This window comes from Triticum aestivum, chromosome 2D (genome assembly GCF_018294505.1).
Source record: "Triticum aestivum cultivar Chinese Spring chromosome 2D, IWGSC CS RefSeq v2.1, whole genome shotgun sequence".
NCBI lineage: Eukaryota > Viridiplantae > Streptophyta > Magnoliopsida > Poales > Poaceae > Triticum > Triticum aestivum.
This window is the reverse complement of record NC_057799.1, coordinates 78,022,954-78,093,962: the sequence shown is the minus strand read 5'-3', so window position 1 is coordinate 78,093,962 and position 71,009 is coordinate 78,022,954. Positions and strand designations below refer to the sequence as shown.

At 46.9% G+C, this 71,009-nt stretch overlaps 4 protein-coding genes across 4 annotated transcripts; 1 reads left to right on the top strand and 3 right to left on the bottom strand.

Moving 5' to 3' along the window:
• Positions 1-10,716: 10,716 nt before the first annotated feature.
• LOC123048821 (cis-zeatin O-glucosyltransferase 1-like) lies at positions 10,717-12,569 on the bottom strand. The gene has a single exon (XM_044471849.1). The coding sequence runs from the start codon at positions 12,355-12,357 to the stop codon at positions 10,948-10,950; it is 1,410 nt and encodes a 469-aa protein (XP_044327784.1). The 5' UTR covers positions 12,358-12,569; the 3' UTR covers positions 10,717-10,947.
• Positions 12,570-27,698: 15,129 nt separating this feature from the next.
• On the bottom strand, positions 27,699-30,902 carry LOC123048820 (N6-mAMP deaminase). The gene is made up of 11 exons (XM_044471848.1): positions 30,731-30,902; positions 29,929-29,999; positions 29,646-29,737; positions 29,505-29,564; positions 29,196-29,411; positions 29,042-29,118; positions 28,880-28,949; positions 28,633-28,746; positions 28,477-28,543; positions 28,266-28,370; positions 27,699-28,141 (listed from the first exon to the last, which is right to left on the bottom strand). Exons 1-11 carry the CDS (start codon positions 30,841-30,843, stop codon positions 28,014-28,016), a joined length of 1,113 nt encoding a protein of 370 aa, XP_044327783.1. The 5' UTR covers positions 30,844-30,902; the 3' UTR covers positions 27,699-28,013.
• An 8,910-nt stretch (positions 30,903-39,812) lies between these two features.
• On the top strand, positions 39,813-41,297 carry LOC123048819 (benzyl alcohol O-benzoyltransferase-like). The gene is made up of 2 exons (XM_044471847.1): positions 39,813-40,469; positions 40,869-41,297. Exons 1-2 carry the CDS (start codon positions 39,813-39,815, stop codon positions 41,295-41,297), a joined length of 1,086 nt encoding a protein of 361 aa, XP_044327782.1.
• A 4,976-nt stretch (positions 41,298-46,273) lies between these two features.
• LOC123048818 (ABC transporter G family member 53-like) lies at positions 46,274-59,905 on the bottom strand. The gene is made up of 24 exons (XM_044471846.1): positions 59,503-59,905; positions 59,311-59,431; positions 59,023-59,111; positions 58,866-58,950; positions 58,631-58,790; positions 58,463-58,539; positions 53,381-53,434; positions 53,120-53,210; positions 52,703-53,004; positions 52,084-52,365; positions 51,648-51,964; positions 51,327-51,478; positions 51,032-51,135; positions 50,793-50,949; positions 50,579-50,704; positions 50,297-50,439; positions 49,852-50,184; positions 49,249-49,539; positions 49,052-49,135; positions 48,831-48,964; positions 48,302-48,529; positions 47,973-48,144; positions 46,990-47,244; positions 46,274-46,843 (listed from the first exon to the last, which is right to left on the bottom strand). The coding sequence occupies exons 1-24, from the start codon at positions 59,781-59,783 to the stop codon at positions 46,586-46,588; spliced, it is 4,296 nt and encodes a 1,431-aa protein (XP_044327781.1). The 5' UTR covers positions 59,784-59,905; the 3' UTR covers positions 46,274-46,585.
• Between the last annotated feature and the right edge of the window lie 11,104 nt (positions 59,906-71,009).

Here is a 71,009-nt window from a genome sequence, read left to right as displayed (position 1 = left end):
CCTCGAGTCGATCGTTGTAACCGTGGCCTATGGAGTCGAGTATGAGCTCGGGGAAATTTCGTCGTTCGTGCGGCGGGGCGTACGTGCGCCGGAAACTCCACCATGTCCTCTGTGTATTCCTTTTGTTCTTCTTCTTCTGTCATGTGAGTGCAGCAAGAGCGAGGGAGAGCCAGGTGAGAGACAGAGAGAGAGCTAGGGCAAGGGGTAGACACCAACAATTGGCATCAGTCGTCTAAACTTTGTCTAAACTAGTATAGCATAAATTTGTAGAAAAAGTATCTAGGATTACAGTATTCACAAACCAATTTTGTTCCTACCCCTTAGATAATTTCTCGCCGTTATGGAATATATTTGAGGCACGGAAAATTTTCTTACAAGTTTAGCACAAAAAAATCAGATCTAATCACGTGTATAGTTTTCCCCCCTTCTCTATCTAATCAAGCATCCCCTAACCAGGACAAAAAATGTTTCGTGGAGAGAGGTTGGTGCCGTGTTGCCGGGCGAAGGCCGTAGAGCAACGAGGAGGTCCTGATCGCGCGCGTGCTTTGTGGAGGGCTGCGGTGGAATGGCGAAGGAGATGTATGCTCGAGTGGCGGTCTTTGTCAGACGGTGTTGGAGATCCAGTGCGGTGATCTTCAATGGCCGAATGGCAACCCAGCCTGACTGGGTCATCCTAGAAGAGGGAGTCGGTGCATGGTCATGGACGGCAGCTAGCTCGACATTAGATAGAGACCTATCGTGCAACGGCATGTATGCTCGAGTGGCTGTTATATATATATATATATATATTAGAGAATCTTGAAGTTTGGTTTGGAGCATCGAGACGGCGACATTGCTATAATGCAGGAAAAATATTCTTCCTCACATTTTCCCGTTCCGTTGATGTGCTAATCATCTGCGGAGGTGAAGCTGTGTCTTCGGCGGGTCTTCCGGGATCCTGTCGGTTTAGGTTCCCCGTTGATACATCTGGATTTGGCTGCTTTCATGGTCTTTAAAGTTTCTACAAGGCCTTATCAATGTTTTCTTCTTCATTGTTGCGATTTGCGAAGAACTATGACACTTAATATATTCATCCGTTCCTAAATACTTCCTCCGTCCGGAAATACTTGTCCTAGGGAGTATAAGTTGATGGGCAATAAGCCACGGCGACTACGTCCAGAGTGTGTGCGTGCACGAGCTGGGCGTGTCGGGTGTAGTCTGTGGTGGCGTGAGTCATAGACTAGGCATAGTCCAACCATTGTATGGCCATGGTCCGACTTGTGTGTAGTCTGGCCATGGTTTGGGGTGTGTCTGACTAGTGTCCAGGTTGCGTGCGTCTGTGCGTGCGTAGCTCGGTGGTGTGCGTGCGTGTGCGCATCCATCGGGCTGGAGTAGGACTAGGTCCAGGTGGTTAAGGGATCGCAAGGCGGGCATGATCGCTGCGGGCTCACCACGAGCCGTCGCATTCGTGCGCGAGGTGGCCGCGAGCGGAGCGGGCCGATCGGGGCGCCAGCAAGGGTGGGAGCGCGTGGGTCGTGCCCAGCGCAGGCCCGGTTATAAAAGCCTCGAGTCGATCGTTGTAACCGTGGCCTATGGAGTCGAGTATGAGCTCGGGGAAATTTCGTCGTTCGTGCAGCGGGGCGTACGTGCGCCGGAAACTCCACCGTGTCCTCTGTGTATTCCTTTTCTTCTTCTTCTTCTTCTGTCATGTGAGTGCAGCAAGAGAGAGGGAGAGCCAGGTGAGAGACAGAGAGAGAGCTAGGGCAAGGGGTAGACACCAACAATTGGCATCAGTCGTCTAAACTTTGTCTAAACTAGTATAGCATAAATTTGTAGAAAAAGTATCTAGGATTACAGTATTCACAAACCAATTTTGTTCCTACCCCCTTAGATAATTTCTCGCCGTTATGGAATATATTTGAGGCACGGAAAATTTTCTTACAAGTTTAGCACAAAAAAACAGATCTAATCACGTGTATAGTTTTCCCCCCTTCTCTATCTAATCAAGCATCCCCTAACCAGGACAAAAAATGTTTCGTGGAGAGAGGTTGGTGCCGTGTTGCCGGGCGAAGGCCGTAGAGCAACGAAGAGGTCCTGATCGCGCACGTGCTTTGTGGAGGGCTGCGGTGGAATGGCGAAGGAGATGTATGCTCGAGTGGCGGTCTTTGTCAGACGGTGTTGGAGATCCAGTGCGGTGATCTTCAATGGCCGAATGGCAACCCAGCCTGACTGGGTCATCCTAGAAGAGGGAGTCGGTGCATGGTCATGGACGGCAGCTAGCTCGACATTAGATAGAGACCTATCGTGCAACGGCATGTATGCTCGAGTGGCTGTTATATATATATATATATATATATATATATATATATTAGAGAGTCTTGAAGTTTGGTTTGGAGCATCGAGACGGCGACATTGCTATAATGCAGGAAAAATATTCTTCCTGACATTTTCCCGTTCCGTTGATGTGCTAATCATCTGCGGAGGTGAAGCTGTGTCTTCGGCGGGTCTTCCGGGATCCTGTCGGTTTAGGTTCCCCGTTGATACATCTGGATTTGGCTGCTTTCATGGTCTTTAAAGTTTCTACAAGGCCTTATCAATGTTTTCTTCTTCATTGTTGCGATTTGCGAAGAACTATGACACTTAATATATTCATCCGTTCCTAAATACTTCCTCCGTCCGGAAATACTTGTCCTAGGGAGTATAAGTTGATGGGCAATAAGCCACGGCGACTACGTCCAGAGTGTGTGCGTGCACGAGCTGGGCGTGTCGGGTGTAGTCTGTGGTGGCGTGAGTCATAGACTAGGCATAGTCTAACCATTGTATGGCCATGGTCCGACTTGTGTGTAGTCTGGCCATGGTTTGGGGTGTGTCTGACTAGTGTCCAGGTTGCGTGCGTCTGTGCGTGCGTAGCTCGGTGGTGTGCGTGCGTGTGCGCATCCATCGGGCTGGAGTAGGACTAGGTCCAGGTAGTTAAGGGATCGCAAGGCGGGCATGATCGCTGCGGGCTCACCACGAGCCGTCGCATTCGTGCGCGAGGTGGCCGCGAGCGGAGCGGGCCGATCGGGGCGCCAGCAAGGGTGGGAGCGCGTGGGTCGTGCCCAGCGCAGGCCCGGTTATAAAAGCCTCGAGTCGATCGTTGTAACCGTGGCCTATGGAGTCGAGTATGAGCTCGGGGAAATTTCGTCGTTCGTGCGGCGGGGCGTACGTGCGCCGGAAACTCCACCGTGTCCTCTATGTATTCCTTTTCTTCTTCTTCTTCTGTCATGTGAGTGCAGCAAGAGAGAGGGAGAGCCAGGTGAGAGACAGAGAGAGAGCTAGGGCAAGGGGTAGACACCAACAATTGGCATCAGTCGTCTAAACTTTGTCTAAACTAGTATAGCATAAATTTGTAGAAAAAGTATCTAGGATTACAGTATTCACAAACCAATTTTGTTCCTACCCCCTTAGATAATTTCTCGCCGTTATGGAATATATTTGAGGCACGGAAAATTTTCTTACAAGTTTAGCACAAAAAAATCAGATCTAATCACGTGTATAGTTTTCCCCCCTTCTCTATCTAATCAAGCATCCCCTAACCAGGACAAAAAATGTTTCGTGGAGAGAGGTTGGTGCCGTGTTGCCGGGCGAAGGCCGTAGAGCAACGAGGAGGTCCTGATCGCGCGCGTGCTTTGTGGAGGGCTGCGGTGGAATGGCGAAGGAGATGTATGCTCGAGTGGCGGTCTTTGTCAGACGGTGTTGGAGATCCAGTGCGGTGATCTTCAATGGCCGAATGGCAACCCAGCCTGACTGGGTCATCCTAGAAGAGGGAGTCGGTGCATGGTCATGGACGGCAGCTAGCTCGACATTAGATAGAGACCTATCGTGCAACGGCATGTATGCTCGAGTGGCTGTTATATATATATATATATATATATATATATATATATATATATATATATATATATATATATATATATATATATATATGTATATATATATATATTAGAGAGTCTTGAAGTTTGGTTTGGAGCATCGAGACGGCGACATTGCTATAATGCAGGAAAAATATTCTTCCTGACATTTTCCCGTTCCGTTGATGTGCTTATCATCTGCGGAGGTGAAGCTGTGTCTTCGGCGGGTCTTCGGGATCCTGTCGGTTTAGGTTCCCCGTTGATACATCTGGATTTGGCTGCTTTCATGGTCTTTAAAGTTTCTACAAGGCCTTATCAATGTTTTCTTCTTCATTGTTGCGATTTGCGAAGAACTATGACACTTAATATATTCATCCGTTCCTAAATACTTCCTCCGTCCGGAAATACTTGTCCTAGGGAGTATAAGTTGATGGGCAATAAGCCACGGCGACTACGTCCAGAGTGTGTGCGTGCACGAGCTGGGCGTGTCGGGTGTAGTCTGTGGTGGCGTGAGTCATAGACTAGGCATAGTCTAACCATTGTATGGCCATGGTCCGACTTGTGTGTAGTCTGGCCATGGTTTGGGGTGTGTCTGACTAGTGTCCAGGTTGCGTGCGTCTGTGCGTGCGTAGCTCGGTGGTGTGCGTGCGTGTGCGCATCCATCGGGCTGGAGTAGGACTAGGTCCAGGTGGTTAAGGGATCGCAAGGCGGGCATGATCGTTGCGGGCTCACCGCGAGCCGTCGCATTCGTGCGCGAGGTGGTCGCGAGCGGAGCGGGCCGATCGGGGCGCCAGCAAGGGTGGGAGCGCGTGGGTCGTGCCCAGCGCAGGCCCGGTTATAAAAGCCTCGAGTCGATCGTTGTAACCGTGGCCTATGGAGTCGAGTATGAGCTCGGGGAAATTTCGTCGTTCGTGCGGCGGGGCGTACGTGCGCCGGAAACTCCACCGTGTCCTCTGTGTATTCCTTTTCTTCTTCTTCTTCTGTCATGTGAGTGCAGCAAGAGCGAGGGAGAGCCAGGTGAGAGACAGAGAGAGAGCTAGGGCAAGGGGTAGACACCAACAATTGGCATCAGTCGTCTAAACTTTGTCTAAACTAGTATAGCATAAATTTGTAGAAAAAGTATCTAGGATTACAGTATTCACAAACCAATTTTGTTCCTACCCCTTAGATAATTTCTCGCCGTTATGGAATATATTTGAGGCACGGAAAATTTTCTTACAAGTTTAGCACAAAAAAATCAGATCTAATCACGTGTATAGTTTTCCCCCCTTCTCTATCTAATCAAGCATCCCCTAACCAGGACAAAAAATGTTTCGTGGAGAGAGGTTGGTGCCGTGTTGCCGGGCGAAGGCCGTAGAGCAACGAGGAGGTCCTGATCGCGCGCGTGCTTTGTGGAGGGCTGCGGTTGGAATGGCGAAGGAGATGTATGCTCGAGTGGCGGTCTTTGTCAGACGGTGTTGGAGATCCAGTGCGGTGATCTTCAATGGCCGAATGGCAACCCAGCCTGACTGGGTCATCCTAGAAGAGGGAGTCGGTGCATGGTCATGGACGGCAGCTAGCTCGACATTAGATAGAGACCTATCGTGCAACGGCATGTATGCTCGAGTGGCTGTTATATATATATATATATATATATATATATATATATATATATATATATATATATATATATTAGAGAATCTTGAAGTTTGGTTTGGAGCATCGAGACGGCGACATTGCTATAATGCAGGAAAAATATTCTTCCTGACATTTTCCCGTTCCGTTGATGTGCTAATCATCTGCGGAGGTGAAGCTGTGTCTTCGGCGGGTCTTCCGGGATCCTATCGGTTTAGGTTCCCCGTTGATACATCTGGATTTGGCTGCTTTCATGGTCTTTAAAGTTTTCTACAAGGCCTTATCAATGTTTTCTTCTTCATTGTTGCGATTTGCGAAGAACTATGACACTTAATATATTCATCCGTTCCTAAATACTTCCTCCGTCCGGAAATACTTGTCCTAGGGAGTATAAGTTGATGGGCAATAAGCCACGGCGACTACGTCCAGAGTGTGTGCGTGCACGAGCTGGGCGTGTCGGGTGTAGTCTGTGGTGGCGTGAGTCATAGACTAGGCATAGTCCAACCATTGTATGGCCATGGTCCGACTTGTGTGTAGTCTGGCCATGGTTTGGGGTGTGTCTGACTAGTGTCCAGGTTGCGTGTGTCTGTGCGTGCGTAGCTCGGTGGTGTGCGTGCGTGTGCGCATCCATCGGGCTGGAGTAGGACTAGGTCCAGGTGGTTAAGGGATCGCAAGGCGGGCATGATCGCTGCGGGCTCACCACGAGCCGTCGCATTCGTGCGCGAGGTGGCCGCGAGCGGAGCGGGCCGATCGGGGCGCCAGCAAGGGTGGGAGCGCGTGGGTCGTGCCCAGCGCAGGCCCGGTTATAAAAGCCTCGAGTCGATCGTTGTAACCGTGGCCTATGGAGTCGAGTATGAGCTCGGGGAAATTTCGTCGTTCGTGCGGCGGGGCGTACGTGCGCCGGAAACTCCACCGTGTCCTCTGTGTATTCCTTTTCTTCTTCTTCTTCTGTCATGTGAGTGCAGCAAGAGAGAGGGAGAGCCAGGTGAGAGACAGAGAGAGAGCTAGGGCAAGGGGTAGATACCAACAATTGGCATCAGTCGTCTAAACTTTGTCTAAACTAGTATAGCATAAATTTGTAGAAAAAGTATCTAGGATTACAGTATTCACAAACCAATTTTGTTCCTACCCCCTTAGATAATTTCTCGCCGTTATGGAATATATTTGAGGGACGGAAAATTTTCTTACAAGTTTAGCACAAAAAAATCAGATCTAATCACGTGTATAGTTTTCCCCCCTTCTCTATCTAATCAAGCATCCCCTAACCAGGACAAAAAATGTTTCGTGGAGAGAGGTTTGTGCCGTGTTGCCGGGCGAAGGCCGTAGAGCAACGAAGAGGTCCTGATCGCGCGCGTGCTTTGTGGAGGGCTGCGGTGGAATGGCGAAGGAGATGTATGCTCGAGTGGCGGTCTTTGTCAGACGGTGTTGGAGATCCAGTGCGGTGATCTTCAATGGCCGAATGGCAACCCAGCCTGACTGGGTCATCCTAGAAGAGGGAATCGGTGCATGGTCATGGACGGCAGCTAGCTCGACATTAGATAGAGACCTATCGTGCAACGGCATGTATGCTCGAGTGGCTGTTATATATATATATATATATATATATATATATATATATATATATATATATATATATATATATATATGTATATATATATATATTAGAGAGTCTTGAAGTTTGGTTTGGAGCATCGAGACGGCGACATTGCTATAATGCAGGAAAAATATTCTTCCTGACATTTTCCCGTTCCGTTGATGTGCTAATCATCTGCGGAGGTGAAGCTGTGTCTTCGGCGGGTCTTCCGGGATCCTGTCGGTTTAGGTTCCCCGTTGATACATCTGGATTTGGCTGCTTTCATGGTCTTTAAAGTTTCTACAAGGCCTTATCAATGTTTTCTTCTTCATTGTTGCGATTTGCGAAGAACTATGACACTTAATATATTCATCCGTTCCTAAATACTTCCTCCGTCCGGAAATACTTGTCCTAGGGAGTATAAGTTGATGGGCAATAAGCCACGGCGACTACGTCCAGAGTGTGTGCGTGCACGAGCTGGGCGTGTCGGGTGTAGTCTGTGGTGGCGTGAGTCATAGACTAGGCATAGTCCAACCATTGTATGGCCATGGTCCGACTTGTGTGTAGTCTGGCCATGGTTTGGGGTGTGTCTGACTAGTGTCCAGGTTGCGTGCGTCTGTGCGTGCGTAGCTCGGTGGTGTGCGTGCGTGTGCGCATCCATCGGGCTGGAGTAGGACTAGGTCCAGGTGGTTAAGGGATCGCAAGGCGGGCATGATCGCTGCGGGCTCACCACGAGCCGTCGCATTCGTGCGCGAGGTGGCCGCGAGCGGAGCGGGCCGATCGGGGCGCCAGCAAGGGTGGGAGCGCGTGGGTCGTGCCCAGCGCAGGCCCGGTTATAAAAGCCTCGAGTCGATCGTTGTAACCGTGGCCTATGGAGTCGAGTATGAGCTCGGGGAAATTTCGTCGTTCGTGCGGCGGGGCGTACGTGCGCCGGAAACTCCACCGTGTCCTCTGTGTATTCCTTTTCTTCTTCTTCTTCTGTCATGTGAGTGCAGCAAGAGAGAGGGAGAGCCAGGTGAGAGACAGAGAGAGAGCTAGGGCAAGGGGTAGACACCAACAATTGGCATCAGTCGTCTAAACTTTGTCTAAACTAGTATAGCATAAATTTGTAGAAAAAGTATCTAGGATTACAGTATTCACAAACCAATTTTGTTCCTACCCCCTTAGATAATTTCTCGCCGTTATGGAATATATTTGAGGCACGGAAAATTTTCTTACAAGTTTAGCACAAAAAAATCAGATCTAATCACGTGTATAGTTTTCCCCCCTTCTCTATCTAATCAAGCATCCCCTAACCAGGACAAAAAATGTTTCGTGGAGAGAGGTTGGTGCCGTGTTGCCGGGCGAAGGCCGTAGAGCAACGAGGAGGTCCTGATCGCGCGCGTGCTTTGTGGAGGGCTGCGGTGGAATGGCGAAGGAGATGTATGCTCGAGTGGCGGTCTTTGTCAGACGGTGTTGGAGATCCAGTGCGGTGATCTTCAATGGCCGAATGGCAACCCAGCCTGACTGGGTCATCCTAGAAGAGGGAGTCGGTGGCATGGTCATGGACGGCAGCTAGCTCGACATTAGATAGAGACCTATCGTGCAACGGCATGTATGCTCGAGTGGCTGTTATATATATATATATATATATATATATATATATATATATATATATATATATATATATATATATATATTAGAGAGTCTTGAAGTTTGGTTTGGAGCATCGAGACGGCGACATTGCTATAATGCAGGAAAAATATTCTTCCTGACATTTTCCCGTTACGTTGATGTGCTTATCATCTGCGGAGGTGAAGCTGTGTCTTCGGCGGGTCTTCGGGATCCTGTCGGTTTAGGTTCCCCGTTGATACATCTGGATTTGGCTGCTTTCATGGTCTTTAAAGTTTCTACAAGGCCTTATCAATGTTTTCTTCTTCATTGTTGCGATTTGCGAAGAACTATGACACTTAATATATTCATCCGTTCCTAAATACTTCCTCCGTCCGGAAATACTTGTCCTAGGGAGTATAAGTTGATGGGCAATAAGCCACGGCGACTACGTCCAGAGTGTGTGCGTGCACGAGCTGGGCGTGTCGGGTGTAGTCTGTGGTGGCGTGAGTCATAGACTAGGCATAGTCTAACCATTGTATGGCCATGGTCCGACTTGTGTGTAGTCTGGCCATGGTTTGGGGTGTGTCTGACTAGTGTCCAGGTTGCGTGCGTCTGTGCGTGCGTAGCTCGGTGGTGTGCATGCGTGTGCGCATCCATCGGGCTGGAGTAGGACTAGGTCCAGGTGGTTAAGGGATCGCAAGGCGGGCATGATCGTTGCGGGCTCACCGCGAGCCGTCGCATTCGTGCGCGAGGTGGTCGCGAGCGGAGCGGGCCGATCGGGGCGCCAGCAAGGGTGGGAGCGCGTGGGTCGTGCCCAGCGCAGGCCCGGTTATAAAAGCCTCGAGTCGATCGTTGTAACCGTGGCCTATGGAGTCGAGTATGAGCTCAGGGAAATTTCGCCGTTAGTGCGGCGGGGCGTACGTGCGCCGGAAACTCCACCGTGTCCTCTGTGTATTCCTTTTCTTCTTCTTCTTCTTCTGTCATGTGAGTGCAGCAAGAGAGAGGGAGAGCCAGGTGAGAGACAGAGAGAGAGCTAGGGCAAGGGGTAGACACCAACAATTGGCATCAGAGCCGTTTAGTTTCCGGAGGCCTATGGCGGTGTGACGCCGCTGGGAAGTGGAGGCATTGACGGCGGTGAGCACGGCGGGCGTGGAAGGCCGGGCTGCGCGGCTGCGGTTCGCGGGGAGCGCGTGGCCACGGCGACGCGCGGCGAGTCCAGGCGTGATGGTGGCATGCAACTTCGGCGTCGGGCGATGCGGCAACCGCGGCCCGGGCGCGGTGAGCAGACGGCGCGTGGTGGCATTGGATGAAGGCGATCAAGACGACGGTGACGACGACGAGCCAGGGCTCCTAGGCAGGTCGTGCGGTGACGCCGTGGCTTAGGGGGTGAATGATGGGCAATAAGCCACGGCGACTATGTCCAGAGCGTGTGCGTGCACGAGCTGGGCGTGTCGGGTATAGTCTGTGGTGGCGTGAGTCATAGACTAGGCATAGTCTGACCATTGTATGGCCATGGTCCGACTTATGTGTAGTCTGGCCATGGTTTGGGGTGTGTCTGACTAGTGTCCAGGTTGCGTGCGTCTGTGCGTGCGTAGCTCGGTGGTGTGCGTGCGTGTGCGCATCCATCGGGCTGGAGTAGGACTAGGTCCAGGTGGTTAAGGGATCGCGAGGCGGACGTGATCGCTGCGGGCTCACCGCGAGCCGTGCGCATTCGTGCGCGAGGTGGCCGCGAGCGGAGCGGGCCGATCGGGGCGCCAGCAAGGGTGGGAGCGCGTGGGTCGTGCCCAGCGCAGGCCCGGTTATAGAAGCCTCGAGTCGATCGTTGGAACCGTAGCCTATGGAGTCGAGTATGAGGTCGGGGAAATTTCGCCGTTCGTGCGGCGGGGCGTACGTGAGCCGGAAACTCCACCGTGTCCTCTGTGTATTCCTTTTCTTCTTCTTCTTCTGTCATGTGAGTGGGAGAGCCAAGTGAGAGACGGAGAGAGCTAGGGCAAGGGGTAGACACCAACGTAAGTCTTTATAAAGATTCCACTCTACAGACTACATTTGGATGTATATAGACGTCTTTTAAGTATATGTTCACTCACTTGGCTTCGTATGTGGTCTATAATGGAATCTGTTAAAAAACTTGTATTTAGAAACGGAGGGAGTATGACTTTAGGCATTTTTGAAAGAAAAGAGTAATCTTTTCTGTGACATGAAAAAAAACTGCTTATAAACAGCCAAAGAATTTTTAGCTCCACATGCAGCGATGAGCCGCGCATCAATCGTCGGCGCCGTCGAGGCGGGGTCGATCGGTCACCTCGTCACGTACGCGACGAGGTCGTCCAGTTCCCGGCGCGACGACCCCCCGTCGGCCACGGCGGCGCGAACGGCCTCCCCGAGCGCCCTCGCCCTCTCCCGGACCGTCGCCCCTTCCTCCGAGCGCATCACCCTTTCGATGGCCCCGCGGATGGCGGCCGCCGGCGTGACGTCCCCGCGCTCCTCCCACGGCCGCACGAGGACGCCGGCCCCGAGGTACTTGCACACTAGCTCCGCATCCCATGGCTGGTCGCTGTGCATCGGCCACGCCAGGATGGCCTTCCCGTGGCTCAGCCCCTCCACCGTCGAGTTCCACCCGCAGTGGCTCATGAACGCCGCCGTCGCGCCGTGCGCCAGGATCTCCAGCTGCGGCGCCCACCCGGTGACCACCACGCCCGTCCCCTGAGCCGCCGCGTCGCCGAGCAGGGCTGCCGCCGCTGCCGCGAGCCCGCGCGCGCCGCCGGACTCGCGCATGTCCGCCCGGTCGGCGTCGCGCAGCACCCAAACGAACCGCTGGTTGCTGTCGCGCAGCGCTGCGGCCAGCTCCCTGACCTGCTCTGCCCGGAGAGACGACGTCGTGCCGAACGAAATGTACAGCACCGACGACGGCGGCTGCCTGTCGAGCCATTCCAGGCACTCGTGTCGCTCCGCCGGAGCCTGTGCGGCCGCGGCGGCATCGGTGGCGGGCAGCACCGGGTTCAGAGGCCCGATGGCGAACAGCGTGTGGCCGTCGGAGGAGGAGGCGCTCTGGGCCGCGAGCACGTCGAGGAACTCGCCCTCGAGCGCGCGGCAGGTGTTCACGACCATGCCGGAGCCGGGCGCGCGGCGGCGCTCCTGGCCCATCCGCTTGGCGAGCGCCACGAAGTCCTTGGTCGCGCAGGCGTCGGCCGGGTGGAACACCATCCCGTGCTCCCGCAGGAGGCGGTGGCCGGGGTCCATCCACCCGACGTTGTAGGACGCGGCGAGGCAGTGCACCCCGAGCGCCTCCCCGTTGGGCAGCCGCGCGGCCTCGCCGGCCGCGAACGCCGCCATGCGGTCGTGCAGGACCACGACGCGGCGGTGGGACGCCGAGAGCTCCTGCAGGACCGCGGCCAGCGAGGCCCGGGCGGCGCCGCCGTCGCAGAAGGCCTCGAACAGGGGCTGCATGTGCGTGGGGAACGGCGAGGAGGGGTCGGGGTCCGGGGACGCGTGCGCCGGGACGTCGAGGGCGCGGAAGCGGAGGGCGAGGAGGGAGCCGGCGTCCCAGCCGTGCACGCGCGCGCGGGCCTCCCGGAGGTACGGCTCCGGCGCGGCGAAGTGCACCGGGACCCCCCGCCCCGCGAGCAGCAGCGAGAGGTGCAGGAGCTGGTTCAGGTGGCCCTGCGCCGGGAACGGCACCGTCACGACGGCGAGGGGAAGGGGTTCCATCGCCGCGGGTGATCCAGATCGGAATGCAGCGGCGGCGCGGCTCACAGGCTCGCTTTTGACTCTGTGGAAACGATAGAAACTTCACTGGTAGGAGAGGAGGCGCACTAGTCGCAGCGTGACGCCAGATTAAATTATTGCGTCGTCGGTTCTTGTTGTTCAGATGTGATGAACTCTTACCAGATTCTCGAATTTCCACCTAAAATTACAAAGATTACTCTGCAACATTCGTATACATTATCTTCGTTCAGGTTCCCTAAATAAAAGAATAAGAAAAACTTTCTTCGGGTTAGATTCTGCTGTTATACCGGGCTGGCCCAATTTTCTCCGTGGTTCCAACGTCTTCATGCTGAGATGCATTCTGCCCCGAGCTCTAAATTTGTCAATGCCAATTACCGGGCAGATAGCCAAATCGATACGTCCTAAACGTGAAGTCGGAGCTGTGTCACGGGGCCATGCGGCGGCAATGATCTTCTTTCTCCTATACAAGACTTATGGCCGAAGTCGGAGCTGTCTGGTCCTCAATATGTTTGGTCGGCTGTTTGGCACAAGGCAGCAGGGTTCTCGTGTCTCGTTCGTTCGAAGAGGTCTTAAGGTGTCGTTGTGGTGAAGTCAGAAGCGCTTGTGTTGGGAGGAATGATGACAATGACATTGGAAGCAACTTAGACAATGTCGTCTCCTCGATGGTGTATATTAGTTTTGTGAGTAGCCAGGCTGGATGCCCTACCTTATGGGAAGCCAATAACAGATGAAGAGAACTAACCATGGGTGATAAAATCTGGGCCAATGCCACTGCAAAATAGGGGTGGAGGTCCACACACCATTGACCTGATGTGCATGCGATTCTACCTGGGAGATGAGTCCACTTGCATCGGCCGGGCAGTTGCTATCTTGACGAAGGTGCGTAGATACTTACCAATGATGCCATGCTCGCTTATGAGAGGCAGTTCATGACATTCTTCGATACGTATCCAGAAACATTTGGTCGTCTTGCACTTCTTACGCTAGACAGTTTGTGGCTAGGCGAATCGGACTTCCGCAAGATTTTCAGCATATGCAATCAGCTGGAGTTCCTGTTGTTAGGTTGATCTCTCTCCCGTTCGAGCCCAACGGATCGAACGGGCCCTTGACTCGCGCCCTGATCGAGGGCGCCCAACCAAACCATGGTTGGTGGGCCCCTGTGACCCGCGCTATATAAACAGAGGTGGGGGCCGGGGCGCTATTCACGGGGTTAATCGCTGCCACAACCCCACCTACAATCCCTACCGATCTAGGGTTAGCGCGGTGCTCACGGGAAGCTCCACCTCCACCTCGCCAACTCTGCCATCGCCGTGCGCCCCAGCACCACGATGGCCTCCAGCTCGGGTTCATCTACTGCTACACAAGGTAGGTTCACCGGATCTACTAGCCTACTCCGATCTAAAGAGCTGGGTTCATCTACTGCTACACAAGGTAGGTTCACCGGATCTACTAGCCTACTCCGATCTAAAGAACTATCAATGGTATCAGCCAGATCGGGCTAGTTTGATTTCGGTACAAAGAAACAACAACAGAAAAAGAAAAAGAAAAGAGACCCCCCCCCAAAAGAACCCTAACCCTAAAAGAACAATAGGGGCAAAGGGCAAAGAAATCACGCCGCCGCAAGGCCGCGCCGTTCCTCTCGATCCCCACACGCATCGGCAAGCCGAGGTGCGGGGAAGAAGAACACAGCCTCCCCAAGGGGGCAAAAGGGCACCACCACCGCACCGCTTGACGGCGGCGCGCTCTCCCACGGGAGCTCGCGCACACCGGCAAGGGGGACAGAGGGGGCACCGCTGCTTCACGCCGTCGTTGTCCTCGGTGAACACAGAGAGGATAAGTGGGTGGTGGAGAAACAGAGAAACAAGGAAGGGGTGGAATAGATGGCAGGAGCCCAGGCTCGCGCGGCGCGGTGGTTTTGATGCCGTTGCCAGCGGCCGGGGCGAAGCTCCTCCACCGGCGCCGTCGCGCGTAGTGGAGCAAAGGAAGGCTCAGCCCCGCCTCTCTCTCTCTCTCTCTCTGTTACAGGAGGGTGCAGGGAGGAACGGAGGGCGTAGGGAAAAGGAGGCCCGCGCGGCGCGGTGGCCGGTCGACGCCGTCGCCGGCGCCCTGGGCGCGGCGCGATGCCCACGCGTTTGGGACAAAGCGACAAATCAAAGGAAGGGCTCGCCCCTAGTCCTCTCTGCAACAGAAAAGGGAAGTTGGAGGGAGGAAACGAAAGAGGGAAGAGAAAGAGTGCGCCGCGCCGGGCAGACTTGCCGTCGGCGGCTGGCCGGTGGCCAGTGAAGTGAGCTCTGCCCCGAGCGGGCGAGAGCGGCGCGACAGAGAGGACGGGAGCGAGAGGCTGAGAGGCAAGCTGCGCGCGAGGGGGAGGCAGTTTTGATCCAGCTAAAAGGGCGCTGGACCGTCCGATCAGATCGGACGACCACGAGCGAAACCCTAGCTCAGCCGCTGCGGGCCACTGGGCCGAAAGAGAAGGCGCGAGCTGGGCCGAGGCCGCCAGCTCCGGGCGCAGTCGCCGCTGGGCCGTGCCAGCCGCCGCGGGCGCGCTGGGTCCAGGCCGACTGGGCCGCGCGCTGGGCCGAGGCCTTAGCCGCACGCCATTGCTGCTGTAGATTTTGTCCAGTTTCTGGGCAGATTTTAAATAGCTTTCCTATGCAATTTTTTCCAACGAAAATTTTGTCTAGAAAATAGAAAAGTGACAGAAAAAGTTTCTGAAAATGCAAAAAGAAAATTTTCAGAAAATAAATGTTCATGAATTTTATAAAGAAAATTAAAAAGTTCCTAATTTTTTATTCTGTCAAAGAAAAAGTTTCTGTAAAGAGTAAAAGTTCGTGAATTTTTATTCATGATTTTCCGCTGCGTAAATAATTAATAGTGCTCTTTTACAAAGAAATAAAAGTTTAGATAGAATTATGTTTTTAAGAGCATGTTAAAGTAATTATTAAAATGAATATGATTATGTTATTTTTATGACCAACGTTGTTAATAACATGATCATGTTTTATTTTTTAAAATAAAAGTGCTCTTTTAAAAGTGAATAGAATTAAAGTAAAAGATTAAATTGTTGCTTCTGTAATGCATGTTTTAACCAACTGGTTAAAATTGCTTAGAGAGTAAAAGAGTACAGATTGTTTTTTTGAATAGAATATTGTAAAGTTTCCGTTGCAAAGTAAAAGTTTTATCCTGCAATTAAATTGGAACCAACGGGAAAGTTTAATTGGAAGAAATGCTCTAAGCAATGTTTTTCCCCTGTGCGTGAAATAAGATGCAGATAGTTTCCGCTATGACAAAGGAAAAGATATTTGTTTTAAAGTTAAAAATATGGTATTGTTATTTTCTGACCAACGTTGATGATAACAGTGCTATAATTCTATGAGTCTTATGTTCAAAGTTTAAATCTCTGATAAATTTGGTATCAAAGTGATCAATTTTTTAGAGAACGGATAAAGATCAAGAAATGCTCTTGAACTAGAGAAATGTATATTGCTTGTTCCCGCTGCAATAAAGTTGATGGTGAAGATTAATTCTTAGCAAAGTTGTTTAATAGATATACTATCATCACATTGTTTATAAGTTATATGCATTATTTCCATTTCCGCCCAACGGTGATATGGAATTAATGTATAAGGATGATGTTTATTCTAATTCTGCCACAATGGTGATTTAGAATATAAAAGAAAGTTTCAAAAGTTTAATGTGCATTTCTTTTAACCAGACCAACATAGGGTTATTTTTTATGCCCATCATTATTGATTATTGGCTAAGTTTTCTCAGACTAAAAGTTTTGCATGCTTTCATTCGTGAAAGCGAATGGCTGGGTACTTGTGACCCAAAAGATGACCAAGAAAAGTCATAACGTGAGGGAGTATGTTCTCTCTAAAGAATGGCATAAAAAGAAAAGAGATAGATCATTCAGAGTCTTGGTTGATGAATGTCTTTCATGTACTCTCTATGAAGAAGTTTTTTCAGTCAACATGATTTGAGATGAAAAAAGTAACATGCGTGTTTAATTTGACCAACGTCGGATCAAGCATGTGTGTCAAAGAGCATTCAGATTTATTCTTAAATTTGATGATTGAATATGCAGTCAAAAGTGCCAATTCTGGCATTTATGTTCCCTTACAGGGAATTACCCGCATGGCGGGAAAAGATGATTATGATAAAACCTGCATGGCGGAAAAAGTCTGGGAAAATACCTGCGTAACGGGGTAAAGCTGACATAATATTATGTCAAAAATCCCGTATGGCGGGAGAAATTCTGGCAAGAGAAAAATATGATAACTCATGTGCTTTTAATGTATCCCACTCTGAGAGAAAAGAATGGAGTAGCTGAAAGGCGCAACCGTACACTTATGGATATGGTGCGCAGCATGATGAGTTATTCCAACTTGCCATTGGGATTATGGATGGAGGCGCTTAAAACCACCATTCACATTCTCGATAGAGTACCAAGCAAGTCGGTGCCCAAAACACCGTACGAGCTATGGACAGGAAGGATGCCCTCCCTACAACACTTCAGGGTGTGGGGGTGCCTTGCTGAGGCCAAAATGTTTAATCCAAACATTGCAAAGTTAGATCCCAAAACAGTAAGTTGCCATTTCATTGGCTATCCAGACAGATCAAAAGGTTTTCGTTTCTACTGCCCTGACAGATATACAAAGTTTGTAGAAACGAGGCATGCAGTCTTCTTAGAGGACGAAATGATGAGGGGGAGCTTGGTAGCTCGGAAAATTGATCTTGAGGAGAAGAGGGTGCATGCACCTAATCCGATGATTCATGAGCCATTTTTCTCACTACCAGTTGCAACTCCACCCATGACAGCTATGGGGGAAGACCCGGAACCTGTCCGCCAGGAGCCGACTGAACCCGTTGTTGAGCATGAAAGGGAGGTGCAACAGCAAATTTTAGAAGAAGTGCCAGAAGTTGAGGCACAAAATGTGCCAGAAGCTGAGGCCCTTAGAAGGCCTACAAGACCAAGAAAGCTATTTCTACTGACTTTAAAGTTTATAACACAGAAATGGTTCATATGGAAAAATATCCCACCTCATATGAAGAAGCCATGAGTAGCCCTCATTCATCAAAGTGGATGAAGGCAATGGAAGACGAGATGAAATCGATGAGTTCCAAAGATGTTTGGGACTTAGAGGAAATTCCCAAAGGAGCCAAAACAGTAGGCTGTAAATGGGTCTACAAAATTAAGTATGACTCTAAAGGGAATATAGAAAAGTATAAAGCACGACTCGTGGCAAAAGGATTTACACAAAGAGAAGGGATAGATTACAATGAGACATTTTCTCCAGTCTCATGTAAGGATTCCTTCAGAATCATAATGGCATTAGTTGCTCATTTTGATTTAGAGTTTCATCAAATGGATGTTAAGACGGCATTTCTGAATGGTGATTTAAAAGAAAAGGTCTACATGAAACAACCCAAGGGTTTTATCATGGAAGGCAAGGAAAATATGGGATGCCGCCTGAAGAAATCCATTTATGGATTAAGACAAGCCTCTCGGCAGTGGTATCTAAAGTTTAATCAAACGATTAAAAGTTTTGGATTTAAAGAAAATATTGAGGATAATTGCATTTATGCAATGTTTAAAAATGGGAAATATATTTTCCTAATCTTGTATGTGGATGATATCCTGCTTGCTAGAAGTGATGTTAGTCTACTACAAGAAACAAAGAAATACTTATCCTCAAATTTTGACATAACAGATCTTGGTGAAGCATCATATGGTTTGGGCATAGAAATTCACCGAGATAGGAACAATGGAGTCTTAGGACTATCTCAGCAAGCATATTTAGAAAAGGTTCTTAAAAAGTATAATATGCATGCGAGTAAAGCCACACCTGCTCCAATAGTCAAGGGCGATAGTTTTGGGAAATTCCAATGTCCCAAGAACCAGTATGAGATCGATCAAATGAAAGCAGTACCATATGCTTCGGCAGTTGGCAGCTTACAGTATGCACAAGTGTGCACTCGCCCTGACTTAGTTTTTATCACCGGGGTACTCGGTAGATATCAAGAGAATCCAGGCCTAGAGCACTTGAAGATGGTAAAGAAAGCATTGCATTATGCGCAAGGCACGAAGGACTACATGCTAATATACAGGAGAAGTGATTCCCTAGAGATAAAAGGGTATTCAGACGCAGATTTTGCGGGGGACAGAGATGATAGAAAATCCACGTCAGGATACATATTCACCCTCGCTGGGGGAGCTATTTCGTGGAAAAGCTCCAAACAGTCGATAGTTGCATCATCCACGATGTATGCAGAATTCATAGCATGCTTCGAAGCCATGGGGCAGGCGATATGGCTAAAGAAATTTGTACCCGACTTGAAAGTGGTAGATTGTATTCACAAACCACTAAAGATGTACTGTGACAACCAGCCCGCAGTATTTTACGCTCACAACAACAAGTCGAGTAATGTTGCCAAAACAATAGAGATAAGGTATTATGTTGTGATAGATAAAATCCAGGATCAAACTATAAGTCTCGAGCATATAAGGACAAAAGATATGCTTGCGGATCCGCTAACGAAAGGCTTACCACCCAATGTGTTCAAGGAACACTTAGCCGGCATGGGTTTAAGGGAAAGCCTTATGATTCCTGGATAGGCCCAAAAGGAACAGAATTTGTTTCTGAACATAAAGTATGTTGTAGTTGTATGATTCTAACGGCAATTAAGCCGTGACGATGAAACATGCTCTATGTACCAATATGTGATGAAACAGATAAACTAGAAAGTATAAAGTTAAAAGTAAAGTTGAGATCAAGGGGGAGAATGTTAGGTTGATCTCTCTCCCGTTCGAGCCCAACGGGTCGAACGGGCCCTTGACTCGCGCCCTGATCGGGGGCGCCCAACCAAACCATGGTTGGTGGGCCCCTGTGACCCGCGCTATATAAACAGAGGTGGGGGCCGGGGCGCTATTCACGAGGTTAATCGCTGCCACAACCCCACCTACAATCCCTACCGATCTAGGGTTAGCGCGGTGCTCACGGGAAGCTCCACCTCCACCTCGCCAACTCTCTGCCATCGCCGTGCGCCCCAGCACCACGATGGCCTCCAGCTCGGGTTCATCTACTGTTGCACAAGGTAGGTTCACCGGATCTACTAGCCTACTCCGATCTAAAGAACTATCACCTGTCTCTACTGAAAGTGGAACACCCGCGACTCTGCGAGCTGGTGATTTCCTGAAGCAGTCTTAAGAGGGTTGATCTGACGTGGGTGCCAAGGCTCACACTAGTGAAATTTAATGTTTTTTCATCTCAACATGATCCCTTCTGTTTCGGCCATGTCCCCCTGCTCCTGACCGTTAGAATCATCAATGCCGGCCGTTCGTGGCACAGGATGCTCAAGTTAAGCGAGCTGCTTGGTGAAACTGCCATAAGCAACATGCATTTGAACTTCAAAAGTGAGAAAATTTGGGTCAAGCCGGAGGGTCGAAAACAACTGTTACCGGTGTTCCGCAGACTAAGGCTTGTGTATCTGCTTAACATTTCCGAAGAATGTGATCTGGCTTGGACGATGTTCATACTCGAAGGTGCACCCGCCCTTAAGGAACTATGCGTCATGGTGCGGGATCATTCATATGAAGCGGTGACGGCGGAGCGGAGGAAGGTGTATAGGTTTAGCGAGGAGAAGGGCAAGGGACTGGAGTGGGAACCATCTGCATCTGATTTCAAGCACCATGATATGGCCGTGCTCAAAATCTATGGGTTTAAGGCACAAGGCAAATTCGTGAGCTATGACAGACGATTCAGGAAAGCGGCGGTGAATCCGGAGGACATACACCTGTATGAGAATCCAGCGTGTGACAAGTGCAAGCACGTGGTTCCAAAGGCGTGGACATGGAAGCAGAGGATCTCGCTTAGGCCGCGCTTGGTATGGATGTAATCTTATACAGGTGTATATAACTTACAGATGTAAATTACCGGCCCAGAGCTATTTCCAACCGGAAACTAAAACGACGGGCGGACACCTGTATTTTTTATACAAGTGTGTTTAGAAGGAAAACGACGTTCCAAACAGGGCCTTAGGGATAAAATCAACAAGGGGATGCTCTCGCCTGTAAGGATTCACTTGCTGATTTTAGAGCAAGATTTCCCTTCGATGAAATAATGCTCTGCGTCGTAAGCTGCACTTGACAGAAACTGTTGAATGCATTGATTACTTGCCAGTAGTGAACCTTTTCAGTTACGTGTATTTTGACTTTTGAGATGGCAGGATCAAAACTCTATGGTAAGATCACAAATGGCAGGATCAAAACTATCAGAATCATAAAACCAGAACAATAAAATCGAACCAACCACAATCTGGTCATAAAGCTGTAGAATCATACGACAAAATCGAGAAAATCTTGTCTAACAAATTGATGCAGATGCATTGAGAAATCTCATGTAAAACCAGGCCACCTCCTTGAAACGTGCAGTTTTTTTTTTTGAAAGACCCGGCAAATCACCGGCTTCATTGATTTAGCAGAAAGCAGTGGAAACATGTAGATCAAGTGATCAAGTGGATGAAATTAGAAAAGTACAGCTATCTCCCCTCTGATTAGGCTAATTTTCACTAATTGTGTCCCCGAAGGGAGGCTCTATGAATTTGGCTCCGGCCAATCTCCATTGCTCGATATTGGTCCTAATCGCCGCGATGACATCTTCCACCCGAGGTGTTTTTGCCCGGAAAACGCAGTGGTTTCTTTCCCTCCATAATTCCCAGGCGATCATGATGACCAGAGTTCTGATTCCACGCCTGTTTGCGGTAACAGTCTTGTTGATGAGGAGTTGGCAAGTCTGAGCCGAGCTGAGCGGAGACCTCGTGTATGGTGCGAGCGAAGAGCAGCCCGACCATCTGGCACATTTCCCCCAAACCTGTTGCGAGAAGCTGCAGCCCCAAATCAGATGGGTAGATGTTTCCAAATTTCTGGTGCACAGAGGGTAGAAATAGCCATTGGGCCAGCCTCTTCTCTGCAATCTGTCATTGCACCACAGGCAGTCTCTGACTAGGAGCCACATGAACATTTTGAGCTTGTTGGGAGCCCAGACCTTCCAGATGAAGCTGTTGTAAACTGAGTTAGGGGCCTGCTGACATTGCATCTGGTAAGCCGATTTGGCAGTGTATGTACCTTCGCGAGTGAGCTTCCAAGTGATTTCATCTTCTTGGTCAGGAGCCATGGTAATGCGTGCTGCGTCAATGAGCCGCCACATCTGTAGAAACTGAGGTGCTATTGCGGCAGTATCTCCATGTTGCAAATCTGAAATCCACTGATCATTGGCTAGAGCCACCCGAACCGACCTGTTTTTGCGCCTCGCGTGACTGAACAGAGCAGGGAAGGCTGTGGACAGTGGCTCGTCACCGATCCAGCTATCTTTCCAGAAGTTGGTCTTGTTTCCATTGCCAACATGGATTGATGTCGCTTTGCCGAACAGAGCCCTTTCATGATCGTCAGGAGTAGGGGTCACGGCAACCCAAGGCTTATCCGGCCGCGCCCATGTGAGCCACTGCCATCGCAATCTCAGCGCACGGTTGAATTTGTGCAGGTCTAGTAAACCAAGGCCTCCACAGTCTAGAGGGGAGCAAACCTTTTCCCAGGAGACCTTGCACTTTCCACCAGAGAGCTCATCGTCTTGTGCCCATAGGAAGCGTCTTCGCGATTTGTCCATTTCATTCAGGATTTTCTTTGGTATCTTCAGTGCAGTCATCGCAAAAGTTGGTAGGGCAGAGAGGACGCATCTGACGAGGACTCTTCTCCTAGCTATATTAAGGAGCTTGCCCTTCCAGCCGGCCAGCCGTGCTTTCAATCTATCGATCAGGAATTGGAAATGTGCCATTCTGAGGCGAGTTGGCGAGATTGGGAGCCCCAGGTAAGTTATCGGGAAACTGACAATCTGTCCACCAAAACCCTGTAGCAAATCCGGCACATTCAGATCTTCACAGCAGATTGCAACAACTGATGATTTTCTTTGATTTAGTTTAAGTCCGGTGGCTTGTCCAAAACTGTCCAACAGATCAAGCAACTTGCCCACCTCCTGAGCAGATGGATTTGCGAAGATAACTGCGTCATCGGCGTATAAGCTAACCCGCAAGCTTGGACCGCGGCCCGGCAGAGGCGCCAGGACCCCAAGATCCGACGCAGCAGCAAGCAGATGGTGGAGCGGGTCAATTGCGATGATGAAGAGCAGAGGGTAGAGGGGGTCACCTTGTCTTAATCCTTGCATGTGCCAGAAGTGATCGCTCGGCTCCCCGTTTAGCAGCACCGAAGAAGAGGCCGACGATAGCATTAGCGCAATCCAATCACGCCATCTCGGGGGAAAACCCAGCTTTTGCATAAGCTCCAGGAGATAAGCCCAGGAGATAGAATCGTAAGCTTTTGCAATATCCAGCTTGAACAGAAGGGCCCTTTTTTCTGCCGATGGAGCGCCCTGACATAGCCCTGCACGTATTGGTAGCTTTCCTGCAAGCATTTCCCCTTCTGGAACGCCGTTTGTGCAGGGGAAATCAGGTCTTGTAGTCGAGACGCCAACCTCATGGACAACACTTTTGCAATCAGCTTAGCAATGGAATGAATGAGGCTGATCGGTCGGAAGTGGCCCATCTCTATTGCTCCATCCTTCTTTGGCAGCAAGGCAATGAAGGCAGTGTTCAGATCAGCAAAGTTGTCACCCGCTAGATTGTAGAACTTTTGGAAAACCGCCATGATATCTTGTTTGATAATGTGCCAACATGATCTGAAGAACTTGCCGGTGTAACCATCCGGCCCGAGAGCTTTTTCAGTCGGAGATGCCTTGATGGCAGCCCAGATTTCTTGCTCACAGAAAGGTAGATCAATGCCTTGCAGGTCGACGGCTGGTAGCTGAAGCAGGTCCCAGTTAAGCGTGCAGCTCCGTTGCAGGGATTCGCCAAGGCCGCGGGCGAAGTGATCGAAGGCCAGCTGAGCTTTCTCCCGCGGCTCCGTGACAATGGCGTCGCCCTTTTTGATGGAGTGGATGTAATTTTTTCTACGACGCGAGAGGAGGCGGGCATGGAAGAACTTTGAGTTGGCATCTCCCGCGCGGAGCCAAGAAATCCTGGAGGCCTGCTTCTTGCGAGCCCTTTCAATTGCTGCCAGCCCGAGAACCTTCAGTTTAAGCTGCTTCCTCAGGTGAAGCTCATCAGTTGACAGCGGTCTGGCCTCGTGCGCCACGTCGAGCCTCATGATAACCTCGTTTGCAATGTGGAATTGAAGTTTTGCACCCCCAAACAAGCTTTTGCTCCAAACCTTTAGATCCACCGCTACTCTTTCCATCTTCTTTTTCATCCTGACGAACGAGCAGTCGTGGCGGACAGGCCTCTCCCATGCGTGCTGCACTGTCTCCTGGAAGTGAGGGAAAACTGTCCAAAAGTTCTCAAATTTGAACCTTGCCTTGGTGACAGGCCTAACTCCATTAGCCAGCACCAGAGGGCAATGATCAGAGAACGAAGTGGAAGCCGCCATGAGGACGAAACTTGGGTGCATATCCTCCCATGCCAGGTTACAGAAAACTTTGTCGATACTGCAAAGAGTTGGGTCCTCCCTCTCACTGCTCCACGTAAATCTCCTGTTTTTGCATTTGACCTCTTTCACCCCGGCGAGGTCAATTGCCCTGCGGAAACGGCCCATCATCCTTCTGTTGATGTTGCAGTTGTTTTTGTCTCTAGCTTGGTATATCATGTTGAAATCGCCATTCAGCATCCATGGCTCTGTTGCAGGCGGCGCAACCGCAGCCAGTTCCGACAGAAAGTTGGGTTTCTGTTGGTCGTCCGTCGGGCCGTAGACCGTAGTCATCCAAAACGAGCAGCCTGTACTAATGATCTTCACCCTTGCAGTGATGGAGAAACTAGCGATGATCTGATCCGTGATCTCGACGGTCTGCTTGTCCCAGAAAATTGCCGCGCCCCCTCTCTTGCCCATTGCCGGAAGCACGACGCAGCCTTGCAGAAGATTTCCCCAACATCGCGAGCCATGTCAGGAGTCCATGTCTCCAATTTAGTTTCTTGAAGGTTTAGGATTGAAATCTTATTTGCCTGCGCCACCTCTCTAACTGCAGATCGTCTAGCCGGCGCGTTCAGGCCCCTAACGTTCCACGACATGATCCTGTAATTTGTGTCAAACATGGAGACAGTGGTGTTCGCTTCGTCGACTAACATATAAAACAGAGGGGTTACAACACACATTACATCTATCCAGGGGGCACCGCCGGCCTCCAATAGACCCAAAATCCCGGCGATGACTACAAACTGATCCTGCCAACTGAAGACTACACATGAAGACTAATCCTAACTCGAACTGGTTTAAGACCAGTCGTCGACGAAGACTAGTAGCTAAAACTAACATGATCAAACTACATCCTCAGCATCTGCGCCGGCCATCCCGGCCGTGATTTCCAGGGCCTTACTGTCCAGGCCAGTGAGCTTTGCGATCGCCTTGATGTCGCTACGGGACAGAGGCTCATCGAAGCGCTTGAGCAGAGCCGCCGCCGCCGGAGTCATCCGATCCTTTGGGCCGAGGCCACCGAGCTCCTGGACGAGGCGCAGCGCCGCGCGCTGAGCCACCGGCACAGTGCAGCCAGACGCGGCCTGACGCGCGCTCCGGCGAGAAGGAGCAGAAGTGGCCCGCACTTTTCGGAGGGGCTGAAGAGCGTGGCCGGACGGGCGGAGCGGGCGGGGCGTCGAGGATGGCCGTCGGAGAGGGGCTGAACGGATGCGGCGAACCGCCCGCCTGACTGGTGCTCCCTTGCCCAGCATCGATGTGGAGGCAGTCAACCTTCTGGGTTATGGCGGCGACTTGAAAACCCACAGCAGCAGGAGCCGGGGTGGAGATGCAAGGGCTGCTGAGAGGGGCGTCGAGGTCGGCGATGCACGGCAGAATGTCGTCCTCCGGGAAGCCGTCCACGGCCCCACGGCGCGTCGAAGCTTGGGGCGGCGAGCGGCCGCCATCTTCAAAGGCCAGCGGGGAAGTGAGCGCGTCGCGCATGGCGTTCTCGATCTCCAGCTGCATGACGTCTGTACGAGGCGGAGGGGAGAGGGCGAGCCCGCCAGGGAAGGAGAAAAACTGGGCCACCGGGTCAGGCTCAGAGGCGCTCTGGCGTGCGGGCTCGCGCGGTCGGAGTGGGAGCGGGGGAGTGGCCCTGAGAACAGAGCCCTCCTTTGCCTTCTTGTGCTTGACTCTGTCCTTGGTCTGGTCTTCACGGCGACGATCAGAGGGAGCCTTGTTGCGTGGCTGGGGAGCGGCCTCGACGACGTCAGTGGCCTTGCCCTTGGCGTGGCAAGAGTTGCCCAGAAACGCGTCCTTCCAGGTGCGCCGCAGCCCAGCTTGCTCGCCGTCGCGGTCTTGGTCGCGGCGATCGTCGACCCGAGGCCCGCCCCTGCATCCGGAAGCCGGCGCCCTCGGAGCCGCCCTCCTCCCCGGGGCCTGGCCGTCCTCGACGCCAGCAGCCCAGGAGCCAGGCTCGGTCCGTGGAAAGGGGCGATCGTCGTCATCGTCGGAGGAGGAAGGAATCCCGCTCTGTCCCGAGTGCGAGGAGCGCGGCGAGAGCGGGGTCCAGTCCTCCATCCGATCCACGTGGATGAGCATGTCGTAGCGGCGGACGCCCGGCGGAGGAGGGATGCGACGATCAGGAGGGGAGTAGCCGCTGATCTCGTCGACGCGGCCCGCTCCCCTCTTGAGCACCCAGAGCGCCCGCGTGGTGGGGATGTGCGCGACGTTCCATGTCCAGAGCCAGCAGGCGAAGGTCATGGTGTGGCCTCGCTCCAGGGTCCGGCTGTCAAGGCGGTCGATGCGGCCGAAGTCGCCGAACGCCTCGTCTGCCCCCTCCAAGGACCAGAACTGCATCGGGAGGCCTTCAACGACGATACGGACGTGCAGCGGCAGGCTCATGATAGCTGTGTGGTCGTCTTCGTGCCAAGCACGGATGAAGAACTTGAAGCCGTCCACCTTGATGGAGCCCCTCCGCACGGCGTCGTCGCGGTGCGCCGGCAGGTCGAAGTGGACCAGGAACGCCTCAGGTTGGTGGGAGGTGACGCGAAGCTGGAAAGGCGGCGTGCCTATCAGCTCCTCGATGGCCTTGCCCACCGCCATGGGGTTTGTCGCGTGGATCCCGTCGATGGCAGAGAGCGTGACAGCGTGCTGGCGAAGGACGAACTCCTCGCGCTCGAGAACGGGCGTGGCGACCACCACCTTGTTGCTGACCCGCGGGCGCCGTGCAGGGTCGCAGTGGAGGAAGCGGTCCATTGCCGGAGGGGGCGGTGGAGGGTAGGCCGACGACGGGAAGCGGAGACGGTCGCGCACCGGAGCCCTGGACGTGGCCGGCTTCAGTCTCTCTCGGGCGGTCCCTCCTGGACCCCCGTTCTTCGGATTCTGTGGGCACTCCCAGGCAAAGTAGCCCTGGCGCTTGCAAAGGATGCAGCGGAGAGGATCTCTGCAATCCTTGCGACGGTGGAGCTTGCTGAGGCACCGGAAGCACTTCCCTTTGAATCTGCTTAAAAAGACGTCGCGGCCGGAGCGAGCATTGAAGTCCCGATGGCGGTCCGAGCGGCGCTCCGAGGAGGGGCGCGGATGGACCGCAGGGCCGGATCCAGCACGCCCCCCTTTTCGGGATCTGACCTCCGTCCAGCCGTGCTCATCGCTCGAGGGGGAGGAGTTGACAGCAGGGGATGGTGCCCCGAGCAGGACGACTCGCCCCGCCGCAGGATTCGCGGCGTCGAAGCCGGATCTGAGCCCGCAACGGTGGTAGTTGGTGATGATGGCGAGAACGGGGCCCCGAACGGACCGCGCGAGGACGAGGAACCGCAGGGTGGGGGGGGGGGGGGGAGCGCCCGCGTGGCGAAGCAGCCGAGGAGGGACGGGACGGGACGGCAAGCCGGATTTGTGGCCGCCGCGGCCGGAGTGGCCCGCGGCGCAGCGGAGCGGGAGCGGGAGCGGCGCGCAGCAGAGCTCGGCCGTATTTGCTTATTATTGAAACGTGCAGTTTCAGTGTCCAGTAATCGGACTTCCTTTTTTAAAATTACTGACTTCTTATCCATGAACCTTTCATGCCTTCTATGAAATGTGTTCATAGCAAATTTACTAATTCCACTTATCGGTCGTCGCAAATTTATCGAACAATCTCATCTTCCCCATGTTTATTACCACCCTAGCCTCAAAGGAAGGAAATAATGGAAAAATATATCTGCAGCGTTATCGAAGCATCTACCGTGCTCTGCGTCAAAATTATGTTGTCTCGACCGACCAAACATATGAACAGGACGAACTGTGATAGTTAGTATGTATGCAATTACAATGCACTGTAACTATGTGATGTCTGTAGTGGTTTAAATTGTGATGACATCCCGCTGTTGTGTATTGTGCAATTGTGATTTCAAATGCACGCGATCGATCGATCCTACGTCAACCCCGTGTGCTTCTGTTGACAACAACCAAACCGAACAAGTGTTCTGGTTCAGAGAAAATGGAATACTGAATCGCCGTCCTGTCCAGGTAACTGAATCACGGTGCGTCATTTGATCCGGCACGGGCGCACACCGCACATGAGATTTCTATTCTCTATTCATCTCCTCCTGATCTACCCGGGAAACACATAGTCGCATACTATTACACTGGGGAGCAAGGCCGAGGGGGCCTAACTCTCGATCCTCTCTGCCGCCGCACGCTCAAACACCGCCCTCAGTGACTTCTTCACCTCGTCGCCAGCGAACACGAACTCCACAGCTCCCTGGGCCAGCCGAAACAGCTCGGCCTTGCTAAGACCTGATAAATTACGCACCGAATTCAATGTTCAGAGTCGGTGTACACAAGTATATGTTGTTGGAATTAAAGAGGAATAATCTCTGATTGATTTTCCAGGCACTGTTTCTAAGATAAATGGGCGTACCGAAGGTAGACGCGACGAGGTAATACTCGTTTGAGAGGCTCGTCGAGAAGAGGCCTGAATCGTCGGTGCACAGCGACAGAGGGTGCTTCGCGTTGTAGAGGTCAGCTGCACAAGTTCAGAAACTCGGAATGTTAAGATGCTTGCTGGGGTTAGTTTTTTTTTTTTTTTTTTTTGGTCAAGGATTTTGGGTGCTGCATTGTCAGATACAGACCAAAGTGATGAAGCTCTAGAGAAGGGGCGCCTCCGGTCATAACATTGGAGGTTAAACATATCTCCACCTGCAGAATTTTGTCTCGGAGGTTAGGGAAGCACAGGTGACATAGAATAGCTACAGACAATGAAAGCCAAGGAGCAGAAATAAGGTTACCGGGATCATTGATGACTTGAGCTTCTTCCACTCTTCGTCGTCGAGGCAGCAGACATGACCTAGCCTTTGAGGGCAGAAGTCCAGCATTGCTTGGATCTCCTTCCTGTTTGGTACCTGTTGTTCACTAATACTGTATCTAATTTCATCGGCCAAATAATGTATGTAAAGATTTGCAAATGGTACTTTGAGAAAATAATGATAATAAGGAAATAGTGTGTTTGGAAATTGTCTGAATGTGTTTTCATACCTCGCCACAGTGAATTGTGGTGGGGATTCCCAGCTCTTTAGCATATTCTAGAGCAGGCAAGTATGTCTCCCTTCACAAAAGTTGAAAGCACCATGGAATATTAGCACATAAATAGTTAACATGTTTTCATTTAGTTCAAGCCAGATATAAAATATTTCTTACCATTCCCCTACAACTGGATTGCCAGAGAGATCAATGCCAATCACACCCTGGTCCTTCATTTCCATGGCTAAATTAACCTGACGAAAGGAAGTAAACTATTAAATATGTTCCAAGATTTGTTCAGAGTAGAGGCTAAAGTGGAAGATCAACATACAGTATCCAATGCAGCAGAAGTTGTCTCACGGCGGTCAATACTCAGAAGGAGCCTAACATATATCTTCTTTCTCTTTGTGTCGCCACCCGAATCACTCATTGGTGTACAACTTAATATTTCATCGTTTAGAACAACATCAATGTCTTCAACAGACTTAAGACCTTTAACTACAGCATTCATGTAGGATCGCTTGGTCATCCCCTTGGCTTCATTATTCTAGGCGGTGAGAGCAAAAGAGACACAAAACTAGTGATGCGCACAGACTTGTAAAATTGTGAACTAATATGAAAAAGAATTCAAAAGTAGCACCTTAGGTGTCGTCCTTATTTCCAAATACAAAACATTCTCAGCAGCAAAATCTCCTACAACCTGTTAGTTTTGTCTAAATAATTAACTGAAGGAATGTTGTGTAGAACAAATGTGAGATAGCGCGAATAATGATTAACATACCTCCTTAGCGATCCTTGTTACTGTATCATGGTCAGTCGTGAGTATATGAAACAAATCAAAGAGCCTAAAACACTCTGGGAGAGATCTGTCATCTGTTGAAAATTTAAAACCAGAGTTAATAAGCAGGCATGGAATTCGAGCCTTACAAATAGTACACATATTGCAACAGGGAAATATAAGTACATAATTTCAAAGATATTCATATTTGGTTCATAAGTATGTTTTGATACGACTTATGGGTAGGTAACATCATTAGAAAATGGCACAGAAATGGTCCACTTACTCTTCATGATCACATCCTTGACATCTTCAAAGACAATGACTCCTTTGTCACCTAGTTCTTTTGCTAGTTCTCTATTCAAGAAATGGCAACAAAAGGATATCAATTTCTAAAAATAGAAATATCAACTCCAATGGATAATCATGTTTCCATCTCGATAGAAATACTAACATGTCAACATAGCATTGTTAGAAGACAAGAAAGTATAAATACCGACAAATGAATGGTACCGACCAAAATCGGAGATGTTTTATATATGATACTAATGTATACAGTGAAGAAAATGTTGCGCGTTTTGGTACGTATATTTGAGAAAAGAGAGGTACGTGTTGAAGATAATAGAGATACCGCGCCCTGAAATCACCATGGTAGTAAAATTGGTAGGTGATTTAAGTAGCTAGGGAGCATCCATGAGACTATGACACTATCACAGAACAGTTTCAGTACGCACATGGCATCTACTTCCTCTCTCCCAAATTATAAGACATTTTTGGTAGGCCAAAATTTCGAAAATCTTCGGTGGTCAGTACAGTATCAGATGATGAATCGTTCAGCAGAACTTCTTTAAAAAAAGGAAAAATCGTTCAGGAAAACGATCTGGGAGAGCGGTAGCGGACGCTGTTGCCTTGCCCCCCAGGATGCAGAAGAACGACGCCAAGGTCAGTACAACTCCAGTTGCACTACTCTAGCCTAGGATAAGCAGGACCTTAGCTACCGGATGGAAGGCACGAAGAACCGGGGGCCGGGGTTGAGGTTTGGGGTGGTCGGGGAGGGGAGGGGAGAGGAGAGGGAGAGCGGTACTGACAGGAGGGTGGAGTTGCGGACGGAGCCATTGAGGTGGGCGTGGAGCTCCACCTTGGGGAGCGCGACGCACCACTCCCTCATCTCCTTCTCCGCCTCCGAGGTCTGAGTCGCCATGGCCGCCGGCGCTCGCCTTGTATGATTGGTTTTGTCTCGCTCCAGTCTTTCTTTGTGGGGCCAAAGTGCAGAGGCAAAATTATAAATGCTGGTCGATTTTCTTTCTCATTTCTGGACCACCCGATTCTGCGCAAGTGGTTTACTGCACTTTTCAAAGTGTGGTATGACAAGGGTGTTTTTACATGTCTCTTTTTTTACTGTTGGTTCAATCTAATTTATAATTTTTGTTGGGCGGTGTACAGTCGAAAGAAGAAAAATGCAAGTATAATTTTCAAGAATTTTCGTCGAAAAAGACCACTTGCCCAACGGAATTGATAAAAAAATATTCTTTAAACAAAATTAACAAAAAAGACCACCTGAACTATGGCGGTAGGTGCGCCAGCCGACACGTGGTACCTGCCGCCACGGTGCGAGGCGGCAGCCCCTGCCGCCAGCCCCTGCCGCCAGCCGGCTAGGCGGCAGGCTGCCCATAACATAACAGTGAGCCGCGAATCGCTACGGAACGGAGGCTGGTGGTTGGCCCTGCCGCCTCGTCCGGTGGCGGACTGTTTCCGCTGCTCACGGGCCACTAAACCAAAATGCATGCATGCATGTGGTAGCAGGGCTAATGATCCAACATTCAATTTTTTTTGCAACATTAAAAAAAAGCAGGGCTAATGATCGTTGCATGTGCTAGTACATCGTGGCAGTTAGCTTGCTACCCCTGAAAATGAAAAGTCAACTAACCGATCAACTTGTGTACCCACAATATGAGCCCGTGTATTTCTTTTTTTTACTGGATGAGCCTTTGTATTTCTAAAACACGTGCGCGTATAACCTGCATTTAAAATCATTGAAGATCCAAAATAAGCTATGTGAACGGAAGGAATACAACAAAAACTCATTGAACACTCATGGAACATCTCTTCTACATTTCCCGGCAGCAAAAAAAAAAACCATTAATTGAGAATTGCCACCACAGCAACACTAGAAGGGACGACTCCACGGCGACTCGTCGACGATAAGTAATGGACAATCCTACACGCACGCCAATGGTCATCTCGGCTAGGGGTAAGAGGAACCGAAGTTATTAGTAGTGGGTAATCCTACATGCACGCCACTGGTCATCAGTTATCCGAGCCGCCACCGGTAAATGTTATCAGTGGCGGGGTGAACCCCAGGGCCCGCTACTGATATTTTTTAGGGTATTTTCTAAAATCTTAATTATCTTCATTGATATCTTTTCTTCTCAACCCAGGCCCTGCTACTGATATTTTTTAGGCGCTGCTACGCGTCCGTCGGCCAATGTTTAGATATTGTCCGTCGCCTCGACGACCGTTGGATGACCGAGCTGATAGTCTTCCGATGTAGCGTCCACGCCCCACATGCCCACTCGTTACATCCTGCAACAAACGCTCTGTTGTAGAAACAAGACCGCATGCCCACTCGTTACTTCCCGCAACAAACGCTTTGTTGCAGAAACAAGACCGCATGTCCACTTGTTACTTCCCGCAACAAACGCTCTGCTACAGAAACAACACACTCTTGCCCCTGGCTCCGACAGAGTTGCATCCCGCGCGGCGCTGCCGCCAACCCACCCCAAAATCAGCCCGCCGCCGGCGTGCAATAGCTAAATGGAAGTTTCTGCAACACTATGGCTACCCATGTGCAAAAATTCAGAAACTCTGCAACATGCTCTGCCGCTCACCCTTCTCTCTGAAACACAACTTCCCCTACTACTTCTCTAAAACAAAACTTCCTCTCTCATATGACACTGCCGAATCATCACTGCAATAGGGAGCGCCACTGCAAAAAACGTCGCGTACACGCCGGCGTAGAGGCCAGAAGTGTGACGCCCCCGATTCAATCGTACACTAATCATACACGCAAACGTGTACGATCAAGATCAGGGACTCACGGGAAAATATCACAACACAACTCTAAAAATAAATAAGTCATACAAGCCAGGGACCTCGAGGGCTCGAATACAAGTGCTCGATCATAGACAAGTCAGCGGAAGCAACAATATCTGATTACAGACATAAGTTAAACAAGTTGCCATAAGATGGCTAGCACAAACTGGGATACAGATCGAAAGAGGCGCATGCCTCCTGCATGGGATCCTCCTAAACTACTCCTGGTCGTCGTCAGCGGCCTGCACGTAGTAGTAGGCACCTCCGGTGTAGTAGGAGCCGTCGTCGACGGTGGCGTCTGGCTCCTGGGCTCCAGCATCTGGTTGCGACAACCAGGAAGAAAGGAAAAGGGGAAAAGGGGGAGCAAAGCAACCGTGAGTACTCATCCAAAGTACTCGCAAGCAAGGATCTACACTACATATGCAGGGTATCTGTGTAAAGAGGCAATATCAGTGGATTGAACTGCAAAATGCCAGAATAAGAGGGGGATAGCTAGTCCTGTCGAAGACTACGCTTCTGGCAGCCTCCATCTTGCAGCATGTAGAAGAGAGTAGATGGTAAGTTCACCAAGTATCATCGCATAGCATACACCTACCCGGCGATCCTTCCCTCGTCGCCCTGAGTGAGAGCGGTCATCGGGTTATATCTGGCACTTGGAAGGGTGTGTTTTTATTAAGTATCCGGTTCTAGTTGTCATAAGGTCAAGGTACAACTCCGGGTCGTCCTGTTACCGAGGATCACGACTATTCGAATAGATAAACTTCCCTGCAGGGGTGCACCACATTACCCAACACGCTCGATCCCCTTTGGCCGGACACACTTTCCTGGGTCATGCCCGGCCTCGGAAGATCAACACGTCGCAGCCCCACCTAGGCACAACAGAGAGGTCAGCACGCCGGTCTAAATCCTATGTGCGCATGGGTCTGGGCCCATCGCCCATTGCACACCTGCACGTTGCGAACGCGGCCGGTGAGCAGACCTAGCAACCTCCATTACAAAGGAAGTTGCGTTACGCGGTCCAACCTGGCGCGGCGCCACTCAGTCGCTGACGTCAAGAAGGCTTCGGCTGATACCACGACGTCGAGTGCCTATAACTGTTCCCGCGTAGTTGGTTAGTGCGTATAGGCCAGTGGCCAGACTCAGATCAAATATCAAGATCCCGTTAAGCGTGTTAATTGAAGTATCCGGAACGCCGACCAGGGCCAGACCCACCTCTCACCTAGGTGGTCTCAATCTGCCCTGTCGCTTCGCCACAAAGTAACAGTCGGGGGCCGTCGGGAACCTAGGCCCACCTCTACCGGGATGGAGCCACCTGTCCTTTCAGCCCCCACATCGGAATCAATTGCGGGTACTCTACGAGCCGACCCGACTTTAGTCACCACAGGTATCATATAATGTATATGTAAGTATAAACCCGTGATCAGCTCCCGAGTGATCACGGTCGCGCAAACAGTGGAAGCTCGTGGGGGAGTGGGCCGAAGCCCCGGGGGGCTGCGCCAGTGGGGGTTTTCCTTTTATTAATTCTTTTTGTTTTTGTTTTATTTTCCCTTTTCTTATTTTTTCTCTTACTTTTATATTTTATTTCCTATTAATTATAGTTTTATAAAATATTAGAGTAGTTCCTAAAATAGTATTACTACTTTTTCTAATGCCATAATAACTTGGGCACCCAAACAAAATAGTTTAACATTTTATATATTATAAAGGCATTTCATTATTGATTTTAGCTGCTGCTCTATTTATTTTGGAGCATTTAAACATTTTGAAAAATTGTGGTTTCTCCACCATTATTTCCCAGATTTATTTGACACATTTAGAACATTTTAGTTGTAATGTTTGAAAACTTTTATTGTTTGTTTGATTTTTAATTTGAACCCGAACCGGTTTCGAACTAACGCGAGATTAGCAACAGTAATCAAGGTGACGTGGCATCATTAGTTGAGGGTTACTGTAGCTTAGTTATACGGGCGTCACAGGAAGGCGCAGAGGAGAAATAGTAGGGAGCATCACCATCGCCGCATCGGCCAGAAAATGGGGGAAGGGATCTCTGATTTGTACCTGCTTGAGTCGTCGCCGGCCACCGCCGATCCTGAGCCCGTCGTCGACGCCACCGCGTTGGATAAGCCCCAATCGCCCAACGCCTTGCGCCGCCGCGTCCTGCCCTCCCAAATCCAGCAGCTCACACTCCCAGCCACACGAGCCCACGCTGCTGCGGGATGAAACCCCCTTCTATTATCCAGTTGTAGGAATGGTTGTCCTGAAACAAGAGGTGAGTTGCAGGAAACGGACGTGCCTCCAGCGGACGCGGGAGTGCTCTCGGCCGTCTGATAAAACATAGATCGGACGGCCACAAAGCCAGCGGACGGGCGCGCGCGATCGGTCGGCAGAAGGTAAGCTTTTCCCATATTTTTTAGGGTATTTTCATCTCATCACTCTCTTAATTATTTGATCCACCGACAATTGGATATCTACCCTTCTCAACTTAGGGCATCTCTTTCCCCTAAAAAAAAAAACTTAGGGCATCTTGAACACGGATCTCAAACCTCCCGCAACCGTCTGGATCGATCTGTTTCGACGCTTTTATTTATTTATTTGTCTCACATAGCATATTTTGGATCTTTGATGGTTTTAACTGCAGGTTATACACGCACGTATTTTATAAAAATTCAAAGGCTTGTATTGTGCATACACTAGTGCGATGCATGCATGACAAAGCTAGGTTCCGCTGTCCAGAGGCTACGAAGTACTACCACATGCATGCATCAGGTCTTGCTGCAGCTAGCAACAGTCCTGCCGCCACCGGACGAGGCGGCAGTGCCCACCACCGGGCCTCCGTTCCGTACCGATTAGCCCCTCGCTGTTATGGGCAGCCTGCCGCCTGGCTGGCTGGCGGCAGGGGCTGCCGCCTTGCACCGTGGTGGCAGGTGCCACGTGTCGGCTGGCGCGCCTGCCGCCACGGTTCAGGAGTCTTTTCTATCAATTTTATTTAGAATAGGTCTTTTCTGGCAATTCTGTTGGGTAGGTGGTCTTTTTGACAAACATCAATTTTCAATGCAATTTTACGGATCGTTCTATGTCCAGCTGTCTTTTCTTTTTACAGGTTGTTGTTTTCCTTGATATTTATCAGATTTAAGGTGTCTTTCGACTATTTCTCTTTACAAAAAAATTAGTGTATTGGCATGTCTCTATATTTAGCGGAATAGAAGGGTGATCCGCATATTTGTGCAGCTAGACTTTAAATGACTTTTACGTATTTCGTTACATATATTTAAATTTAGGCAAAGGAAATTACCACGATTTAGCAAAAAAAAAAGAATAAATTTTGAAAATAAATTTATTTTACTAGATATTAGGCTTTTTAGGGCTACTAAACATTTGATTTGCTCTCATTATTTTTTGTTCTACATCCCATGTAAATTAATTTGCTTTTGCACTGTCCTCCTAGAGTTAATCTTCAATGTATATTTGGAAAGAACAAATGTTTAGAACTGTAGTGATTCTTCTTTCTTTTGTGATCTTTAATACTCCCTCCTTCCGTCCGGGTTTAATAGACCTTCTTTTATGTTGAGTCAAAGTTTGACCATGCGTTTAAATAATAAAATGCAAACTATATGTCACAAAAACTATGCCATAGAAAACCTCTATCAAATACAAATCAAACAATATACTTTTTATATCATATACTTTATATATTTTTAGTCACATAGTCAAAGTTGGACCCAAACTATAATGAGGCCTAATAAACTTGGACGAACCTAGTACTATAATGATTCATCTGCTTTTATTTACTCTGTATATATTAGATTAATTGAAGTAAAACTTTATACATTTTGAATAAATTTATGAAAAGAAATAGAGTAAACTCTATTTTTTTACCCCTAAAATTGCCTTTGTGGCAGACATTAACTTTTTTCAAAAAAATTCTCAATTTATACCCCAAACGATCCACTTTTGTGCCATATTTTCCCTCAATTTTATGCTGACTAGGCATGCCATGTAGATGTTTTTTGCTTTTTTGTTTTTTCCTTGATTTATTTGCACTTAAATGAACCGAGTGACCGCTTCGACCGCCCTCGCCAGACCCTATCTCTCTCTCCTCACTTTTCCCCTCGCATCAGGCTCACCCAGCCACCACCTCCGACGTTGGTGGTTGGATAACGACGGCGCCGCCACACCACTCCCAGGGCGGCGTTGGGAGAGCCCAGGCACCCGGACTGCACTACCAGGAATGGCCTCCAGCCGCTGCCGAGGAGGATCGTCGTCATGTTCTACGCCGTGTGCAACCTCATATATATCTGAGCATGTCGATGGCGTCCCGTTGAACATCCTCGCCCACCCCATCACACGCGTCGCCCCGCGCGGGAGTGAAGTCTGTTTTGAACCTTGAGGTCGTAGAGCACGACATAAACAAATCTCGACGTTCAAATCCTTGAAATCGGTACCCTGACCTCGTCGATCCTGGTCTAAATGAACCTTCATGCAGTTTAAGGACATGATTTGATGACGTGGGATCCAAGTACTTCACGAATCGTGAGGCAATCGAGCGGCGGGGCAGGGCTTGGCAGGTGCGTGTCCCTGCAAATTTCTGCCAAAACGTCTTAGTATTTGGAAACAAAGATAGTACTCCATCTGTAAAGAAATATAAGAGCGTTTAGTTTAATTATAATACTAGATAGATGGATGGGTAGATACGTGATCAAAGACGTATACTTGCATTAGTTTAAGGACATTCATGCAGTTTAAGGACATGATTTGATGACGTGGGATCCAAGTACTTCACGAATCGTGAGGCAATCGAGCGGCGGGGCATCCAAGTACTTCACGAATCGTGAGGCAATCGAGCGGCGGGGCAGGGCTTGGCAGGTGCGTGTCCCTGCAAATTTCTGCCAAAACGTCTTAGTATTTGGAAACAAAGATAGTACTCCATCTGTAAAGAAATATAAGAGCGTTTAGTTTTGTAATAACCCATATTTTTGAGTTATTGATTTAAATTAAGATGAGTAAATAAATTTCTATTATCTGTTAAGTTATGCTAGATTCTTGTTTCAAAGAATTAAAATAGAGCTGTAATTTTTGCATGCATTAAATATTAGAAAATTACATACTATGTAAGAGTATGTGTATGTACACATAGACTTGCATGCATGCACTCACGTTGAGGTATGCATGGGAGGTACTACTAGCTAGTTGGCAGTATAAGCTTTATAAGAGAGTTAACGTGGCAATTGAATAGATGTCCTTCAAGAATAGGCTGGACCAGTGGGTGGGCGACTAGAGAATGTAATGTATTTTGGCTATTTGTAAATGTAAAGGAATTCGTGTAGTTAATATATGAGCTTTTGTGATCCACTGCTGGTTTATGTCTGCTAAATTACGCCTTGCGTGACTATAGGCCTTCATGTCTATAGGCGCGCGGCGGCTGTCTCGCCTAGGCCCGGTCTCGTGGCGTGACAGTTAAAGTGGTATCAGAGCTCTAGGTTTTAGGTTGCGCTGGGACAAACGGGTAGATTGTTGCATAAATTTATGTCTTATTACCAATAAAAATGTTGTTTTAGCAATCGGTAGTGTCTCTATGATTTTGTAGACCCCTCCATCATCTTCAGATCTTTAGGAACCGTATAAACTAAAATGATTCATGCAAATAAATTTTGTTATGATAGTTTTGCGTTACACAAGTATGAAGATTTTTTTTTCATATCTTGTCTGCATTGGTTATTGTTTATGTTGTTACTCACTATTATTGTCGGGATATCCAGACAGAGAAAAATATAGCATGCATGCTATATTGAATTTCTAGGACCGGTGGACAATAAATAGATATTTTTGTTAGATTAACTCATGACTAGTTATTTGTGTAGATTTTATTGGTTAACACAGCCGGTGGCATTTATCTAAAAATGGTATGTATGTTGTACCGCCCTCTAGCTTTTCTGTTAAAGGCCTTACAAACTAAAATACTTCGTGTTGCTAACTTTTGTTATAATAGGTATATGCACATACTAGTACAAAAGATTGCAAATATTGTTTGCATTATTTCTAATTAATTATTGACCATGCATCAAATAAACTGTCCCAAATATGATTGGAGGGATTTGACTCCCAAAAAAACCAGAAGATGTTAGTGTTGAATTTCGAGGACGAAATTCTTATAAGGTGGGAAGGATGTAATAACCCATATTTTTGAGTTATTGATTTAAATTAAGATGAGTAAATAAATTTCTATTATCTGTTAAGTTATGCTAGATTCTTGTTTCAAAGAATTAAAATAGAGCTGTAATTTTTGCATGCATTAAATATTAGAAAATTACATACTATGTAAGAGTATGTGTATGTACACATAGACTTGCATGCATGCACTCACGTTGAGGTATGCATGGGAGGTACTACTAGCTAGTTGGCAGTATAAGCTTTATAAGAGAGTTAACGTGGCAATTGAATAGATGTCATTCAAGAATAGGCTGGACCAGTGGGTGGGAAGCGACTAGAGAATGTAATGTATTTTGGCTATTTGTAAATGTAAAGGAATTCGTGTAGTTAATATATGAGCTTTTGTGATCCACTGCTGGTTTATGTCTGCTAAATTACGCCTTGCGTGACTATAGGCCTTCATGTCTATAGGCGCGCGGCGGCTGTCTCGCCTAGGCCCGGTCTCGGGGCGTGACAAGTTTAATTATAATACTAGATAGATGGATGGGTAGATACGTGATCAAAGACGTATACTTGCATTAGAAATAGAAAACCAGAACAATCTTTACATGGCTCGGAGAATCCAACATGCCAGAACGAGCACTGCATACAATAGTACTGGGTAAGAAAATATTATTCTGAAACTCAGCTTTCGGAAAGATGCTTAGATTCGTATACGAATTGCCACGAAAATACCCTGTGCACCAATGCATGTTGAGCATAGGTTAGATCGCCCTACCTAGCTACACATACAGCCTGTGCCCTGATTGATAGAGTAGTGCTAACCATTTTCTGTGAAGAACTACCCAATGTAATCTCAGTCTCAAACTCATCGTTGAAAAATGTTTCTCCGCTCGCCCGCATCGCCGCGCCTGCCTATAATATGGAACCATGCATCGCCAAACCAATTCGCTGAGGCAGTTGCAAATCAAGTACTATCACCTCAAGTTTCTTTTCCCAAAAATGTCTGTGGCACGGACGCTGACGACCTTGTCCATCCGGCGGGGCGAGCGCGAGCTCGTGGCGCCGGCGAGGCCCACGCCCTACGAGTTCAAGGTGCTCTCCGACATCGACGACCAGGAGGTCCTCCGCTTCTATCGCTCCGGCGCCTTCTTCTACCGCGGCGACGCCTCCAAGTCCGGCATTGACCCGGCGAAGGCCATCAAGTCGGCGATCTCGGAGGCGCTCGTGCACTACTACCCTCTCGCCGGCCGGTTCCGGGAGCTCCAGCCGACGAGGAAGCTCGTGGTCGAGTGCACGGGGGAGGGGGTCGTGTTCGTCGAGGCGGACGCCGACGTCCGGATGGAAGACTTTGGAAACTCGCTGGCACCGCCGGTGCCATGTTACGATGAGCTGTTGCCCGAGCAGGAGAGCGCGACCGCCGTTGTCGTCGACCGTCCTTTGCTCTTTGTTCAGGTGACGCGGCTGAGGTGCGGAGGCTTCGTCTTCGGGTTCCAGATATGCCACTGCATCGCCGACGGCCCGGGGATCGTGCAGTTCCTGACGGCGCTGACGGAGTTCACCCGCGGCGTGCCGGGCGCGCCGACCGTGCGGCCGGTGTGGCAGCGTGAGCTCCTCACGGCGAGCTGGCCGCCGGCTACCGCGCACGACCACGTGGAGTACGCGCCTCTCCCCGACCCCGGAAAGGACGTGGTCTCCTCCTCGGACATCTTCTCGCAGCACACGTTCTTCTTCGGCCCCCGCGAGATCGAGGCGCTCCGGTCCCAGGCCCCGCCGGCGCTGCGCACCGCCGCGTCGCGGTTCGACCTGATCGGCGCCTTCATGTGGCGGTGTCGTGCCGCCGCGCTGCGGTACGGCCCGGACGAGCTGGTCCGGCTGCACATGTTCGTGAACGGCCGGGTGAGGAACAGGAGCCGGCACCGCCTGCCGAGGGGCTACTACGGCAACTCGTTCGCGTTCGCCTCCGCGTGCGCGCCCGCCGGGCAGCTGTGCCGGAGGCCCCTCGGCGAGGCGCTGCGGCTGCTGCTGGAGGCCAAGGCGCGGGCGGAGCAGGAAGGGTACGTGCAGTCGGCGGCCGGCTTCAACGCGGCGCACAGGAGGCCGGCGTTCCCCAAGGCCCGGACGTACCTCATCTCGGACATGACCCAGGGGGGGATGATGGCGGTGGATTTCGGGTGGGGCACGCCGGTGTACGGAGGGCCGGCGACGATCATTCTGGCCACGTTCCATCTGGAGGGGAGGAACGAGGCCGGTGAGGTGGGCGTCAACGTACCGACGAGGTTGCCTGTGCTGGCGCTGGAGCGGCTGAAGGTGGAGGTGAGCAAGGGGCTAACGGTCAGCGGTCGGACTGTCACTGAACCTGCGGACAAGAGCAAGTCAGCCTTGGTTCCTGGTCACGCTCTCGCAAAGCTGTAGAAGAGGTGTGGTACTAGGCTCCTGCGTACACAACATCAAAAAAAGCACCAAGTTCGGCCACTGTTGTGCTTGTGCTTAGTAATGCATCTCTCGTGGATTGTTTCCATTGTAAGATGGTTTTTCCTCGGCATCTTGTTCGGTAGTGTGTTTTTATCTACTCTATATAATAATTTGCACATATGCACGTGCATTGCAAGGGGAGAAAAAATAGTGTGCATTTAAATTTAGTTAGAATTATATATGCAAGCATAACCATGCGAGCATGCCGATAAGAAACATTTAGGTTTCGGGTTTCGTCACATGTGAAATAATCAATCCGCTATTTTTTCGTTCATTGATCAAGGGAATTTAAGGTATGAAGTTTGAAAAGGCCAGCGAATTATTCAATCTGTTTTTTCATTCATTTGAGGGGATATCAAGATATGAAGTTCCACAATATGAAAGTGAGGCGGGTCTTCTTTTTTTCATGTACAATCCATCGATAACTACCGGAGTTAATTCTACTCTGCTATTTTTTCATTCATTAATCGAGGGGATTTAAGGTGTGAAGTTTCATAATATGGGAGTGAGCCAGGTCTTCTCCTACTCTTCTCTTTTCCTCAGGTAGCAATCCTCAAGAAATTCAGAGTCCTTTTCTAGCTAACTCATGTATCAATCCATCCATCCTTCGTTCAGCATAATCCATCCATCCTTCGTCCAGCATAATCCATCTATACATGTAGTTTCGCACATGTACAAAAATTGATACGACCCTTATTTCCTGGGTAGTTGGGCCGGCTAAATTGTGTGGGTTGTGAAAGGCTCAGGCACCGAAATGACATGTCTTTGTAAGGTGCGAGTAAAAATCCAGAAGAAATGACAAGTTGAAGGATCGAGCTCAGGACCTCAATGACCCGACAAAAGTGCTGCCATCCACTCGAACAAACAGGTCCTGCTAACCAATGGGCAGTGCAAATATTTAAGAACATACAGCAGCGTAAAGTTAGAAATATTTTTTGAATTTTTAAACTTTTCTAATTAGTATTATTATTATGAATTGCCGAATATTCATGAAAATATGAATGATTTTTTAAGTCCTGAACTGTTTAAAAAATTGTGAACCATTTTTGAAAATTCCATACATTTTTGAAAAAACACGAACAAAATTTTAAACGGGAACATTTTTAATATCCGCAAATAATTTGTAAAAATATGAAACTTTTGAATTTGTGAATAATATTGAAAACTAGAACATGTTTTAAAAATTAAGAACAATTTTAGAAAATGTGTATTTTCTAAAACAAACATTATTTTGAATTTCTGAAATTTCACTAAAACAAGAATAGTTTTTGAATTTCGAACATTTTAAAATGCAAGTTTTATTTGAAAAAATCAAGCAATTTTGGGAAACACAATTATTTTTGAAACAATGGGATATTTTTCAATTTAGAACAAATTTTGGAACGAGAAAAACATAAATTTTTGGACATTTGTCAAACGTGAACAAAATTTTGGAATTCCGAACCTTTTCAAAAAAATTTGAAGAAAATTTGAAATTCTGAACGTGTTTTAAAAATCTTGAATTTATGGAAAAAATAAAAATAAACTTGGAAATGAAAGAAAGAAAAAGTAAAAAAGCCAGAAAGGAAAAGAAAAAGTAAAATATGAAAAGAACACAGGAAAAAAGGAAAATGGGCCGGCCAAGTCTTGGGCGCTTTGTACGAGTCTTCCTAGCTGTGTGGGCAGGAAAATATATCGGTTGGCTTCGCTGGGCCACAAGGCGCGCCGCACGTATAAAATTCTGGACAAATCTTTTTTTTCCTTTTTTACCAGACGAACGTACAATAATTTAGTACCACGTCGGACAAAATAATCTTTTCGGCAGTGAAGTATGGAAAAAGTTCAGGGAAATGCACATTGCTTTATTACTTGGTATAGATATAATGCAAAACAAAAGTCTATTTTGAGAGTACTTCTGCAACGCCGTCTGTTAGTCATGTAATATAAGTTTGAAGACACTATCGTTTAGGCCCCTCCCTCATAAGTATGATGAGTATCCGTGATGTTTCATATCCAATTGCTTAGGGACAATCATTTTCTTTATTGTTCTTTCAAAACCGTTTACTTTATTGTTATTTTATTAAAACAAACACCTAACTCTTTATTACCTTGTAAAGCTATTTTTTCAGTCCCACAAGGTAATTTTATTTATTGTTCTAGGTAAAACAAATGTTAAGTGTGCTAAAGTTGTATTGATGGTCGATAAACCTTAAGAGATTATTAGTTCTACCTTTAGCTTGTCGTTCAGTTCAACACTTTTATTTATTGAAAAGGTTACAACTGATCCCTTACACTTGTGGGTTTTCAGGCGGCTCCGAGCCATCTAATTTGCCTGGACGACTAAGACCCGGGCGACCCAGTTGGGAGGCCCATGATGGGTGGACCACCCAGTGCGCCCGGGGCCAACGTCATGATAACTGAAGTACGTGCACTGAGGAAACCGAAAGATACCCTGACAACAACACAGAGTGGAAGTCGGCGACACTGAGTAAGCTTAGAGCCGGTAACGTCGAGTAAGCTCGAAGCCGGCAACATCGGGTAAGCTTGAAGAAGCACCCGCAGAATGAAGCGAGAGGAAGGACAGCGTGCTCCGCGTCCAATAAATAGCATAAAACAATAAATTTATAGGAAAACTCAACCGACCTTGTAGAAAACCGAGACACCCTGACTCACCTCACCGTGACTCAAAGAGGTCGAGCACCTCACGGGCAGCAGTCACGCCCGACCTGGCTCCCGCGAACGAGGAAGCCCATCGAGAAGCGAATGCACTTCACCCGCGCATACCGACACACGAGAGGAAGTGGGCAAGACGGCGCACACGAGCGCGATGAAAATCCCCGCAGACACATGGGAGTAAATTACACAAAAGTACCACAATTGGGGCATTGAAAACAGATTGGTATTAAGTTTGGTAATTTTTACATGTCAGTATCAAGTCTGGGGCTAGACGTTACAAAAAGGTCTAAATCGCGTATAAACGCGTATTGACAGTGTATCTGACCGGCAGGGCCCGCCTGTCAGCTGCTGACATGGCATTTTTTTTGCAGAAACCCCCCTCACAGTGGCGCCCGCTCTGGATCGAGGGGAGGATCCCTCGAGCCCGAGCTCCCACTCGCATCACCGCGGCCCCCGCTTGCGCCGGATCTGCCCCTGCTCGCACCGCCACGGCATCTGCTCGCGCCTTCCCTCTCCGCCGCGGCCTCTCCTCGCGTCGTGGCCTCTCCCCCCTCCGCTGCAGCAGCTCGAACCCTAGCAGCCGACCGCGCCTTCCCTCGCCGTCGGCCAGATCCCCCGCCCGGCGCCGTCCCCCTTCCCCCCTCCTCCAGCGACCTCCCCCTTACCATCAACCCACTCAGCCGCCGCCATGGATCCCTTTCTGTCTCCTCCCTCTTTCACTCGTGGGGATGACGGGAACCAAGGCGGCGCGTCGAGAGAGAGAGAGAGAGAGAGAGCTTCGGATGAGAGAGAGAGAGAAGAAAAAATGGAAGGAGGAAGAGAAGGAGAGAGGCAGGGTGCGGGGACGGCCTGGTCCTGGTCGTGGTGCTCCGGTGGCCGGCCGGCGGCGCGGCGAGGAGGAGGCCAGGGCGGGGCGGGGGTTACGGGAGGCGAAGGAGCACGAGCTCGAGGGGCTCCTCCCCTCGATCCAGATCGGGCGCCGCCGCGCGTGAGGACGAAGGAGGTGCGGGGGGTTTCTGCAAAAAAAATGCCACGCCAGCAGCTGACAGGCGGCCCCTGCCGGTCAGATACACGGTCAATACACGTTTATACGCGATTTAGACCTTTTTGTAACGTCTAGCCCCAGACTTGGTACTGACACGTAAAAATTACCAAACTTGGTACCAATCTGCTTCCAATACCCCAATTGTGGTACTTCTATGCAATTTACTCGACACATGGCCCCGATCGTGCTCCCGGGGCACGCGTCATGGACCCCAAAGGGAGCATGGTCAGGTATGGGCCGTCGCGTCGATCGGACAGTGCAGACCGCGCCAGGGAGCCAGCCGCGGGAGGCCATCGTGCACCGGACGACACAAATGGCACTCTCACTGACGCAGGATCCCAGATGGGCGGCCGCTTGGCGCCAGAGACTCCACCCAACAGCGGATGTGCGTCACTGATAGGAGGCCTCGGCCTCGGCTTTCGCGCGTGACAGGGCGCAACCAAAACCACCCCATGACGGTGGCCTCGTGTGTGCCCCGCATTTCACTCGTCAAGGACCACCCATCCGGGTCGTCCAGGTGCATGCATCTGAGTAGATCGGACGACGCGGAGAGCCCCCGAGAGAGCCTTATGGCACGCCAATGCGGAACAGATGGCTCGACGCAGATGGCGCAAGGGCGCGCACCACACATCCCGACTGCAGCGTCCGAACCAGCCGACAGGTGCGAAGATGCCAACAGGCGGGTCCAGCTAGGCCATCGCACTTGGGTGCAGGCGCGACGCGAGCCGCCGCATGACTGTGGTCCCGTGCACACTTGCGGTCCACCTGTCATGGACCGCCAAGCCAGGTCGCCCGGGTCTGAGCAGTCCAGGCAGATCAAATATCTCGCATCACCCTCGAGTGGACCTCGCGTCAAGCCAGCTGGAAACGGAAGACGAAGGGCCTCTTTGCCATCGTAGAGCCCACACTAACATCCTTTATAAGAGTAAAGCCCTATCGGACATCTCCAAATACACAACAAATTGCGATAGGTTTTCACTCCTCTTATTGTTCGTGTTGCCATGCTAATCTACTCCATCCCAAACGTAGGCACGCACCAACGACTTAGAGAGCAGGTCCCCGGAACATCTTGCACTTGTGATCCTGTACTAGAAGAGGGCAAATTAGATTTTAGAAAGCGCTACATGCGAGTGTTCACATTCGTGGGTCACTTTCCTTCCAAGTTAGGTGGGGACGCATCACACATTTGCTTCGACTAGTCTTCGACAACATTGTCGACAATAACATTACCTCGTCAGCAACCACAACTATTTTCATCTACAAGCGATTACGTATTTCGATCTACTCCCTAATTATGGTTGCTGCTACATGTACAATGTTGTTCAATCCATCTAGTATGCTAGAGGTATACATGGTAATAGTTACTTTAATCATGATTTATATTGTAGAATTAATCATGAAATTGTCTAATATTCCCAGTAGTATTCACATGTATCCAATACAACTAAAAGGACATAGTCCTATTGTATTGTCTCTGCTAGCAGTCTTCAGTCTTCGATCGAACTTGGATATGCTCTTCCTTGATCACTTATCTCTTTTCAAAGTTAAATAGCTTGATTGAGAGTCCAAAAAGGAAAGCAAAGAGAACAGCAAATAAGACGACCACATTAGCGACTACCCACAAGAATTCCTGATGGTACCCAAAGTAGCTTTCTACAAAATCGGATACTCGCACTCCATTATCAAACTCTTCTATTACATCTCCAAACTGTGAAGTGACCAGACCATTGAGTGTCCACGCAATAGGGTTGAGCCAATAGTACCATCTCCACCATATTGGGATTCTCTGTAGAGCAAGGTAGCCAGTTCACATAGTATCACTTTTTGAATAAGAGTTTGAATAATATTTGGAAAAGAAGGATAAAATTTTGTTTATTGGTTAGAAGGGGAAGTATACAAAGTTAAAACATTGAGAGCAACTAGTATACTTACAGTTCTTGGTATAATAAATCCCGAGAAAAGGTTCCAGAGAGCATAGAACGCCGCAGAAGCAATAGAGGCAACATTGTAGTTTGAGGTCAGGCCCATCGTCATCATTCCATAAAATGTGAAGTAAGCTAGAGTGAAGTACATGAAGAACAGGTACCAAAAGAACTTGGCAACTGTCCACTCAAACCCAATCATAGCATATACTAGAATACCATATATTAAGGACTGGACAAGGATATATGGAAGTTCAATTACAACCTGCAAAGGGAAGGATGTTAGTTCTTATTGTTTTTTACTGTTGCTTTCCACTTAGATATTTGTTAAATATCTATAACATCTTTTCTAGCTGTAATTCAATATTATCTTCCTTTCACCGAAAAGGCTTTTCGCCCCGCCTTATATGTAAAGCAAATTACCACCACGTACAATAATCAGTTCAAGTATGGTATCAACCCACTCCAGAACACAAGAAGAAGAAGAAAAAAAATACATGCTTGCATTCATATATGATGCTATACATGAAAATGCGACGCATTTTGTTCGTTAAACTCCATAGTCTTGTTTTTATTTGCCCTATAAAATAACTTATGACATTCTGGTTCAATAGGAATGATAGAGTACTCATATCAACAAGGTGTGACTTCTTTTCCGAAAGTCCATCCTCAAGGAACCTCAAAGTTAAGCGTGCTTGTCTTAGAGCAATTTAAGGATGCGTGACCGACTGGAAAGTTGACCCCTTGGAGCAATCTGAGGATTGGTGACCGATTGAAAAGTTGATCCCAGATGCATATGAGCGAGGAAAAAATGCAAAGAAAAGACTAATGTTGGTATATGGGACCAGTCTAGATCCTAGGTGTAACAACCAAAAATCGGTGTGGGACCAGTCTAGATCCCAGGTGCAACAGCCAAAAATCGGCGGGTGAACCGATGAGTTTGGTCGAGACATTACATAACTACATATGAAAGTTAATGCAAAGAAACTTTACCTGTCCCAACGCATATGGCAAAGGTGAGTACATGCGAGCCGCACTTTCCCTGTAAAAGATTGTGCGCTCAACAGCCACAACCGGCTGAACTGAGGTAGAGTTCTGCACCCCCATGAACAGAATTGTGGAATACATGGAACCCATGGCGTTGAATAAGTCTTGTTGATTGTGTCTGCACGAGTAAAGGTGGAAACTATAATTAGTCTCCTTAACAAGTATTACCTCCGTACCGAATTAATCTTGACAAATCTAAGACAACTAATATGGGATGGAGGGAGTATCATATACACAATCATGTACTTGCTTTAATTTGTTATATATGATGTTACCTTTTTCTGCCAATACCCCAGAATATTGTCCCAAACAACAGTGCAAGTACTATAGTATAGATGTACTTCACAACAGTATATGGAGGGTTTCTCCAGTATGACAGACTTTGCTTCCACAGGCAAGCAAAACTCTGTGTGATGAAGGTTTGTGAGTATTGGGTTGGAAAGGATAGGTCGCTTGACCCTTCAGGAGGTGTGCTTAGCTCCTCTATTAATTTTTTGTTCCTCCTGAGATGCAACAAAACCGATAATATTAGTGCACATTGTAAACAACTATTTTGTCAATTGTCTTTGTCACACATATAGGAACTTCGGTTGCAGAAGATCAAATTGACACACGAGTATTATCATGCTTTTACAATGGGTGATCTATGATTTCAATATATTTTAAGTCATGCATATTTGTTCAAATATATTAATTATTTCTCTTTTTTGAAATATAAGGTCTCATGGCTTAAATCAAAATTGTATTATGGCTATAGTTTTTCAGCATGACATTATTAAGTTATTAATGAAACAAGAAAAGTACCGATATAATTCAGAATTCTTGTATACATGACTGAAGTTAATCCCGGTTATATGTTCTTGTGTTGTACTGGTAACTTCCAGCATCCATGTTGCAGGATTATGGCCGTCTTTAATCTTTCTGATATTTTGAATAGCCTGCGTAGAACCAAAGCAGTTCAGTAACTTTGTTTAGTATGACACTTCATATGTAAACATAGACTAATTTATGTTTCCTTTCATCACCTCTAAATATCGGATCAATTCACATGAGTGCCGACCTAGTGGGCCTACATAAATCTCTTCACCTCCTCGTTTCATCAGGAAGAGCTGCAAAGACACACAAACCATCATGTATTAAAACGGTTCAGAAACATTACGAATTGTTCATATGTTGCTTTAGTTTTTTACCCTTTAATATGTGTACACACTCTATTTAGTACCTCATCAAAAGACTCGAATATGTCGATGCTCGGTTGGTGAATGGTGCAAACAACAGTCCTTCCTGTATCTACAGTGTTCCTTATTGCTCTCATGACAATGGCTGCTGCCCGTGCATCCAGTCCAGATGTTGGTTCGTCCATGAAAATAATAGAAGGGTTAGCAACTAGCTCCACTGCTATTGTTAGCCTTTTCCTCTGCTCAGTTGACAATCCACTCACACCAGGTAATCCAACCAATGCATGTTTTAAGGGGTTAAGTTCCACTAGCTCCATGACCTCATCAATGAACATCTGCACACGGTTTCATGTGTTAAAGTAGATAGTAGATATGGTCTCCCTTACCAAGATATGACTAATACGTAAATGTGATCGACAAGCACTTCCAAATATCTTTCTCAGACATTTCGACTTAAATTCTATTGTCATCCATTTTTCACTTTACATGGCATTACCTTATAATATCAGTTGACAATTCTTTGTACTGAACCTTGTCAGTAGATAATATGAGTCTTCTCGATTAATCATGTTTCATATACTTTTCTAATATATGTACTTCTATACTATGAAAAAATCAAAGAAAGTAAATTTTTGTTCTTTGCAAACCTTTCTTGTTGAGGACTCAACATTGGCAGGTAATCGGAGCCATGCAGAGAATGCAAGTGATTCATACACAGTCACATTTGGTGAATGGATGTTGTTCTGCTCACAGTAACCTGATACACGAGCAAAAGTTTCTTGCTTCTTTGGATATCCAGATATTGTAATGTTGCCCTCTATGTATCCACTGGTCTTCCGTCCAACCAACACATCCATCAGTGTTGTCTTGCCGGCACCACTGACACCCATAAGAGCTGTGAGTACTCCTGGCCTAAATGAACCACTGACACCTTTCAGTAATTCCAATCGTCTCTCCGTCACACCTTGTGCTTTGATTTCCTACAATTTATGTCATATAAAGTAATGATGTGTGATGTTTTTACTCATGTATGGTCTACATATTGGACATATGAGTATAACCGTATCCTAAGAAGTTCCATAAAGAAAATACCTCTGGCATGTCTACGCTGTATTTTATATCATCGAATGTGACAGAGAGAGGTACAAAATGCAGGACCATTCCTTTCTTGCCTGGACTAGAATTCATAGTTGTGTGGTTGGAATTTGATTTATCATTGCTCCCGTCCATAGTATCTGGTAGGCAGATGCAAGTGTTATGATTTTGAATTACACCTCAACTATCAGATTAGGAAGTCACGTTATTGAGTTTTTCTAGCTGTCCATTTTTATCTTATATCTCCCTTAGATTGATTAATATAGAACCAATAAGTACCTCTCGATGCCATTGTACTGTTGTTAACCCATCCTCTCGATGATGCTTCTAAAAGTTCACCAATGAGATTAGCTTGTTTTATCTTCAATGTTTCTTCAGATACTGTTGGCTGGTTGTTGTCAAATGCTGCAGATAGGAGAATGTATGACATTGTTTGGAAAATTGCAAGTTAGCTATCTATTTGCATTCTAAATAAAATTTATTTTGGACTCACGGTCGAGGAATGTGAGGCAAACACTGTAGAGGATATTAAATAGCAGCACATATCCGAGTAAGGCACCAGCACCAATCCAGTACCACTTTGTATCAGGAAAAATCCCTCGAGATTCCAGAACTAGTCTTCCAAGTGGTCCTTTGAAACCGGGGATTGTCTGTAGTATATCATTAACAATATGCTTTAGCCATACATATTTAGAGATATGATTGTTTATCCTTCCACAGAAGTCTATTTACCTTGTTCCAGCTATGACCTAGGAACTCATTCACCGATAGGGCATTTTGTGCATACATCAGGGGTGATATCCAGTATCCCCATATCCACAAATTCTTCACATTGTCTGTTAAATCATACGAATATTTTCATTTAATTTATGATTCACCGATAACACATCCAATGCGGGCAAACATAACTAAACTCCGGAAATTCTTTCTAAGTTTTCTCAGTTTTTTTCACTGGGCTAACCCCTTTCCAAGTTTTCTCAGCTGGACACTTCAAACATCTTTTTAGGACTTCAGCTTAGCCACATACCTCTTGCCATGACGAATCCACCTGTGAGCATAAAATTTAACATGCAGAAGGAAGCGATGGTGTTTGCAATAACATGATGCCTTGCAAGGCCAGCAACGAAGCGGAAGAGTCCAGAAAATGCCTCGTTCACTAAGAAGAGCAGTAGGAGTTGTCTAAAAAATATGTAGCATTGCATTGTTTTTATTAGCTTGTGCAACACATTAAAAAGATCATCATGCCCTTTATTACAAAGGGGTATGGGTAATCTCAACCGTTGATGTGTACAGGGGGTGTACCGAAGCAAAAGTGTTAAAAACCATTGATCTTAAAATTACCACTTACCTTTGTATGTTGGGATCAAATCCAATACCATAGTATGTTATCCCAACCCAAATTGTTGCATTGAGCAAGGAGAGGGGGGTCTTAATGATCCATGACGTCAACGAGTATGTCCATGCTGGAAAGAAGAGAAAATCCCGTTGCTTGAAATAAATCGGGAGCTTTACAGTAGTTAGACCTACTTCTGCAAACCCATTGAACATTATCATCAAGATCCCAAAGAAGATAGCGCCCATGTATATCCCTCCATCTGTTACCGAGTCTCGATGCATATTGATGCGCAGAAATACGGTCATTGCAATGATTGCCAAGAGTGTCAACTAAATAAAAAGGAGAAATAATAAGATAATGTACGTTATGTTCTTCTATACTTTTCTAGGAATACCAAAGAAATCATTTAGTGTTGAACTTCTGTAGATTTTGATTTTAGAATCATCACCTGAGTTGCCTTGAATATATACACAAATGAATTCCTCTTCATGAGCAATATCTCTCTGTTGATATTAGCTTTGAGTAGTTCCTTCATGCTGGCGCCGTATTGTGATTTTTTCAGAGCTGCGGGATGACTTTTGTCCTTGTCAAATGGCACAGCTAACTCACTCCTTATAGCTTGACCAACATGGAAAGATTGAAATGCCTCCGCAAACTCCTTGACTGGAACAAATCTGTATGTCTCATCATTGTTTATCCAGTATTGTCCTTGATCTTTTATTGATGTAACCTATAAATTTCCAGTTATAGTTAGTCAAACTTTAACATGTTAGCCATTTATGATCTCGCTATTACAAAAATCCTAAGTTTTCCGCGATGCAAAAAAAAATCACAACTTATGACAATTTTCTAGAAATATTGCAGCTTGCCATATTTTGCTAAAGACGCAAACTGTAAGAAATATAAAAATATGTTGATCCATTTATTTCACTTGTGAGCACACATTCTGCATTATGAAAATTCCTGGAAATTTAAAGTTTTATATTTTGAAGGTCATTCATGATAATGCACTTTAAAATAGACCCATAATCAGGGAAAACTTCATACAACAAGTCGATTACACTCACTTCTTGCAGGAAGTCAGCTACGCCTTTTCGCTTGGGACATTTGAATCCCATTATTTCAAAGAACTCGAGAACATATTGTCGAGGGCCATTATAGACAACATGACCATCTGAAAGGAGAATTATATCATCAAACAATTCATATGTCTCTGGTGCAGGTTGTAGCAAGGCAATGACTGCTGTTCCACCAATAATGTGGATTGTTTGTCGGATGGAGTTCACAATCTGGAAGGTTGTCGAGCTATCAAGTCCGGTTGATATCTCGTCCATGAAAAGGGCTCGTCCGGGTGTGACGAGCATCTCAGCTGCACAACCATGTCGTAGAATGGGTGAGTTTGATTGTATAGGAGTACAAAGTAATTTAGTTATGTAATAACACATAAGGATCTTGTAAGTTTCTTATTTTCAGACTATATGTACCTGTGGTTACTCTCTTTTTTTGCCCTCCTGATATGCCTCGCAACATATTGTTTCCTATCATTATATCGGCACAGATATCCAACCCTAAGACCTTCAATAATTCAAACGAGTGAAATTAAAGAATTAGTAGTGTGATCACTTTTCATTTCTTAGAAATTTTTGTGAAATTAAATAAAGGAACTTGGTATCATTCTTATTATAATTATGTAATTCAATGTAAATTACAACTGAGCTATAAATAACTAACTGATTCGCATGCACCTTTAGTATGTGATTTGTGACCACCTCAGCTTTTTGATCTCCTGTTGCAACAGCCTAGATAAGAAAAATGAAAGATTGATATGCATGAAACTTTACATTTAAACGTACCATGTCTCAACCATTGAATTAAGTGAACTAGTGAAGTGAACTAGCTATGAGAAATTGGATTGTGTGTTAGCTAGTGTTGAGTTGGAGCAAAAAAATTCTCTTGTAGCGGTACACGCCTGGCAAAGGATACTTTCTCATCACACACCACTTCTTTTGGACTCCAGTGAGGTCCGCTAACATAGGGAACAAAGCAACTTTCTCTTTTGAGCTATTGTGGTTAGAGAGGGAATGCTTCATTCAGATGGCGGCCAAAGAATGAGCAAAATAAACACGTGGTGGAATTAATGTAGGGAGGTGACAAATTAAAATCCGGCATATTAGACAATTCTTACGAGGAATGGCTAAGAATTCTGGCCGTGCTTATAAAAAAGAAAAAAGAAAGGTTCCTTCAACTTATTTTTTTGAAAGGAAAGCGGTAGGGGAAGCCCCCCACAGCGAGTTTTTTTAAATAATAAGAACCCAAATTCACGCCCGTGAGGACTTGAACCTGGGTGGCTGGGTTTTACATCCACTCCACTAGCCAAGTGAGCTAGGCTCACTTCCCTGGTTCCTTCAACTTATTGATGTTTTAGATATTAAGGCTGAATGAACCAACCTCATACCGACATAATGTGTTGCCAAACACGAGGCTGAGGTGAACATTGGCAAATTCACGAGAGAAGAATAAACCAAATGACCCGACCGTGCCAAAGTGAGGTACGTTAGGGAAGGTGCCAATAATACTAAATTCTTCCATTTGATCGTGAGCGACAAACACCCCAAAAAGAAAACTGTCCAATTAGTGCAAGACAAGGGGATGATTGTGGGGCAGGAAAATCTCAAATCTTTTCTCTAATTATTATATAAGGCTATTTGGCTCCTTAGTGTCCACCTTCGTGTTGATGGATGAGGACATTACTCATGATATTCCACAACTTGCACCGGAAGAGAACGTGGTTTTCGCAACGCCTTTTATGGGAAAGAAGATGCTTTAAGCCACCTCACAAATGAAGAGCAATAAAGCGCCATGACTAGATGAGTTCTCGATGGAATTCTACCAGAAATGTTGGGGGACTATAAAAGGATAACGTATCGCATTGTTTGTGGATTTATCTAATGGGTAGTTTTGACTGTTTATGCTCAACCTTGATACCATCATGTTGTTGCCAAAGAAGGAGGACGCCATGCGGATTGAACAATTTTGTCCGATTTGTCTGCTCAATGTTAGTTTTTTTTACCAAAGTGGGTATAAATACTAATTGCAATAGCGCACATTGTGGTCTCTCTACTCAAATTTTATTCATGCCCTGGATGACATATACTAGAAGGGGTGGTAGTCCTACATGAGAAAATTCATGAGTTACACTCGAAGAAACTTGACGGAGTTATCTTCAAAGTGGACTTTGAGAAAGCCTATGATAAAGTCAAATGTTCTATGTTTCAACAAGCTCTGCGCATGAAGGATTTTGATACAACCTCACGATAGCAAGTGCAGAAGTTTATTCGGGGTCAGCATTGGGGTGAAAGTAAATGACTACATAGCTCATTACTTTCAAGCCCGGGAGGGGTTGTTAAAAAGGGATCCTATATCTCCAATTCTTTTCAACATTGTTGTCCATGTTGGAGGTCCTCGTAGCAAGGGCTAAGGAGGGTGGTCTCATCCCGTATTTGGGTGATGGGGCGTCTCCATCCTCCAGTATGCGGATGAAACTATTGTTTTTATAGAGTACAATATGGACACAGTCGTAAATATGAAACTGATATTTTCCCTCTTTGAGCAATTATATGGGCTTAAAATTAGCTTCTGATACGTCTCCAACGTATCTATAATTTATGAAGTATTCATGCCATGTTTACTATTGTTTTATATGATTTTGGTATGATTTGATTAGAACTAACCCGGACTGACGCTGTTTTCAGCAGAACTACCGTGGTGTTGTTTTTGTGCAGAAATAAAAGTTCTCGGAATGCGCTGAAAATCAACGGAGAATTTTTCTGGAAAATATAAAAAATACTGGAACGAAGAGTTACCGGAGGGGAGGCCCATGGGCCCCACGAGGGTGGAGGGCGCGCCCACCCCCCCTAGGGCGCGCCCTGTGCCTCGTGGACTTCCCGTGGGGCCCCCTGACTTGTTCTCGACGCCAACCTCTCCTATAAGTACCCAAACCTCCAGAAAATAACCTAGATCGGAAATTCCGCCGCCGCAAGCCTCTGTAGCCACGAGAAATCAATCTAGGCCCTCTCTGGCACCCTGCCGGAGGGGGCCATCATCACCGGAGGCCATGGAGGAGGATCCCGGAGGGGCCATCGTCGCCATGAAGGCCAAGGACCAGAGGGAGAACCTCTCCCCATCTAGCGGGGAGGCCATGGAGGAGGAAGCACAAGGGGGAGAACCTCTCCTCCTCTCTCTCGGTGGCGCCGGAGTGCCATCGGGAGGGGAATCATCGCCGCGGTGATCATCTTCATCAACATCACCATCCTCATCTCTTTTACGCGGTCCACTCTCCCGCACCCCGCTGTAATCCCTACTTGAACATGGTGCTTTATGCCACATATTATGATCCAATGATGTGTTGCCATCCTATGATGTTTTGAGTAGATATCCTTTGTCTTTGGGTTGATTGATGATCTAGATTGGTATGAGTTGTATGTTTTATTTTGGTGATGTCCTATTGTGCCCTCCGTGTCGCGCAAGCGTGAGGGATTCCCGTTGTAGGGTGTTGCAATACGTTCATGATTCGCTTATAGTGGGTTGCTTGAGTGACAGAAGCATAAACCCGAGTAAGGGGGTTGTTGCGTATGGGATAAAGGGGACTTGATATATTAATGCTATGGTTGGGTTTTACCTTAATGATCTTTAGTAGTTGCGGATGCTTGCTAGAGTTCCAATCATAAGTGCATATGATCCAAGAAGAGAAAGTATGTTAGCTTATGCCTCTCCCTCATATGAAATTGCAATGACGACTACCGGTCTTGTTAACGATTTCCTAGGATAATTCCGCACACCCACCCATCATTATTCCACACTCGCTATTTATAATATTTAGTAATATATTCTAACTTTATGATAACAACACCTACTTTTATATTTTAGCTCTCCGATATCATGCAAAGTTATCCTCGTCATACCCACAACATAGTTTTATTCTTGTTTCTAATTGGAAGCAAACGTTCGGTGTACGTAGAGTCGTATCAGTGGCAGATAGGACTTGAGAGAATATTGATCTTACATTTAGCTCCTTGTGGGTTCGACACTCCATACTTATCACTTCCACCTTTGGGAATTGCTACGATGATTCCCTGCACTTGGGGATTATCAGCTTCCACAAGAGTGAAGTCTTCTATTTTGGACGTGCCAAATAAAGAAGAATCACTATAAGAAACTATATGCGCGGTTGGTAGGTTCTATTTCGGTACCTCAGAATACCCATTCATTTTCTGAAACTTACAAACAAACAGTCAAAGTGTATTGAGGATAGGTTTGAAAAGAAGCGCAATTATTGGAAACTAAAACTCATGGCCTTTTCTTCTGGTTAACCTTTAAAAACAAAGAGTGGAAGTGTATTGAGGACGATTAATTCTAGTTAACTCTGTGCTCAAGAGTTTACCTATTTACATGCTCTCGTACTGTGAAATACCAAAGGGGTATGAAAAGACTTGATTTTTATCGCTGCAGATTCTTCTGTTAGATTGATGAATATAAAAACAAAGTACCACTCCTATGTAGGCCAAAACACCAAGGGGGGCTAGAAATTGCACACCTTGAAGTTAAGAACAAATACTTACCTAGCAAGTGGCTATATAAGCTTCTAATAGAGGAAGATGGTGTGTGGTTAAAGTTGCTACACAACAAATATCTTCACTCAAAGACTTTGCCTCAAGTAAAGGCGCAATCGACAAACTCACCATTATGGAAAGGCTTGTTAAGGATCAAGTCTACATTCTTTTGTAGAGGCAATTTTATTGTGGGTGATGGATGTACCACGAGATTCTAGGAAGATACATGGCTGGAACATACACCTTTGGCCTTGCCATACCCAAACCTATATAATATTGTGCAACGGAAAGAGGTTTTTGTTAGTACATTATTAGGTACAACCTCGTTGAGTGTCTAGTTTCTTCATTCTTTGATCGGGGATAAATGGATTTCATGGCTCCATTTACTAAGATGGTTGATGTAAGTCAACTTAAGTAACAAACCGAATTCTTTTGATGCCGGTTGCGTTCTTCTGGAGTCCTCTTGGTACGATCTATGTATGCGGATCTCATAAATACCGGCCCCATGTTTCGTAGGACATATATTTGGAAAATGAAGGTACTGCTCAAGAATAAGATAATCATGTCGGTTTTGTATGGAGGGGCTATCCTAACGAAGGATAATTTTGGAAAACATGTGTGACAAGAAAGTAAAAAAATGTTACTTTCTTCATCAAAAGGAAACAAATCAACATCTATTTATTTCTTGTATATTCACCAACCTTCTTTGACGTATGATTCTTTTAGCTTTCAACCTACTAGTATATAGAATTTGTTCGGCAACTGGTTGGAAGGGGTTCGTCCTAAGTTTAAAGCACACATCATGTGGGAGTGTGCACTTTTCTCTGGGATTATGGAGGTGCCGTAATGACCGTGCTTTTAATAGAACAAAGATACCAACTTATTTGTAGGTCACCTCATACGGTCCTTACTTCAGCGTGCGGAAGCGCATGAGCATATGGAGTTTCGATTCAACCGATGGGAGATGGTTGCACTGGACATATTCAACCGATTTGGATGGCGTTTCATTAATACGCTATGTGTGTAGGCATGTTTCTTATTATAAGTCGGCTGTGGCATTTATCCCCCGGATGTTTCATAACGTACTGGATGATATAATTTGTTCTTTGTTTATTTCAGTAAATATGGCTGTGTGCATAGTAATGATGTAGATGTCGTGGGGTTAAACCTCCTTTTTACGAAAAAAACTGATTTAAAATGTAGTAACAACTGTAGTACCTTCATGTAGATATCTATTTCTGGGTCTGGTTTGATGTGTTCTTCCTTCTCTCTCCTGGATAGCTCCATTAGCAGATCTGATCATTCAGTACAAAATTTGATATAAGTTACTCAATGCGATATGTTTCTGTGATGAGTCTTGAGGTTTCCATGTTACTTGGTCTTTACCAAAACGGTGACCAATTCCCTGACATTTTGCAGAGAAGTTGACAGTCTCACGGACAGTCAGTTCGGCCATATGCATATCATGTTGGCTGACATAAGCGGCTGATCTCCGTGGCACAAACTCATCCATAGTATGCCCATTGTAAGTTAAGTCCCCTGACATCTTTTGCGATTGCAATGTTTCCTCGTGTTAGTAGCTTGATGAAAATGAGAAGAACCAAAAGTAAATGTGATGCACCTTAAGACTTGAAGGCAGAGTTCCGGCCAAGGCCAAAAGCAATGAGGTCTTCCCGGCTCCAGGGGGGCCCAAAAGCAAGGTCATCCTAAAAATGGAAGGGATAAGGTTGAATGTGATGGAGATGATTTGCCAAGTGCACAGCATGTCTAGAAGTTACCTGTGGGGCTTGATGATTCCGCTGACATTGTGAAGGATTGGTATTTTCTGCTTCCTGTTTGGTGTTAGGTGAAGAGCATTTGCCACGCCCTGTTTGAAGACGATCACCAGCATGTAAGCACACATGTACCCAAATACGCTCTTATATTACGGGCGGAGGGAGTACAATACAAAGCCTCTGTTCCTAAATGTAAGACGTTTCGAACTGCAAAAACGTCTCACATTTAGGAATAGAGGTAATACTTTTTTTGAAATAGTACTCTTGTGGGAGCTCTTGTGTTTGACGTACCTCCAGTACGTTGGCATAGGTGTTGAGGATGGTGGGCAGGCCCCTGCTCCCAACGTGCGCCTGTGCCTCCACGTTGAGGTTCTCGTATCTCACCTCGATCGTCGGCAGCTGAATCCCAACTCTGCACGCGACCAACAAAGGACATCACAAGTGAAGGAATGAACCAATTAATCGAGATTGTCCATGACGTACCGGTCGAGGCGGTCCTTGAACTTGGAGAGGAAGCGCTCGTGGTCATCGCCGACCCAGGCGACGAGCTGCAGCAGCGCGTGCTTCTCCTGGGCGCTCAGCTTCTCCAAGTTCACCTCCTTGAGCCCCTCCCCCGGCATGGCCAGCACCGCCGTCCGGGCGCGGTCGTAGGTGGGCAGCTTCTCCAGCGCCGCCCATCGCAGTGCCTCCTCCTCGTCATAGTCCGGCGACGACCGAGAGAACAGGCTGCGCCCGAACGCGTGTGTCTCGCCGGGGTCGTCCATCTAGTTATCTTATGTGACGCGCTCGCCCTCGCCGCCGCCGCCAACGGCAACGCGCGCGGCGAAAGAAAACCCGACAGGCTAGGGGAGATCGTGCCCTCGTGCGTGCGTACAGGGTGGGTGCTTTCTTTCTCGGCGCTAGAAATGAGATTACACGGGAGGCACAGATCGTTACTAATATAGAGGTGGTGGAGGAGAGGCTGCAGAAGAAGCTAATGTACCCCTTGACGTCGCGGTCTACGGGATAACGGCCGAGAGTGCTGGGACGAATTTGTTTTGTGCGGGGCCGCCAACTCCTGTGCTAGGGTGGATTAATGAGCTGTTTGAGGCAGATCTTGGCAGATTTGATCTAAAAAAATCAAAAATAAAATGAGCGCTGTCCAATGGCATCTTGCGTAGCATCATCACCTTCATTATTGGATAAAATAATGCAATATAGGACGGCCGGTTTTGATTAACTCTGTCCTCTCACAAATATGATTCTCTATATGTTCTCTTTTTTCCAACTCCCAAAAAGGATTCTGCAAAGGCTGGACTATTTTAGATCTAGTTTATTTCGGTAAAAAGACAATGAAAAGAAAAAATGTTGACCAAATGGGGCATGGCTTGTAGGACGAAAGACCAAGGTGGTCTTGGAATTCATGACCTGCAGGTCAAGAATGAGGCCCTACTTAGTAAATGGTTGTTCAAAATTCTTAATGAGGATGGTATTTGGCAAACCATGTTGCGCAAAAGTATCTAGACCAAAAGGTTGTGTCTCAGTCATATTGAAAACCTGGCGACTAGCACTTTTGAGATGGCCTAATAGCGGCAAAGGAACACATATTTTATTTTGGGTCTTTTGCAATAAAGGACGGGTCGAAGATTTGTTTCTGGGAAGACATCTGGCTAGGCAATGTCCAGTCTTGTACATCATTGCTCGCGGTAAAAATAATACTATTGTGTAGATGCTCAGTTCATCCCCGCTGAATATTTCTTTTATCTTGGCTGAATTCGATTAACCTGGCGCAAGGCCGGGATGTGTCTCGCTGGTACCTTACTACATCAAGCTCTTCAACAGTAGACTCTATGTACCATACGCTCACGCATTCAGACGTACTGGTGAGTAATACTAATAACCCAAAAAAATGGAAGTCTAAGATTCCATTAAAAACTAAAATCTTCATGTGGTATCTTTGTAGGCGAGTTGTACTAACAAAAGACAACCTCGCACGATGAAACTGGCGAGGAAGTAAGAAGTTTTGTTTTTATACTCATCACGAGACAATCGAACACATTTTTAGCAATGCAAGTTTCCTCGTTTTACATGGTCAGTCATTCAAATATATCAAATTTGTATTCGTCCACAAGTGTTGTCAATATTTTTGATGATTAGTTGGATGGTATTCTAAATTGGTTCAAAATGGAAATAAGGGTGGGAGCATACACCTTACTTTGGTCCATTTGACTATATAGAAATGATTTGATTTTTAATGATAAAAATGCTCTCTACGGTAGGTTATTTTTCGTCGTACGCACTCACTTCATATGTGGTCTATACTATAACAAACAGAGTACCGATCGTTGTTCAAGACGGTGTCTACGCGGTTGGAGTAGATAGCTACGGAGGTTTCTCCCCAACATGAGTGGCAGCATAACCTACGGATTCATCCACCACCATTTTCGACACGACATAGTGTCGGTTCATAGGACTCTATTATTGCCGATTTGTCAGTTCTGTTTACTTTTTTATTAGACTTTTGATGATTGGTTGCGCGCAGAGACTGAGTGTTACTTATAATGCTTTGTATCTGCTTGATATGATAACCCACAAGTATAGGGGATTGTTGGAAATATGCCCTAGAGGCAATAATAAATTGGTTATTATTATATTTCCTTGTTCATGATAATTGTTTATTGTCCATGCTAGAATTGTATTGATAGGAAACTCAGATACATGTGTGGATACATAGACAACACCATGTCCCTAGTAAGCCTCTAGTTGACTAGCTCGTTGATCAATAGATGGTTACGGTTTCCTGACCATGGACATTGGATGTCGTTGATAACGGGGTCACATCATTAGGAGAATGATGTGATGGACAAGACCCAATCCTAAGCCTAGCACAAGATCGTGTAGTTCATTTGCTAAGAGCTTTTCTAATGTCAAGTATCATTTCCTTAGACCATGAGGTTGTGCAACTCCCGGATACCGTAGGAATGCTTTGGGTGTACCAAACGTCACAACGTAACTGGGTGGCTATAAAGGTGCACTACAGGTATCTCCGAAAGTGTCTATTGGGTTGGCACGAATCGAGACTGGGATTTGTCACTCCGTGTAAACGGAGAGGTATCTCTGGGCCCATTCGGTAGGACATCATCATAATGTGCACAATGTGACCAAGGAGTTGATCACGGGATGATGTGTTACGGAACGAGTAAAGAGACTTGCCGGTAACGAGATTGAACAAGGTATCGGGATACCGACGATCGAATCTCGGGCAAGTAACATACCGATAGACAAAGGGAATTGTATACGGGATTGATTGAATCCCCGACATCGTGGTTCATCCGATGAGATCATCGTGGAACATGTGGGAACCAACATGGGTAACCAGATCCCGCTGTTGGTTATTGGCCGGAGAACGTCTCGGTCATGTCTGCATGGTTCCCGAACCCGTAGGGTCTACACACTTAAGGTTCGATGACGCTAGGGTTGTAGAGATATTAGTATGCGGTAACCCGAAAGTTGTTCAGAGTCCCGGATGAGATCCCGGATGTCACGAGGAGTTCCGGAATGGTCCGGAGGTAAAGATTTATATATGGAAAGTCTTGTTTTGGTCGCCGGAAAGGTTTCGCGCATTATCGGTATTGTACCGGGAGTGCCGAAAGGGGTCCGGGGGTCCACCAAGGGGTCCACATGCCCCGGGGGGGCCACATGGGCTGTGGGGTGTGCGCCTTGGCCTATATGGGCCAAGGGAACCAGCCCCAAGAGGCCCATGCGCCAAGAGATAAGATAAAGGGAGAGTCCTAAAGGGGGAAGGCACCTCCTAGGTGCCTTGGGGAGGATGGACTCCTCCCTAGCCGCACCCTTCCTTGGAGGAAGGGCCAAGGCTGCGCCCCCCTCTCCCTTGGCCCTATATATAGTGGGGGGAAGGGAGGGCAGCAAACCCCAAGCCCTGGCGCCTCCCTCTCCCTCCCGTGACACATCTCCCTCCTCCCGCAGCGCTTGGCGAAGCCCTGTTGGAATCCCGCTACTTCCACCACCACGCCGTCGTGCTGCTGGATCTCCATCAACCTCTCCTCCCCCCTTGTTGGATCAAGAAGGAGGAGACGTCGCTGCTCCTTACGTGTGTTGAACGCGGAGGTGCCGTCCGTTCGGCGCTAGGATCATCGGTGATTTGGATCACGACGAGTACGACTCCATCAACCCCGTTCTCTTGAACGCTTCCGCTCGCGATCGACAAGGGTATGTAGATGCACTCCTCTCTCTCGTTGCTAGATGACTCCATAGATTGATCTTGGTGATGCGTAGAAAATTTTGAATTTCTGCTACGTTCCCCAACAGTGGCATCATGAGCTAGGTCTATGCGTAGTTTCTATGCACGAGTAGAACACAAAGTAGTTGTGGGCGTCGATTTTGTCAATTTACTTGCCGTAACTAGTCTTATCTTGATTCGGCGGCATCGTGGGATGAAGCGGCCCGGACCGACCTTACACGTACACTTACGTGAGACAGGTTCCACCGACTGACATGCAGTAGTTGCATAAGGTGGCTAGCGGGTGTCTGTCTCTCCCACTTTAGTCGGATCGGATTCGATGAAAAGGGTCCTTATGAAGGGTAAATAGAAATTGGCATATCACGTTGTGGCTTTTGCGTAGGTATGAAACGTTCTTGCTAGAAACCCATAGCAGCCACGTAAAACATGCAACAACAATTAGAGGACGTCTAACTTGTTTTTGCAGGGTATGCTATGTGATGTGATATGGCCAAAAGGATGTGATGAATGATATATGTGATGTATGAGATTGATCATGTTCTTGTAATAGGAATCACGACTTGCATGTCGATGAGTATGACAACCGGCAGGAGTCATAGGAGTTGTCTTAATTTATTGTATGACCTGCGTGTCAATGAAAACGCCATGTAATTACTTTACTTTATTGCTAACCGTTAGCCATAGTAGTAGAAGTAATAGTTGGCGAGACAACTTCATGAAGACACAATGATGGAGATCATGGTGTCATGCCGGTGACGAAGGTGATCATGCCGCGCCTCGAAGATGGAGATCAAAGGCGCAGGATGATATTGGCCATATCACGTCACTTTATGATTTGCATGTGATGTTTGTCATGTTTACATCTTATTTGCTTAGAACGACGGCAGCATAAATAAGATGATCCCTCACTAAAATTTCAAGAGACGTGTTCCCCCTAACTGTGCACCGTTGCGAAGGTTCGTTGTTTCGAAGCACCACGTGATGATCGGGTGTGATAGATTCTAACATTCGAATACAACGGGTGTTGACGGGCCTAGCATGTACAGACATGGCCTCGGAACACATGCGAAACACTTAGGTTGACTTGACGAGCCTAGCATGTACAGACATGGCCTCGGAATACAAGAGACCGAAAGGTCGAACATGAGTCTTATAGTAGATACGATCAACATGGAGATGTTCACCGATGATGACTAGTCCGTCTCACGTGATGATCGGACACGGCCTAGTTTGACTCGGATCATGTATCACTTAGATGACTAGAGGGATGTCTATCTGAGTGGGAGTTCATTAAATAATCAGATGAACTTAATTATCATGAACATAGTCAAAAGGTCTTTACAAATTATGTCATAGCTTACGCTTTAGTTCTACTGGTTAAGATATGTTCCTAGAGAAAATTTAGTTGAAAGTTGATAGTAGCAATTATGCGGACTGGGTCCATGAACTGAGGATTGTCCTCATTGCTGCACAGAAGGCTTATGTCCTTAATGCACCGCTCGGTATGCTGAACCTCAGCGTCGTCTGTAGATGTTGCGAAACATCTGACATACACGTTTTGATGACTGCGTGATAGTTCAGTGCGTAATGCTAACGGTTTAGAATTGTGGCACCAAAGACGGTTTTTGAAACGTCGCAGAACATATGAGATGTTCCGAAGACTGAAATTGGGATTTCAGACTAGTGCCCACGTCAAGAGGTATGAGACCTCTGACAAGTTTCTAAAACCTGCAGACTAAGGGAGAAAAGCTCAATCGTTGAGCATGTGCTCAGATTGTCTGAGTGCCACAATCGCTTGAATCGAGTGGGAGTTAATCTTCCAGATGACATAGTGATGGTTCTTCATAGTCACTGCCACCAAGCTATTAGAGCTTCGTGATGAACTATAACATATCAGGGATAGATATGATGATCCTTGAGCTATTCGCGATGTTTGACACCGCGAAAGTAGAAATCAAATAGGAGCATCATTGTTGATGGTTAATAAAACCACTAGAAGGGCAAGGGCAAAAGGGATACTTCATGAAACAGCAAATCATTTGCTGCTCTAGTGAAGAATCCCAAGGTTAAACCCAAACCCGAGACTAAGTGCTCCTGTAATGAGGGGAACGGTCACTGAAGCAGAACTACCCTAGATACTTGGTAGATGAGAAGGCAGGCAAGGTCGACAGAAGTATATTGGATATACATTATATGAATGTGTACTTTACTAGTACTCCTAGCAGCACCAAGGTATTAGATACCGGTTCGGTTGCTAAGTGTTAGTAACTCGAAATAAAAGCTGCGGAATAAACGGAGACTAGCTAAAGGTGAGATGACGATATGTGTTGGAAGTGTTTCCAAGGTTGATGTGATCAAGCGTCGCATGCTCCCTCTACCATCGGGATTGGTGTTAAACCTAAATAATTGTTATTTGGTGTTTGCGTTGAGCATAAACATTATTGGATTATGTTTATCGCAATACGGTTATTCATTTAAGGAGAATAATGGTTACTCTATTTATTTGAATAATACCTTCAATGGTCTTGCACCTAAAATGAATCTCGATCGCAGTGATACACATGTTCGTGCCAAAAGATATAAAATGGTAATGATAGTACCACATACTTGTGGCACTTCCATTTGAGTCATATTGGTATAGAACGCATGAAGAAGCTCCATGTAGATGGATCTTTGGACTCACTCGTTTTTGAAAAGATTGAGACATGCAAACCATGTCTATTGGTATGAAGAAACTCCATGCAGATGGATCGTTTGGACTCACTTGATTTTGAATCACTTGAGACATGCAAATCATACCACATGGGCAAGATGACTGAAAGGCCTCGTTTTCAGTAAGATGGAACAAGAGAGCAACTTGTTGGAAGTAATACATTTGATGTGTGCAGTCCAATGAGTGCTGAGGCACGCAGTGGATATCGATATGTTCTTACTTCATAGATGATTTGAGTAGATGCTGAGAATATTTACTTGATGAAACACAAGTCTGAATTATTGAAAGGTTCAAGTAATTTCAGAGTGAAGTTGAAGATTGTCATGACAAGAGGATAAAATGTCTATGATATGATCATAGAGATATCTGAGTTACGAGTTTGGCACACAATTAAGACATTGTGGAAAGTGTTCCACAATTAATACCGCCTGGAACACCATAGTGTGATGGTGTGTCCGAACATCATAACTGCACCCTATTGGAGATGGTGCATACCATGATGTCTCTTATCGAATTACCACTATCGTTTATGGGTTAGGCATTAGAGACAACCGCATTCACTTTAAAAGGGGCACCACGCAATTCCGTTGAGACGACACCGTTTAGAGAAACCTAAGTTGTCGTTTCTTAAAAGTTTGGGGCTGCGATGCTTATGTGAAAAAGTTTCAGGCTAATAAGCTCGAACCCAAAGCGGATAAATGCATCTTCATAGAATACCCAAAACAGTTGGGTATACCTCCTATTTCAGATCTGGAAGCAAAAGTAATTTAGTAACAGCAGCAGTAACGATAGTAACTTAGTAAGAACCAATATGAGAGAAACGTAGGCATTGAATCAGTGATGGATAATTATGTTGGATGGCATTCATCATGTAACAGTCATAACCTAGAGCGGTACATAATAGCTCCAATTCATCAATGTAATGTAGGCATGTATTCCGTATATAGTCATACGTGCTTATGATAAGAACTTGCATGACATCTTTTATCCTACCCTCCCGTGACAGCGGGATGCATAAGGAAATCTAAGGGATATTAAGGCATCCTTTTAATGGAGAACGGGAATAAAGCATTAGCACGTAGTGCATACATGAACTCCTTAAATTACGATAATCACCAGAAAGAATCCCAATTATTGTCACCTTGGGGTATGCGGATCATAACGCGTAATAGGTGCATACAACTTGCAAGATCGGATCAAGAACTCAAATATATTCATGAAACATAGAGGGTTCATATCTGAAATCATGGCACTTGGGCCCTAGTGACAAGCATTAAGCATAGCAATATCAATCTCAGAATATAGTGGATACAGCCCTAACAAAACTGACTCAATTACATGAAAAATCTCATCCAACCCACCATCATCCAGCAAGCCTATGAAGGAATTACTTACTCCGGATGGTGAGCATGACGGAATTATTGATGGAGGATGGTTGATGATGACGACGTCGTCGAATCCCCTCTTCGGAGCTTCGAACGGACTCCAGATCAGCTCTCTCGGTGAAGAACATGAGGTGGCGACGGCTCCATATCGTAAAACGCGATGATTCTTTCTCTCTAATTTTTTTCTGGACGGATAGGTACTTATGGAGTTGGAGTTAGGGTTGCCGGAGCTGTCGGGGGCCCACAATCCTGCCAGACGCGCCCTAGGGGATGGGCACGCCCCCTGGGCTTGTGGCGCTTGGGTGACACCCCTTTGGTAATTCTCTTCGCCGGTATTTTTTATATATATTCTGAAAATAATCTCCGTGAAGTTTCAACCCAATCTGAGAACTTTTATTTTTGCACGAAAATAACACCATAGCAATTAGGGGTGGGCATAAAAACCGACGAACCGAAGACCGAACCGAAGCCGAAACCGAATAAACCGAATTTTTGGTTTTTTCTATGGGCACAGAAAAAATCGGTTTTCATGTGCACTAACCGAACATATATTGCTCGGTTCGATTTGTATCCCGGTTAACCAAATAAACACCGAATAACTTGAGTCACTGTATATAGCAGCGCAAAGCGAGGCGCAGGCGCACATCCAACTTCTCCCGTGAATCGCGCCGTCGTCGCTAGCGATCAGCGCGCCGCGCACGTGTGAGTCGTGCGACGGTGTGCATGCAATGATGGCTAGGCCCATCTTCACGTGGGCTTTTTGGTGAAAGATCTGCTCGTACGTGATTAGCGGCATGAGTCAGACCAGCGGACTAGGGAAACCTTGTACGTTTAGTACCACCTCGCCCAAGGGAGGAGATGACACAGAGATTTTCTGCTATATAAGAGGTGCCGCCGGTGCATTTTAAGTACAGCTCTTCGAACGTTGGTTCGTTCGGTATAAAACCGAAACCATACCGAATTATCGGTTAGCTATTTTTATGCACAATTTTTGGTTTCTATTTTTACTAACCGAATTTGAAAAAAAATCGAATGGTAAAAACTGAATTTTTGGTTTAAACCGAACGCCCACCCCTGATGGCAATTTTGCTAAAAACAACGTCAGTCCGGGTTAATTCCATTCAAATCATGCAAATTTGAGTCCAAAACAAGAGCAAAAGTGTTTGAAAAAGTAGATACATTTGGGACGTGTCATGATGCTACATTTTGAGATAGTAAATGTGCCCTTTATCGAAAAAAATATCCATATATATGCACAACTCTCATGGTGGCTACTCTCCAGTATTATTTAGTACCTCTTATTTATTTATTTTGAACCGGGCTATTCCCCTTTCAGTAAAAGCATAATGGAAATACATAGTTCATCCAAACAGAGTTGTCCAAAAGACGAGAAAGTGAAAAGCGAGTTCAAAGCATCGCTGGGAAACCCACTGTGAGCGCTCGCAATCAAACACTCACCATGGGGCTAAAACCTAATGACACATGACTATCCTAATTAACATACAAACCATAGCTCACATGAGCAAGCCAGACATAGTTCAAACGATCAACAAACTCCAACATCTATGGCTGCTTGCATCACTTGATGCAGAGGCTTAGGATAATTCTCCTTTTCAAAGAAAAAACAAACTAAAAAACGTAGATATAAAACACAACCAGTATTGAGGCCCAACTGACTTCCATACGAACCAACAACATCATTCCCGCGGATCTAGTTGGATGATGAAGTGCCATCCTATGCAGCAGCGCCGAACCTCATCATGTTCCTTGCATTGTCTTTCAGCATCATTGCGCGCCACTTCAAATCTTCACTATACTCGCACTTTTGCATCCCTGGACAATACAACATTGAAACACAGCATGCAAAAACCACTACAAAGGGTGTTTTAGGAAGTTTGAACTCACAGGTTGCCCTGTTGCGACAATTCCAAATAGCCCACCGTATTGCTGCTAGGCAAACCGCATAAAATTTCTCCCCATCATGAAAAAGGTGAAACACCAAGCATACAATTTCCAAATGTTATTGGGACATAGATCCGTGCCGAACAAAGAACCAATAATACGCCACACCACCCTAGCAACCAAAGAGGGAAAATAAATGTTACTAACTTTCTCTATCTCCACAAAAGTGGCATTTAGGATTACCCTTCCAGTTCCTGCTACTCCTAATATCGCCGGTTAGTAATATGTCCTAGAACAGTTGCCATAAGAAAATCTGAATTTTTAAAGGGATTTTAGCCCTCCAAATCCGTCTATAATCACAACTAGCCAAGTTATTTTCTAGCATTTCCTAAACAGATTTTGTAGTGAAGATTGATTAGAACCAAGAGACCATTTAACATTGTCATCAGCAGAAGAGGTACACATGCTTCTGGCTAATAAAAGAACTTCATTGCATTCATCATTTAATATAGGAGTTAATCTTCTTATCAAAAAGAATTACCATCCACGGTCAAACATTTGCCGAATGTGCACTCTTGGAAATTGCAGATATTGAACAACTATGAAAATTTGTTACTCAAAGGATATCATTAGCAATGGGGGTCCTTCCATGGTCTACCAACGTTACCAGAGTGAATCTCAACTTTCCTTCCAGCCTTATACGAACCTTTTAACTTTATAAGGATGGCCTTCCAACATGGTGAGCCCTTGAATTTCTCTTTCATAGAGGCAACCATAGCTCTTTAAAAATATTTAGCTTTAATAATATCTTGCCAAAGGCCCTTATATTTTTTTTCCAATTTCCACTGGTGAGAAATCTCACATTCTGTTTGTGCAAATCCACTTCACCAAATAATAACATTTAAAACATATGGAACGCTGTTATGTACATGAAAATGGTTTGTTTAACTGCTCAGTGTGGCAGCCACATACCTGCACACAACTTGTGTTGATTTATTAGATTCTATGAATTACCAATTGTCATCTCATATCCTAATGTAATTAGTCATTAACTGAAGTTTTTTAGTTCCTAATGGCGACACTTGGGCGGATGACGACGCTTCTTTTTTGGTCCAGTCTTTTGGGCCCAATCCTCCTTAAGCTCGTCCATCTAGATGGATTAGATGGAGCTCCAGCGTAGATTCCTGCTAGTCGGTGTCAAAACCGACGGATCTCGGATAGGGGGTCCCGAACTGTGCATCTAAGGTCGAAGGTAACAGGAGACGGGGGACACAATGTTTACCCAGGCTTGGGCCCTCTTGATGGAGGTAATACCCTACTTCCTGCTTGATTGATCTTGATGAATATGAGGATTCAAAGAGTCGATCTACCACGAGATCGTAATAGCTAAACCCTACATGTCTAGCCTGTATGATTGTGATTCTTTCTACGGACTAAACCCTCCAGTTTATATAGACACCGGAGGGGCCTAGGGTTGTACAAAGTCGGTTTACAGAGGAAGGAATCATCATATCCGAACGCCAAGCTTGCCTTCCACGCCAAGGAGAGCCCCATCCGGACACGGGAGGAAGTCTTCTGCCTTGTATCTTCACGGCCCATTAGTCCGACCCACGTCACATAGCCTGGACGCCCAAGGACCCCTTAATCCAGGACTCCCTCGGTAGCCCCCCGAACCAGGCTTCAATGACGATGTGTCCGGCGTGCTGATTGTCTTCGGCATTGCAAGGCGAGTTCCTCCTCCGATTACTTC

Excerpts from the sequence above, each read along its gene's own strand:
- LOC123048821 (XM_044471849.1), bottom strand. The coding sequence starts at position 12,357 with ATGGAACCCCTTCCCCTCGCCGTCGTGACGGTGCCGTTCCCGGCGCAG.
- LOC123048820 (XM_044471848.1), bottom strand. The coding sequence starts at position 30,843 with ATGGCGACTCAGACCTCGGAGGCGGAGAAGGAGATGAGGGAGTGGTGC. Across the intron at positions 29,412-29,504 it reads AAATAAGGACGACACCTAAG|AATAATGAAGCCAAGGGGAT; the intron begins GTGCTACTTTTG and ends CTCACCGCCTAG. Across the intron at positions 28,950-29,041 it reads AATCCAGTTGTAGGGGAATG|GGAGACATACTTGCCTGCTC; the intron begins GTAAGAAATATT and ends ACTTTTGTGAAG.
- LOC123048819 (XM_044471847.1), top strand. The coding sequence starts at position 39,813 with ATGCATCGCCAAACCAATTCGCTGAGGCAGTTGCAAATCAAGTACTAT. Across the intron at positions 40,470-40,868 it reads GCGTGCCGGGCGCGCCGACC|CTGTGCCGGAGGCCCCTCGG; the intron begins GTGCGGCCGGTG and ends CCCGCCGGGCAG.
- LOC123048818 (XM_044471846.1), bottom strand. The coding sequence starts at position 59,783 with ATGGACGACCCCGGCGAGACACACGCGTTCGGGCGCAGCCTGTTCTCT. Across the intron at positions 58,951-59,022 it reads GGAATCATCAAGCCCCACAG|GATGACCTTGCTTTTGGGCC; the intron begins GTAACTTCTAGA and ends TTCCATTTTTAG. Across the intron at positions 52,366-52,702 it reads TAGCTGACTTCCTGCAAGAA|GTTACATCAATAAAAGATCA; the intron begins GTGAGTGTAATC and ends GGAAATTTATAG.